Source organism: Corapipo altera, unplaced genomic scaffold (genome assembly GCF_003945725.1).
Source record: "Corapipo altera isolate COAL_440 unplaced genomic scaffold, ASM394572v1 1b, whole genome shotgun sequence".
Taxonomy (NCBI): domain Eukaryota; kingdom Metazoa; phylum Chordata; class Aves; order Passeriformes; family Pipridae; genus Corapipo; species Corapipo altera.
Window position 1 is genome coordinate 16,639,031 of NW_020884881.1, and position 71,592 is coordinate 16,710,622.

General features: G+C 44.9%; 1 protein-coding gene and 1 long non-coding RNA gene across 3 annotated transcripts; one reads left to right on the forward strand and one right to left on the reverse strand.

Annotated features, from left to right (window-relative positions):
* Positions 1 to 9,894: 9,894 nt before the first annotated feature.
* LOC113945458 lies at positions 9,895 to 25,013 on the reverse strand. 2 transcript variants are annotated; one of them, XR_003527096.1, is made up of 4 exons: positions 24,905 to 25,013; positions 16,431 to 16,567; positions 14,391 to 14,510; positions 9,895 to 12,330 (listed from the first exon to the last, which is right to left on the reverse strand). It is a non-coding gene; the product is annotated as an uncharacterized LOC113945458 (long non-coding RNA). The 2 variants fall into 2 exon arrangements; XR_003527094.1 differs by lacking the exon at positions 9,895 to 12,330 and having other exon boundaries at positions 14,029 to 14,510.
* On the forward strand, positions 24,123 to 59,815 carry CCDC3 (coiled-coil domain containing 3). The gene is made up of 3 exons (XM_027639619.1): positions 24,123 to 24,535; positions 25,512 to 25,686; positions 58,242 to 59,815. Exons 1-3 carry the CDS (start codon positions 24,123 to 24,125, stop codon positions 58,515 to 58,517), a joined length of 864 nt encoding a protein of 287 aa, XP_027495420.1. The 3' UTR covers positions 58,518 to 59,815.
* The last annotated feature ends 11,777 nt before the right edge of the window (positions 59,816 to 71,592 follow it).

Genomic DNA, 71,592 nt, shown 5'->3' on the forward strand with positions numbered 1-71,592 from the left:
TAGAGAGAAGTAAGATGATGAAATGCATTTGTCTCTTCCAACAATTAAATGCTACCATGGCCTGGAGAAGGCTCAGGGCCAGCTGGTAAAGTTTACATTAAGCAGCGTCAGGCTTTAGATTATCACTTACAGTAAAACAGCTACAAAGAACATCAAAGTCAGATGTATGATCTGAATGTTTATCTGAATGTTTATCATACCATAACAGATGGTATGACATGTTAAATCAGGGATCATCATGGATTTTTGATTATCAGTCCAGTATTGAACCTCTTGCTATTGGTACTGTTATTACCTTCTAAGGAAAAATCATAAAATTACAAGTCCAGGAAGTCAAGAGATGACAAAAATAAAACAGTAGGGAAAAAGCACCCCAAGGTCCTGTTTTCAGTCTGATAACCCTGCTGTGGGCAGGATATATGAAGGAAAGGCAGTGCCAAAGAATGTTTCAAAATAACTGCTTTTGGCCCATGCTGCACAGTTTAATCCACTGTGTCATGTACCGCTTTCTCTCCCACATACAGCCCAATGGATAACTTCTTTTACAACTGCAATTATATAACACCCCTGTGCAATGACACAGAAGAGTAAAGAAGCTCTAGCACAGCTTTTAGATGATCTAACTCAGAGCCTGCTGGTATGTAGAGAAATTGTAATGTCACAATTTTATTTTTCAGGTTTTTCCTTCCCCAAGTGAGTTGCAGTTTGCTTGTGCCAAGTTGCTGGAATTCCTCACCAGCAGCTCTGATTTCTTTCTTGAAACAAACCCATTCTGTCACTGGTCAAAAATAATATCTATAATTTTTTTTCTAACAAATTTAGTGAGTTGAGTCAAACTGACAAAAATATCCCCACTTATCCTCCGTCTAGCAAGAGCAGAAAAGAACCATGAAAAGTACCCCACACTATTTCCTCTAAGTACATGGCCCTGCATTACAAGCTCTGATGACAAAGTAATTTTCTGCCTGTCAGTAAGATGCTTTAGAGTTTTTGCAGAGAAGAAGAGCAAAATGTTAACCACAAGTCTGGTGCTTTTGTGATTTTGTCTCTGTCAGTGCAGAGGAGATGAACTGACTCATGTCTGTGGAATAACTGCCACTCACGGCACTATAGGATCCTTGTTTGGACTGTCTTCTCCCTTTGTGACCACTCAGCAGGTACTGCTGTTGACTCAGGATGCAGTACATTTCACTCAACAGCTGCCATGCCAAAAATAAGATGGATAAATGTGCAGGAAAGCTAAAAGCCAAACTGACGACCGTCCTTATTTTCTCTTTCCAATAGATGGCACCAATTCCCTTTCCAGATCATCATCGGTTAAACAGGTCAGGAGCTCCAGAATACCCCAAGAGTTTAAAAACATAGGCATCTTTACCCTTTTCTTTTGCTCTTTCTGAGTGTGAAATTTGCACCAAGAAGGCAGCAGACTGAGAAAATGTCTGAAGCCCTTGGAATGTGGCACTGCTGCCAAGTACAGCTGTGCCAGGAAAACACAGGCAGATAAACGAGCAAACATGACCCAGGGCTCAGAGACAGGGGAGGGAGGTTTACTTTTGCCTAAGGATGGTCAAGAGTAAAAGTGGGACTATTTTAGGATATTATTGAGAAGGAATTGGAAAGCCGTGGAGAGAGGAGAATGGAACATGAGAATTCCAGGTCAGACAGAGAAGCCTTGGACAGCCAAGGAGCAATGACAATGCACCTCGTGAAGGGAGAGCAGTGGTCTGTCCAGCACAGCATACTCCACTTGGAAGAAATGACTTCTTAATTTTTAGATAAATCTACAAGAGGAAATTAAACCGGAACGGAGCTGAGGAAGCCTCTATTCTGAAATTACAGTGACAAAAATTTCTCAGAGATAAGACTGTTTTCTTTATCCTGAAATACACCCATGTTCATCATTAGAAGAGAACAGTGCCTGCAGCTCCCTTCCACCATATGGGCCATGGGGAGAGATGAGCCAGGCTCACATCACGCAGTATAACATAAAGGAAACATTGTTTCCTGGCTGTAGAGAGTTGGTCCAAGCAAAAAATATTTGAGTGAAAGCATAACATTATTTTAAAGAGTATAACTCTCAACTAAAGCCTGGAGGCAAATGAGTTCTTCCTTAATTTTACTACTTAAATCCCTTTTTTAAACCCTTTCTAATACTGTCAGTCATACACAACCCTTATTTTCTTTTTACCTCAAATGTCGTGGAATGATTTTTGGTTGAATGGCTCTTTGACTCTACAAGCTGCTTTCCTACCAAGTGTGGGAATATCACTCTGGTGGGTTGTGTTAGTGCACTCATCACTATTTCCCTTTTTACACAGTCTGGGGGAGGGAAATTCTGCTATCCCAGTGAACTGAGCTGCACTGGCATTTTTGATGGGACCACTAAGAACACAATTCCAGAACTGTAGCAATACAAAATTTGAACACCAGAAAAAGAAACTGCTGGGCCTCAGCAGAAAGCCTTAGCTGGGGAAAAAATCTGCATTTGAGGACCAGACAGGATGTACCTGTTTGGAATGTCCTGCCAAGATACAGAGACACTGTGCTGTGATGTTATCAAGCCTCTGCATAAAATCCATTGTTGTTTTCCCCTTCCCTGTGTATCCTGTGTATTCTGTAAACATTGGATATGTTTACATATCCCCCATGTAAATCCTCAAAAATGTAATCCTAAAATAAGTGGTTTTCCCCCATGATGTAAGTGCTAAACCCAAAAGGTGTAACTTGGGTTTTTCCCTTACCTCGTCCTTGTAAAACCCCCTGTTCATAATAGCTCAGTCGCCCTATGAATATGTAGACTCCAGACCCTTAAAATATCAGCCTGTATGTCCAATAAACAATTCCAGATTTTGCCTCCAACTGGGATCGTGTTAGCATTATTGACTCCCACACAGAACGTTAGAGGTTGTGACAGTATAGATTTTCCCAATATGAGACCCCAGATCACATTCCTGGTAGGAGCTAGCTGAGATTTTTTTTGGGGACATCTTCTGGCTCTGTGAGCCATGAATCCTAAACAGTGCTCCAGAGGACACAGGACCATATCCTTATCTTGCTCTTGAGATATTGTACCTGCTACAGGGTGGAAATGAAGCTTGAAAGAACGTCTCACAAATTGCAGTATTTCTCTGATCACTTGGGGGACATTCTCATGTTGCAGCCTTGGCTTATCTCTGTGATGATTGTAGGAATACCCCAACATGCTGGGAATGTACCTCCTACAAGGAGGCTTGGGGTGCAGTTTGTATAATATTAAAGTCTGTTTAAGACAGCACTGCTGTTGAAAGAAGTGCAGGTGGAGACATACAGACATCCAGATCAGAGTGAATCAGACCAGAGATTTTAACCTGGATCAGTATGAAACTAAATCAGTTTCCTTTGTGCAGGCTCACCACATGCTCACACAACTTTGGTGGAATATTGTGAAGAATTGGCCTTTGGAGAGGTCAAGAAGAAGGCCATGAAAATTATCAGAGGATTGGAGCACCTCTCCTGTCAATTCAGGCTGAGACAGTTGGGGTTGTACAACCTGGAGAAGAGAAGACTCTTTCAATACTTAAAGGGGAAAGACAGAGAGATAGACTTTTTACCATTACCTGTAGTGACAGGATAAAGGGAAACAGTTTTAAACTGAAAGAGGGTAGGTTTGAGTTGCACATAAGAGTAATTTTTTTGCAAGGAGAGTGGTGAAACACTGGCATAGGTTGACCAGAAAAGCTATGGATGCCCCATTCCTGAAAGTGTTCAAGGCCAGGTTGGATGGGGCTTTAAGAAGCCTGACCTAGTGGAAGGTGTCCCTGCCCATGGCACTGGGAGAGTGGTGAATACCAGGAAGAATTTGGTTTGCAAGAAAAAGTAGAGAAGGAAAGTTTTTCTGAGGCTGGTAAAGGCCTCAACAGAGACTTGAAATTTTGGCAGAAATCGAATTGCTTTTCAGACAGCTGAGGGCGCTCAGCACTTCTTAAGTGAGGTTGGTGTTTTGCAGGTTGGGCCTTAAGATACAGCACTAAAATGCACTGATGCTCGAATCAGAGATAGTGCTGCTGGTGAGCAAACTTGGGTAGGGGCTCAGGCTCCAATGTTGCCAACAGATGAAAAATAAAAGACTCAGAGCTGGTTAACGAGCTGCTTATGTGCTTCAGTACAAGTATAAATTTAATGCCTTAATTTTAATGGCACCTTGAAAGAACTCTTTGATCACAGATTTCCCCTTCTGAAGCTGCAAGGTTTCATTTATTTATTACAATTTCAAATATCTTTTAAAAGTAGAACTGGAGAAAGATGTTAGGCTAATATATATGGTTATTTATTTTCTGATCATCTTGCAGTTTTCTCTCATCTTGGTTTTATCCTTGTCTTTGGGATCTGCTTCTCGGCATGACACACCTTTGCCAGAATCACCACCTATATCTCTCCCGAATTTCCTAAGAAATTACCTGTGTTGTGGTGGGATCCGTATTGTGGGCACGTCTGTTCTGTTCTGGAAAAAAGACATGCTGACTTCATTTCACCCAGACCAAGAATGTTTTTAGGGATTTTTAATATAAATCAGATTTCTCTGGTTTCTCATTTACCTTCCATTGATTTCTGTAGCTCATTAAAACTTCTTAAAAACCTTCTGTGATTTTTGTTTATCCACCACTTTTTATTAAAAAATCCTTAATTCCTTTGTGCTTCTAAAGGTCCTTAGGATATGAAACAATGCTTCTGATTTGTTAACTGTTATTATTACCACTAGTGGTTTGAATAAAAATTAGTGTATTTTGCTGAAACACACTTGATACGGACACTTCTTTTATTAAAGTCAAATAAGTACTGCTACTAAAATCTTGCTTAGTTGGATACCTCATGTTTTTGAGAAGAAAGATTAATCTAGTTATTGTGGCAGTGATTTCTGTAATTGTTTCAGCTCTAAAGGGCCATGTTGGCTTAGAAAGTTAGGGATTTTTATATCAATCCATTGCCATGTTTCTCATCCACAGAAACTTTGATTTACATTTTCAAGCACTGGTAATTAAATTAAAGCACCTTTGACTTGCAAGGCCTTTTGACATTGTGCATTTAGCTCATCTCTCTCAGGTACACGTGTGTGTGGTGAATTCCCCTCACGTGGAGATAAATTGTCTTAATTTAGGATTCGTGTATGTCAGCTTGGCTCCTAACTCGAGCTGTGCAGAGACTCATAGGATGGGCTGGCTCATTTGCCTCTTTTACAGGTGGCTTGGCACTTAAAACTACGTTGTGTTATGGAACAAATGTCTTCCTTTTTGTCTTCTGTGCCCACACAGCCAGGCTGCAGCTGGCATGGGCCCTCTGGGTGGGATTACCCTTTCACCCTCAAGCTCCTTGCTTTCCTCACTGAAGCTCAGTGCTGCAGAGCTCTCTTGACTGAGAAAACATCATTTCTCGATAGTCCTACTCTGGAATTTCCAACCCATTTCAGCATTTCCAATGAGATAAAAAATGGCTTTGGCAACACTTAAATTCCTCACGGCACAGCCAGGCAGCTCAGGAACCATCTGTTTTCTCTACAGAAGGAAGTACCTGGGTATTAAAGGGAGAGACATTGATGCATGTGGAAATCAAGTCCAGTTTCCTGATGAGGTGCAGACTAACACCAAGACGTCAAATTGTAGAATGTTTCTACCTGACAGCTCTGCTAGGGGGTGATTCAAACTGGATTTATCAAGGGGTAGCCTGTGGAAATCCTCAGTAGCAAGTGATCCCTCTAAGACATCTCCTACTTAGTATATTGCCTATCTTTGGCCTTCAAGTGTCCCAGGCAGCATCATAACTCTCAGACCCAGAGGGCTGTTTGAAGGGCATGCACTTCTGGGCAGGTCAGTGTCTCACAAGTGTGACCCATGAGGACTGTGGGATGCAAGAACACAAGACAGAGGCATTTTGTCACTCCTGCCAGCCTTTCTGACTCCCTCCACAACTTTGATATTCTCTTTTCATCCAGGACCAGATCCACGTGGGGTTGATGGCTGGAGGCTCTCTAATCAGACATCATCAGCCACTCCACTGGAGCCAGACTCTGCTTCCTGGATCAGGCAGCATTTATGGCAAGTCAGGGAGGGGATGGATACCACAGACAGCCACCACCCTAAATCTTTCAAAAGTGACAGCCAACCAAGGAACAAAGCAGATGAGGGAGCAGACCTTGTAATCAGGTTTACAAGTTTATCAATTATTATCATAGCTGCAATTAACTGGTTACAGAGATGGGAACAAGCTAGTGTTACAGAAAGCCAGGTATAAAAAATACGTTTCTAGACATGGTGAGTTCTGTGAGGAGACAGCAAAACAACCTGTTAAAAGATCTTGTTAACATGTAGGTTGTAGCCTCAAAGCTGTTGCTTGCCTTATATGTGTTTTATTTTTCTTCCTTGCTTTCTTGTTTAAAGGAATATTGTTTTCTTTAGGTAGATTATTGGAGAACATAGTGTACAGAAGGTAAACACTTGTGGTTGCTTCTGCTTGCTTCTCTCCCTCAAGGTGAACAGAGTTGTACAGGACATGATGCAGACCCAAATGGGAACCCAGGCAGTTTCTTTGCAGTAATTCCTATCATAGAATCTGAGAATATCCTGAGTTGGAAGGGAAACACAAGGATCGTTGAGTCCTGACCCTGCACAGGACAACCCCAAAAATCTCATCATGTGCTTGAGAGCATTGTCTAAGCACTTCTTGAACTCTGTCAGGCTTGGTGCTGTGACCACTTCCCTGAGGAGCCAGTTCCAGTGCCCAACCACTCTCCTGGTGTGATGCTCACTGTTTCACTTGTAGCCATCTCTTTTAATCTCTTCTTTTTTTACCCTGGCTGTCTGCTTTTTCTGGCTGGCCATTTACTTAGAGGGTACAAAGGAGAAGGGATACTTGGCCTCAACTGTATGCACTGAAGAGAAAGAAAAGTCAGTCTTGTGCTTGATTGCATTACATCATAGCTTCTGTCTAATAATCTATGCAAGAGACAATGAAAGAGGAAGGATATGTAAAGATTTTAGGGACTTGCTTTCCCTGAAGTGTTTGGATACACATTTAAGATATTACTAGCTTGACATGTTATTTTTACCTTATGTATTTTTTAGCATTGCAGTGTCAGAGTAGGGCTCAAATCACAAAGTTCCTGTCTCATTGCTTTGGTTTAGCCTATTCTTCCCCAGGAAAGGAACCTGTGACAAAATCTGAATCAAGCCCAGTGTCAAATATCACTAAGGCCTGGCACCATTTCCAACAAGGTTTCTGTTTAAGAGATCATTTCTACTTGCAGATTTTTCTACAGTGCATCACTATAGAATCTGGGCTCCTCCTGATACCCTATATACAGACAGTTGTGACTTCTGTAAAGATTTTTCCTTGGCCTGATAACTTTCCTTCTGAAACCATTCTCTCTGTTTACAGGCTGTGCTCTGGGTGGGGATTTAGTACAAATCTCTTTAAAAGCCCCAGTAGTTCCTCCTTGAGGCCAAATCTGGGCTCTAACACAGCTGCTGCTGTCCCAGCTGGACATGGTGGGTTTTGGCAGCAGAAGTGTGTTCCAGATTAGAGAGACCATGTGGGAGGGTGCTTTATGGTCCTGGAGGATTTTTGTGTAGGATGGGTGAGCTAGAGGGTAGCTTAGGGCTGGGGTGGAAGAGCTCATGAAGGTAAACTTCTTAAAGGGCATTTTCTCTTCTTTATTCTTTGAAAACAAATCTAAGGTTTCAGACTGCCTGAGACTCTAGCTAGTAAAGTAAATTTTGGGATGGAGTGGGGGAAGATTGTCTTTGAGAGCGAGAGTTGTGCTAATTTATTGCTTTGGTTTTGTCCCTTGTTTTGCTTGAAAGCACTTCAGTGTGACATCCGTATACCAAATCTCAAAGAATTTCCCAGATTGCAGCCAGTTCCTGTAAAGGTACTGTTTGCCCAAAGACATTACCCCAAAACATCTCATCCTTGAACCTGGGAAATGAGGAGTCATGTTGAGTGAAAGTAACTAGAGGAATTTGAGAGAGAAAAAATAACTTCTGTGGGAATGACTTTTCACAGGTTAACATATTTCATGGGCCACTTGGATTTCAGGTGACTGAACCGTGTTGGAAGCAGATGCTGTTTTCTTCTTGTTCCTGTGTTTGCCACTTCCATTTTTCAGCACTTGTTCTCCACTAAGCTCAAAGAGGCAAAATCAATAGTGCTCCAACATTAATAATTGAGCAAAGCAGGCAACCAGCTGAGTAAACCCCATCTCACTTGAAATCAGAGCAGTTACTTCCAGCTTGAGCTAATATATCTGAGAATTAGGTGCAGACTGAGGTGGAAAATGGGATAAAATCACCAAAATAAAATAAAAAAGCCAAACAGCTGTCTCCCCCTTGTGCTGTGCTGTCATGATTCTCACCAAAGGAGAGGCAGAAGTGAATAAGGATTGCTCTCCTGAATCATTCTGTATCGAGGTGTAATCAGGCAGAATGGTTTGAAAGCATCTTTAGTTTGTAGGAATGAACTCTCCAGGGGTCTGAGTGCTATTTCCAGGTTTCATCCTAAAGCTTAAATCATGCACTTATTGAGAGGTGGTCATATAAAGTACATGAAGAACAACTGAGTCTGACAAATAGCTTTTAGCTTGGGGAGTGGAAAAAAAAAAAAAGTGGAAATAAACATTCTTCTGGAAGTGTTTCTGAAGGACATTTGGATACTCTCACAATGCCGAGTGAGAACCCCACTAGAATACGATGTTCCACAGCATCTCCTCACTGAAACGCTGTAATCTCTGGAAAAATCTGCAGTAAACTTCCAACACCCCTGGTGAAATTACACAGTGCTTAAGGGACAGGGTCTCCTAATCCCAGTAAATCATCAAGCAGTAGGATGGCTCCACTCCTACACTCCACTATCTTGGTGGCTTCTGCAGTTTATGATGAAAGTTGCCCACAAGGTGCCTTCTTTGAAAGTACTGTGTTTGGAAATATCTAGATCAAACCTGCTCATAAATATTCAGAACAGGGGGTTTCTCTGAGGGATAGTCTCATTGTAGTGGGGCAGACTGTCTATTGATGGACTTGTCAGTAAAGGCAGAAATCATATCTCAGATATCAGGATATAGCTGGCAAAGGAATCCCATGAGGATTAATGCCAAAATGTCAGCAATCCAGGAGATACATGATAGCATCACTGCAGAGCCAACAGACACAAAATACTCTGTAAAGTTTTTCTTCCTTTCATAGGATCTCCAGGGTTCCTTCTGCAATGTGTCCAGGAGAAGTGCTCTGAATCCTAAGTAGTATGAGGAGGCAGACAAACTGATTTAAAGGTTTTTAAATGTTGCTGAGGGATGGGAGCATCTGCAAGGACAGCACTCCGGGATGATGCTGAACACCCACCAGTTCAGGGCTTTTAGGTGCTGTGTTGAAGGTGAGCAGTGTGATGCACCAAAGCAGTTATCCCAAGAAGAACTGCATGCCATTTCTGTAAGGAGTAAGAATGGTGTGCCATTTCTGTAAGGGATAAGAATCAATAAAACACTATGTACTGGTGTGTGGGGAAACCCCACTACTGTGTATCAAAGTTTTCTTGAAAGGGAAGACACAAGCTCCAGTTTTGGACCCAGGTCGTAGTTTGGATAAAGCCTGTGAGTTTCCTAGAAGCTCAGCTAGTGCTGCATTTCAGCAGGGTGGAGTTTACAGCCTTTCTCCTGAACGGCAGAACAAGATCAAAGCCTTTAATTTTCATGACTTGCAATGTGCATTTTAATTATTTCTTTTCAATGGCCTGCAACACAAGAAGAGTTGTAGCATGAAGAGATTGTGATATTCACAAGCAAATGAAATGAAAGCTTTGCTAGACCCATCTGTATCTCCTCTCCCAGCTCTATCTTTCCCCTGTGGCTTTCTGTGCAGCAGTTGGCAGTATGTGTGAATCCAGTAAAGCCTTGCAGAGCCAGGGGAAACCCAGGAGGCAATTAATTCATCTTGAAACAGCACAGCCTAAACAGTCACCAGTGACCTGGAGTGTCTGTACAGAGAGTTTAGGTAATTGTGCTGCCAACTTGCCATCAGGGCAGAGTTTTTACGAATAATTTTTTGCAGTGAGCAGCAAATATTGTCTTTAAATGTGTCAGTGAAGGAGCAATTGCATGGCTGTCAGCTGCAGCAAGCATTTCTGGTCTTGTAGGTGCTGCCCATCAGCCTTTGAGACCAATGCAGCTCTGGCAGAGGCCACTAGGTTGGATAAAAACCTCGAACCATAAACATGAGGGCCAGAGGAAAGAAAGGAAAAGTAGAGGCTTGTTTGCCCCGATAATCCACTCGGATGTGTGCAGCCTGGAGGTGTACAGCTGGGATGAAAAATAAGACCATATAACATGATTCAGCTGATCCCAAGCAAAGGTTAGGGGCGAGGAATTCCTACGTGAGCAGAGGGAAGCTTCTCAGGGAATTTCCCCTGGCTGCCTTTCAAAGTTCTGGCTGCTGCATCGTGACCTGTGAGGCATTTGTTTGGTTTGGCTTTTCTTTTCTTTTTCTTCCCCCCCCCTCCTTTTTTTTTTTTCCTTTCAGTTCTTGTCTGTTTTGTTTCTGGAAGAATGACATCCTGGCCCCTCACATTTCTGGAGGCAACACACACATTCCTTGCAGCTCTGTGTTACCAAGAGGACAGAAAATATTCTTCATAATTACACATGATTTGATCATCCCAGCATTTCCACCTCTTCCCAGAAGTTTTATTATCATAATTAATTTCTCTGGCATCTACTTACAGCTCTAGGCATTTTCCCAAACCTTTAAACACACAGTTAGCAGTTCTGAACATTTCACTACTGTATTTCTTTTCCTCAATTTGCTAGTTATAAATTCTTTGCTAGTAGACTTTCCTATAACATGAGCTTTATTGATGGTAGTCCCCATTACTGTAGTATCATGACACTCCAACAAATCTCTGCTTCACAACACCAGTGTGATTAAAGAAAATGGCATTTTCTGTAGTTACAAATGGAAATCTGGGGTACAGTGGGACTGAGACTCATATTTTTAGGTATTTATTTGGTGACTTGCCCGAAGTATCACAGTGTGAGGAAAGAGAATTACACTCTGGTATCCCAACTCCAAGTCCCTACCTGCTGGGCCAGCTTGGTATTACTGTGTTTCAGTGCACTTCTATTTCATTTCAGAAAATATTCTGCAGTTTCCAGTCTATGTAGGACAAATCACTTTCTCAAATGGCTTTAAGGAAAGGTGAACCAAGAGGAAAGTGATTTTAGGAACCAAGGATTCCTCTTGGGGAATTATCTTCTACCACTTCTGGATATTGCATATAAAAAGATCTTTTCCTCAAGAGAGATCTGAACTCTGATCTGAACCTTGGAGTATTAATCATATCATATCTATGTGTGATTGCACTTGTCCATAGTAAATTTCTTTGATCTCAGAGGGATGTAAGAGAGATGATCTCAAACAATGTTGGATTTTAATAGCCAACCCAGCTCACATTAAAAACATCAGTTTCAGCCTCCCATTGATTTCTGTGAGAGTTAGTAGATTATTGAAATGAGAAACTCCAAGCACAACTCTGGGGTGATTCAGTGTAATCCATCAGTCACCACACAACAGGCAGAGCTGTACATTAGCCTGAACTTCTGCATGTCCCCTGGAACAGCCATGTACTGCAGTGGTGGAATTCATCCTACCTCTGCCATTACAAATTCATTGCATAGGCTGCCAAAGTCTCAAAAATTCTCACTTTTCATCTATTTAAGCCCAACCCCATGTAATGCTCTCAACATGACTCACAAGACCCACAGGTATCCTCAGTCTGAATGCAAGACCTGTGTCTGGAATGGGAACAACAGTCCCAAAAGCAAAGCTGCTGATGGAGACACCAAAATCTTGTCAGACCAAAACTGAGCCAAAAGTCAGGTTTCAACCTATACAGAACTTGGCCAAGCCTTACTATTAATTTGGCTTCCAACACAAGCAGCGCAGCACTGTAATACAAAACTCCCTTGGTGGGTAAACCATTTTCCATGTACTCTTGAATTATAGCTGAGTAGGATTAGAAATGTCCTGGTGTGGGCAGCTTTCTCCAATGTCAGTGAGAGAGCAGGGGCTCCTGGCTCAGCACCGTGAGTCCTGGGGTGGTTCAGTGTGAGTAAGTGCTGAGCAGTCTGGTGGGGTCTCCAGTCCTATCAGGCTGTGCTCCCAAAACTCTCACAGAAGTGATCACCAAGTCCATCGCGCCTGGAGAGAGCAGCTTGCCAGGCATAAACATGGTGACTAGTGGTACCCAACACTGTCCTGAGGAATTTCACTTCATTGACTCCAAATATGGTTTTAACAACTAACAGGACAAGGACTTAAAAAAACCAAACAAACAAAAGAATCAGCCCCAAAAGAAGAATAAAAAGGACTTCAAAGCATTTTGCTTACATTAATTAAGCTACATGTCTGTGTCAGTCCCTGTCAGCCAACACATATTCAGCAATCCTTATCTCTGCAGCTGATAAAGGTCTAATTGCCTGAGAAATGTACAGCCCTTGGGACTGCAGTGGCAAAAGCAATTTCCTTCTGCACAATGGAACCTTAATGAAAGCCCCTCCTGCTTAATGAGAGCAGGAGAGATTAAGGGACAAAGGTAGGGATGTGGAGCTGGGCTGCAGCCAGACGAGGGCTGCATGGGGTGGGTGGGGGCCAGAGGAGCCCAAGCAAGACAAGAGGTGTCTGTGCCATCCCTGCTGGTCTGGGGGACCTTGCCACATGCCCCAAACACAGTTGCCACCTTGGGTCAGCCTCCAGGATTCCTCGGTGCTTTCAGTCCTCCTGGGGGGCAACCAGGTCATGGCCAGCAAAGATGAACTCGGGCCCCACGGCTGCCTCCACTTGCCTGAACAAAATTTGGCCACTTGTTGCCAAGGCATTTGGGGATGAAAGTGCCGGGATTGAGGAGAGAAAAAGTGTTAGCAACAACAGTGTTTCTTTGTTTCAAGTATAAGAGTCAAATTTAATGCAGAATACAAAGCTGACCCTGGGATGAAAGACATCACTGAGCGTCCTCAGAGGCTGCCCTCCCACGCCTGAGCCCAACCCAGCAAATCTTTGATGCATTAGCATTTAAAAGTGAGACAGAGGGAAACTCCCTCCTCGCAAATTGATCTAGGGAGAGAATAAAACAGCAGAAACAGCAAAGGGTGCTTAATGTGGATTTTGCAGCAGATATTGATATGGGAAAATCTCCCCATTTCCTTTCTGGTTCAGAAAGAAAACTTCATGGACACAGAGATAGTCCTGAAAGAGTTAACGAAGCATAAAGCTGAGTGAGAGGAATCACGTTTTGGGGCTGTTTGCAACAATATTTTCTCCTTCCCCCCCTTCCCCCACCCCCCAATTAAAAAAAGAGGAGTTAACACCTGGGCTTGCTTTGCTATGCCATTTTTCACCGTTTGCAGTTGTTCTCAGGGGAATCAAAGTGACAGATTTATGCAAAGTTGTAGTTTGGATCTTTTCTTGCCCTGGAGCAAGGCTTTTATCCAGTGCTTTTCTCCTCCCCTTCATGAGGGGATGGTGAAGAGGAGGAATGCATCACACTTGGGAACGACAAAGAAAAGGACCTTTCACAGCTGTTTCCAGCAGCCAGGATATATTTAATCTGAACTAGAGATCAACATGCACCTCTGTGAAAGAGACATTTTCCTTCCCTCTGTGGTTGTTATCACCTGTGCAGCAGATGAGGCTTGGTGATGAACCTCAGCAGCGAACTTGTGGTGAGGGGATGGAGGGCTGCCATGGGAAGGCTGCAGGCAAGTGACTTAGTGCTCTTATTCACAGAAACTCCTGCAATAGATTGACCCTCCAAGAAATGTGGACAACTTCTTTGGGCTGTCTGCATTGTGAATGCCACTCCTAAGTGTTTCAGAACTTCAGGTTGTGCCTGTGCCCAGCTCCAGCTCCAGCAAGCCTCTGCACAGCAGGGTTTTTAGCAGGGTATCTGCAGAAAGCAGATCTTCTCTAACTATTGCACTGGAGATGAGATGAGCAGAGAAGGTGTTTCCTGGTGTATCAGTGCTACATGAACATGGATGCAAATTAGCAATGGTAAATCTTCAGGAGCATGAGAATGCCTGCTGTCTCCTAAGCCTTCCTTCAGGGTGGTGAGCCATGAGCAGCAGTTTGGAATGTGCCCTCCTAGAGAGCAGTTATGTTTTATCTCCACTGCTCAGTGTGCAAATGCCATGAAATCCCCTCTCCTTGAATCTGTAGGTATTTGAGAGGCAAAACTTGAGAGACAGAACTATTAACACCTGTATAGGCTTTCCTGTGATGCTTGTCTCCACGTTATCTGAGTGCCATACAGACTTTAGCGGATGTGAAGTAACAATCCCTTTATGTAGTAAGAAGCTGGTCACCTGTGTGACCTACCAGGCCTGGAATTTTTGTCCCCAAGTCTTATTCTTCCAGTCAATCTCTGTCTCCATTCTTATGTTTCAGTCCAGTATGAAAGTCTTGCCTCTACTCATAGGAACAGAGTCTTCTACACAACTAAAAAAATAAATTACTCTTTAGACTGCCCTGGTGAAGAGACCATTGAAATCTTTTGTACAACAATCTTACCCAAGATAAACATGTAAAATGTGATATTTCAGCCTGAACACCTAATGCAATCCAAAGAGGAGCCAGGCAGCTTTGCTGACATGTGATATAATACAGGAAATCATTTGCTTTGGCTGCTGCTGGACCTTGTAGCCTTCATTGGCTCCAACACCCCCTGCTTTGTACATGTGTCACCAACACCTCAAGTGGTAGCCAAGGGAGAGCTGTCCTGGCTTGACATCTGACCTTGTGTGCTGCTGTGTGTGTGCAAATGCACCGACCTATGCACAGCAGTGAAGCAGTTGGGCTCTGCCACTGGGTCATCAGCAACGGCATGGATGAGTTTCACTTGGCAGAGACAGGTTCAGAGGTTCCCTCCTTGGCAGTGCTGATGGTGTGTGCGATCATCTCATTGCCAAGGAAGTCAGGAGCAGGACTAAATGACCAGCAGTTACCCACCAGCAGCACTGCCCTCATTGCTCGCCTTCAAGTGAATCCTTCATGAATGTTGGTGGCATTGCTAACCCAGCTCCTGAGGGAAGCAATTCCCCTGAGTCAGGAGGACAGTTGTGCTCAGCAACAAGCCAGCTGATTGCCATGAGAAGAAGGAGCAACCTCTGGTGTGGGAGCTGGATCAGAGCCCATTTCACTGCCTTGGCCACGTGCTTGGGTTAACTCACTGGGTTGAGAGTCGTTTTTTTATCCTTTGGTAAGGGTAATTTCTAAAATCCAAATAAACTTCCTGCACAACAGCAGGGGGGATGTGCTTTCACATCAGCTGCTCTGGGGATAGAGTGGCTGTGTCAAAGACCTGCAATACTCTGTTCTAGAGCATACCAGAGAAGAACAAGACCTACTTAAGCTGGAAAAATACAGAACCCCTATGCTAATGGAGGAGGACCTTGACCCATTTTGTAAGGTTGGTCTAGATGGTTTGATGCCCTCTCAGTAGCTGCTTAAGAGAGAATCTTGCTGCCTGGTGGTTGGGGAATAGGTAGTTCGTGGGGAGTGGACACATCTCATGTGAGTGTTGCTGGATATTGGTGGGAAGGTTATGACCCTCCACTGTCAGGGACACAGCTTATGAGGCCACCCCAGACAAGAAAATCCACTTTTCTCCTTCTCTTGGTACTTCATTTGAAATGGCCCAGAAACAGAAGTAGGTGTGGGGATGCCCATGAGACAAAAAGCAGGGGCCGTGGTGGGGCAAGCAGAGCAGCTCTGTGGTTTCAGGAAGGTCAGGAGCACAGGGGGCAGCTCAGAAGGAGGGCATGGCACTCAGGATAGGCCCAGCTTTCCGCAGGACAAGAGGCAGTGCAAGCTGGCCAGCATGAGACTGCTGGGCAAAAGCTGGTGTTACAAAAAGGCTGAGAGCTCCTCTGGGGATGTGCAGGAGCCTCTGGTGGTGTTTGTACTGGACATTTCCAATCAGTGATGGAGGCAAAAAAAAAAAAGGCTTAGGATTCTCATTGTTCCTTTTTTCTTTTCCCAGTTGCTCAAGCTGTACCATGTACTGTTCAATTTGTTAAATTAATTCCTTCATTTGCTCCTTCTTTGCCTAAAATTTTCCTTGACAAGCTGCTTCCCTCACTGCCCTTTCCTTCCTGTACTGAGTCTCTTCCTTCCACTTCCTCTGGCTTTTTCAGTTTCTAGCTTTCTCTTGGGTTCTGCATCCCTGCATCTGCCTCTCGTCCTCATGTTATTTCCTATCCCTTCATCTGTGGGACTTCATGGGGTGCAGGGGCTTTTTTAACCCTTGTAGGACTCTACAGTAATCTACCACTCAATAACCTGTGCTGCCTTGCCCCTCTTTCCCACAAGTCTCCCCCTCCAGGTGTGCATACACATCTGTACACAGGGCATACATACCCCCAGAGCCAGGAGACTGAAGTCAAACACAGTTCAAGGAAATGCCAGCTTCAGTGGGATTCCCCCTTCCAAATCCAGAGCTCCTTGGGTGTTGCATGAGACATGGATGGCACACAGTTGTTTTCCTTACCACATCCCTGGAAAACAAAATCAGGTACTTCACTGATTAATGCAGTTCGAGAGAAGAGAATTATGCTGAAAATTAAGCATCTCTTGGTTTATAATGAAAAATATTTTAAGTAAAAATGCTTTAAATTACATAAAGGTGTTTTGTAAGAGAACTGTCATATACCATAAGACAACTTCACAGGAAAAACATCTGTAATGAGAAACAAATCACACTGACCTTTGCTATAGGGCTTGAAAGCAGGGTTCTTTGGGATTGTGGAGACTCATTTGCCCTCCAGCAGTGGAAGAATTAAGATGTTATGTTTAACATAAACAAGAGAGGTTTAATCCCAAATCCTTGTGTGAGAGCACTTTGTGTTCTCTTAAAAGTTCAGTAATTCCATAAGCAAGATGGACAGTTGGGTTATTTTAGTCTCAATGAAAGCAGGGGAGGGACAGAAGGGATGTCAAAGGGAATTAACTCATCAGAGTAAGAACCCAGTTGTGAAAACTGAGCAGAGTGTGAGTTCAATTACATTAACTATACATGGTGCCAAGGTTTCACGTTATAAGATGCCCTTTTCCCCTTTTTGTTCTATCCAGGCAAACTGCAAGAAGAAAGGTTCATCTGCATGGGATCATCCTGAGTCAGGGCTGAGCAGCCTCCTGGACACACATGCCCATTGCTGTTGGGTCAGTAATAGCATGAGAGTCATGATTCTCATTACCTTGTGGAATCCACACAAGACCCTCTGAGGTCAGATGCTGGTTTCTCAGTGATAAAGGAAAGGTAAGGTGGTTTCTGCAGACTGAAAGGCCACACAAGTCTGTGTTGACTCTGGTGACCTGCCTCTGCTGGATGTACCTGCACATCATCTCTGCATCAGCAAAGACAGAGTGCGTTTTGTGTGGGAGCATCTTGGCCCTTTTGAAAGTCAACCCCTTCCACAGCTCAGGGTTGTCCTGCCTCTCTTCTGTTGGGGGCACAGAGGAGAGGCAGCCCAGGTAATCTGTTGCCATTCAGCAATACTAAATTAATTTCAGAAGAAGACAGTGTCAAACATGTCTTCTGTGTCAAACATGCCAAATGTGACTTAAAAGTTCAACTCTTTGAAAACATAGCAGAGATAGGATATAAATCCAGAAAACTTGAGATATTAAAGCAAAGCCAAAACATTTCACATCTCCATCCTTTTGTCCAGACAAGAAGTCAAAGTCCTAAGATATCACTGTTGGATTAGGACTTAAACATGTGGCATCACTTTCTTCATCACTCCCCTGTGATCCTGCAGCTGAAGAGACCAGTGTGAGTAACTGGGTGCTGGAGGGATTATTGCTCTGGCCCAAAATCAGGCCAGAATTGCATTCACTTGGTGGAGTTAGGATTGAAGTGCAAATTGTACTTTGCTAATACGATTTTTCTTCAGGAGTGACCAATGAAAATTGCTCCATACTTCTGTAAGGCTGGCCAGTAGGAAAAATGTGGTTCTTGGAAAAGGGAACAGAAAACCAAACAGAAGTGGTGGCATTGCCCATTCCCTGGCTCTTTGGAGATCAGGCTCTATGATCCTGAGTTCGTCTCTGGTGTCTGCAGAAGAAAAGGTTGCTGAAAATCTGAGGCAATCAAGCTACAACAATGACTGATAGTCTGGTCATCCTACCACTAAGTGAAAGAAACTGTATTCAGTTTATTCAAGGGGATATCTGATTATTGGATTATAAATGCCAAAACTGGGTGAGAATTTCTAATAAAAAGGTTCTTTTTTCACATAGCAGACAACAGTACAAAATGAACCCATGGCTGGAGGCTGAAGCCAGGCAGATCCAGATTGGGATGAAGCATAAGATTTTAGTATTGAAACAACTGACTGAGGGATGATCTAGCTTCCCCACCACCTGAGATTTTAAAGTGAGAGTTGTGTGTCTTTCTTCCACTCTCTTGTTCTAAGTTCAGTTATGATCATGACACAGGAGTCCCTGGGTGGCATCATCTAGCCAGAATGGTCAGATTAGACTTTTTTAACAGCCTTTAAAACCTCTGATGTTTAAGAAGTGCATTTACCTGAACCAGAGTTCACCCCAGGGACAGGGGAATTGAGACATCTTTATTCGTTTCTCCCCAGCTGTGGGAATGATCTGTTTAGATATTTTTCCCATCGTCAGTTGTGTCAGTGGTATGTGTTATGCAGATGTGTGTCCACTGGGAGCTGCGCTCAGACAGCACAGTTCACATTGATTTATGAACAGACTCATGAGCGCAGTAACTTTTGGCCTCCGTTGGCTTGGGCTGGAATCAGCTTGCATGTTGTTGCTATTCTTTATTCTTGGACCTGCAGCCATGGCTCATGAACCAGATGCTGCACAAATGCAGAGCTGAGGAGGTCCTTGCCTCAGAGCTCTTCAGAAAGAGCCTGGCATGAAGCAAGGGTTGGATGTTGGTTGCCAAGGGAGTCCAGGGAAAAGATGGGTGGTAAACATGATCGGTCATGATGAGCTGGAAAAGCAGTGGATGTGGCAACAAGTTGGGTAGGCACTGGTGGGCCAAGGCTGGGTTTGTCCAGAAAAAGTTGCTGCAGGACTCAAGGCATGAGAGGCAAGAGCATTTTTGTTGTGTAAGTGATAGGAAAGGCACATGTGGGAGAAGCTATAGAGAAAGTGTCTAGACAACTTTGAGAACAGAGAGGAAAGTCTAAGGTGAGGATGACATCCAGGTTGTAAGTCCAAGTGATGGATAAGAGGAGGTGATAGTGCCAATGATTACGAAAGGGATAAAGGGTCACTTGGAATGAGAAAAACAGTTCACCTTCAGCCATGATGGGTCAGATGTCCCCAGATGTCAGGGAGCCAGGGTAAGATAGGAGTTTTGGTTGGAGACAGTTAGCATGACAGAGGTCCAGAATCAAAGGAAACTGCATTTGAATTGTTGAGATTCGTCAGAGATCAAGGAAAAGGAAAAGGAGAGCAGGACCCTGTGGCCACAGTGATGGCAGGATGAAGAAGGGATATTGGCTTCAAACTGAAAGAGAGTAGGTTTAGATTAGATGTTAGGAAGAAATTTTCTACTCTCAGGGTGATGAGGCACTGGGGCAGGTTGCCCAGAGAAGTTGTGGATATCCCCTGCCTGGAAGTGTTCGAGGCTGGATTGGAAGGGGCTTTGAGCACCCTAGTCTAGTGGAAAGTGTCCCTATCCATGGCAGGGAGTTGGAACTTGATGATCTTTGAGGTGCCTTCCAACCCAAACCATTCTGTGATTCTTTGAAGATGGACAAGGGGAAAGGGAAAAGGCCAGAGGGGGGCAAGAAAGGACATAAAGATAGAATGAAAGTGTAGGCAAAGATCCCCATCTATACCAATTCTTTGATCCTTCTACTCACATTTTCATTCAAATTCTAACTGGTATTACAGAAAGTCTTTTTACTGCTGTACATAAAGTAAATCTTTCCAAACTGTTTAAGACAGCAGTATTCCCAGCTGATCCCCAAAGACAGATCTTGTTTCTTCATGATCATAATTACTTCAAAAGAAAAAGATATAAAGAACTATGACCAGGGAATGTGTGGGGTTTTTTTTAAATAGGAATCACCCAGCCCAACCATTGGTACAAAAATAGTTAAATATGATGGACCAAATATCAAACTATGAGAAGAATGACTTGAATTAGAGAAGCATAGATAGGAGAAGCTAACAAAAACATCTCTTCCTGTGGGGACACTAACACAGCCAAATATTCATCTTTGTAGGTCACCCAGTTTAAAGAGGGATGGGCAGGGGGAAAGAAATCTGGGTTTGATATTTTGTACCCTGGACTACAAAGGAATAACTGCGAATATATAAATAAAAGACAGCTGGGCTGAGGTTTCAGATCACCTACACCCATCAGAAAGTCAGCCAGACATCGAGCACAGTGCTCTCCTGTTTGATACCTGGCCTAATGCTCAACTCTGTCAATACTTTAAAGGCAAAGAGAGAGACAGAGCAGAGATACGTTTTATTAAAAGGCTTAAATCATGTGCATTGCCACAGAAACAACAAAGAAAATGACATAGCCCAGAGGGAGAAACCTTTGGTTTAAATATCTATAAAGATGTTGTGGCCTAAAAGGAAGAGCTCCTGCCTGGGAAAACCCTGAGCCTGTCATAAAGTCTACAAGACTACCTAAGAGGAGGAATTGAATGGATGACTGTGGCACATGGATGAGTGGCTGAAAGTGCAGCCTGAGCAGTAATTGGCTCTATTGATGCTCCTCTGATTAGCTGGTTTTGGCTACAGCACTCATCAGACCCACGCTGAGTTCACAGCACAAAAGTATTCACACTGCACTGAAGAACGTCTCGGATCAGCCAGTGGATCCCTGCAGAGAAACAGCAAACACAGATCTGAAGGATGTGGTCTCCAGAGAGGGTTTCCAAATCTTTACTTCATGTCACTAATTCCTTATCCAGAGCTGAAAAAGAAAGGACTCCTGGAACGGATTCAGATGTTCCTGTTACTTTTCACTACCTCAGAAATGAAGGAAGAGATGAGAAAAATTGATGATGCTTCTGTCGAGAGAAATTTAAAAGCTAAATCACATTAATCACTGTGATCTGAATGTAGATAGTTCAAATTCTTTACCAAAATACTGAAAGTTGCTAATGAACTCAAACAACAAAGGGATCAGCTTGTTGGGATGGGATGGGATGGACAGGTTACACACTGCTGAATCTCCAGAGAGACTCCTAACAGGGAGAGGTCTCAGTTGAGGACATCTCACAGAGGGCACAGAAGAACACAAGCCACTCCAAGCCCTTACAGTGACAGTGGGCACAGCACCAGCAAACACAAATGGAAGAGAACAAGGAAATCAGGTATATTCAAGTGAGAGTTATTTTTATGTGCAGACCTGCACACCTACTGTGTCTACTCCAGAGTTATGGCTAAGACCTCCTTTTGGCTCATCCAACTCATTGAGCTCTGAACTCAGCTCTGTAGAGTCCTGCTGTACCCTCAAAATGGCAGCACAACTCAGCAGAATGATAGAGAAATTCCACAGAACATTATTTGCTTCCACACTGTGCTAATCACCTCCAAAAAGCAAATTGGAGAGGATCAGCCAGCACTAGCATATGCCAGCAGATGCTGTTGTGTTTTCTGAGCTGGCCCACTGATTCAAACACTCTGGTCAAATATAAGCAGTTTAGACTATTAATAGTAGCATAAAAGAAAGGCATCTCTATTTTGCTTGTGAGCTGCCTGTGTCCCTGCCTTTCTCACTCTGTCCTCCTTCCCAGCTGTTATGTGGTGACTAAATTAAATGTGAGGACCAGTAGAACAGGTCACAGCTTACAACAGATATTACCAAAGTGGTTTGAGGACAATTGACCATTATGTACTTGCAACACACAGTAAGCAGAGATGAAGGTTAAATATGAGGCTTTTCTACCCAGAAGATACCAATCTTGCATGTATACACAGAAAAAATAGCAATTGCATTTCAGACAAGATAAGAATTTGGCTCCCCAGACAGAACCAACCAACCTATGGTTACAAACACTTCATTTGCTTTTTGGGGTTCTACCTCCACAGGAGTGGCACTGAAGTAGTAACTCACCTCGATGTTGCTGCCAGGCTCTGACACCAGTCATATACCTTGGAGAGATATGGAAAGACCACCTTGGATGGGCTGAACATCTCTTCCATCACTTGCAGCTCATCTCTTTTTCTTCACATGACCCTCATGTCTTTGCCCTGAGGTTCATACAGGATTGCACAAAATACCCCCAGAACTGCCCGACCTTTGTCTGAAGTCAACATCCACCTCAATTCTTTGTGTTTCTTTATATTCCTTATTTACGTATCTAAAAACTGTTGAATGAGGCTCTGAAACCTTCTCTACCACAGTTTAGTCCCTTCAGGTCCCAAAGGAAAAAGCAGTTTTTCCTAGTGGTTAACATTAAGGAAATTTGAGCTGGTTAGTCTGTTGGGAATTCCTTTCAGAATTGTCTTTTAAGCTTTTTTCCTAAAAGTTGGAAGCAATTTGTTGATCTTCAAGAAGCAGATTATAGAAAAAAAAAAGTTAGAAAAACTCTGTCATTCTGAGATTTTTGTTAGGGAAAAAAAATTAAAATCTGTTTCTGTTTTAGCTAGAACTAACTTTGCTGTTCTTGCATAAAGCTATGATGAAGTACATTGTAGGATCAAGATATCATGGAATATGAATATTACTTTGTTAAACTCTTCAGCACACAGCTGAGTCTGATGAAACTACTCCAGAGGGAGACACTTGTCACTGAAGAAATTTTGTCTCACTGTTATGAAGTTGACTCAGCAATATTTAACTGATGACTCATTATTTTGCACATTATTCCAAACTCTGGTCATGCACAAGGACCCCCATAGCAGGCACAGCATGAACATGGAACAAAGAGGCACCTTCTGCTCCCAAGAACTCCTAGTCCTTGTAGAGGACTAGAGGGGCAGATGGAGACAGACAGAGAGTGAGATTAAAGGAACCAGACAGGACATGCTGTCAAATTTTGAGTAACCATCACAGCTAGGGAGAGATCTAACTGAGACTATGAGTCTGAGATATTCATATAAAAAAAAAACAACAACAAAGCTCCAAAAGATTTTAAGCATCCCATGCTCATTCCACACTATTATTCCAAGTGAGATCAAATGTGGGAAAAGGAGAATACTGAAATAGAAAGAGGCTCTTTGGGGTTGTGAGTGTTGCAGTGCCCCCAGGGATCCTTGGGAGAAGCTCTACAGAAGTTCATATGTGGGGAGAGGATCAGACTTTGAGCCATCAGCCAGAAATCCAGAGAAGCTGAAGCTGCCTCAGACAGTTCTAGGAGGAAACAGTGGGAAGTGAAAATATATTGAGACCTGACTTTTCACTTTTACCTTGCTCACCAGATGTATTTTGGAAAATGATTGGAGGAAAAGCTGTTCTCCCAAAAGCCCTGGGTGTCACCAGTGCCCACCCCGGGGCCAGGGGATCACTGGCAGCAGCTGCTCTCACGTCGGAGTGTGCCTGCCCTTCGTATCTCTGCTCTTTTATATCGTGTCTCTTGGCTCTCTCCGTCCCGTCCACCTCTTCCCTTTGCATTCCTCCTCTTTGCAACTCTCTGCCTTTGCATCCCTCCCCTTTGCATCCCTCCCTTTTCACCTCCCCCTTTCCACCTCTCTCATTTACATCCCTCCCCTTTGCCTCTCTGCCCCCTTCGCATCTCTGCCTTTTCCCATCCCTCCCCTTTGCATCTCTGCCCCTCGCATCTCTGCCCCTGCATACCCCCTGTCCCTCGACCCTCTGCATCTTCGACCCTTTGCACCCCTGCCTGCTCGGACATCACCCCTTCGGGCATCTGTCCCTTGCACCCTCCACTCCTCCCTCCCGCCCCTTTGCATCCCCACCCTTTCGCTCCCCTGCCCGTTCGCATCTCCGCCTCGCTGCCTCCCTTCCCTCTCCCCCCGGCACCTCCTGCACCTCTCCCGCACTCCCGGTCGCCCGCAGCCTCCGGGGCAGCCCGGCAGCGCCTCCGGGCCGCTCCAGCCCCCCTGCCCCCGTCCCCTTCCCTGCCCGCCCGGCCCGGAGCCCCCGCGATGCCGCCCCCGCCGCGGCTGCTGCCGCTGCTGGCGCTGGTGTTGGGGCTGGGTCCGGGGGTCCGGGGGGGTGCCGGGGGGGGCTGCCAGCTGCCCGCGGAGTGGCGGCCGCTCAGCGAGGGCTGCCGGGCCGAGCTGGCCGCGATCATCGTCTACGCGCGGGTGCTGGCGCTGCACCCCGACACCTACGGCGCCTACAACTACCTGCCCTGGCAGAGGGACCCCCCCGGCGGCTCCCAGCAGGGAGCGGGGGGGCTCTTTTACTCGGCCGAGATCGAGCTGCTGTGCGACCAGGCGTGGGGCAGCATGCTGGAGGTGCCCGCCGGCTCCCGCCTCAACCTCACCGGCCTCGGCTACTTCTCCTGCCACTCGCACACCGTCATGCAGGGCTACGCTTATTTCTTCTTCCTCCGGTGAGTCCCGGGATAGGGATGTGCGGGGAAGGGGGTGGGATGCCGTGTCCCGGCTCCAGGGCATCTCCCCGGGCGGGGGGATGCGCACCCGCCCCTGCCCGGAGGGTTCTCTCCGCCCCGCTGCCGCTCTCCTCGCAGCGCCTTCTGCTTTGCGCTTCCACTTACAGTTTCATCGGGAAAAAAACCCTCCGAAACTCCAAAAGCCCATAATATTCCAGTATTGCCGGGCAGCAGATGCACGGGGAGCTGCTGTTGAGTAGCTCCTGGATGCTGCTGCTTTTGTTTTTACTGCGGGACGGTCACGGAGCTGGAGAGAGGCCAGCTCTGAAGTTTGGCATGGGAGTTTAAAACCCATCCCCAAATACTCACCCGATAGCTTTTCATCAGCTCTCCCAAGTCCCAGCCAAACCCTGACTTTGGGCTCATCGAAAGACTAAGAAAATAAACCACAATGTTGGAACAGAGCCATCACCATGACCTTTCAATCCAAGAGCGTTTGCGAAATACTACTCAGTGGCTTGTTTTGAAATACTTGGTATATTCTTACACTGGGTGCATAATGAAACTCATTTTGATGCTGTCTAGGGCTTAGTCTGTAGTAATATCTTTAAACACATTTTACAGAAGTTATTTATTGACTGTTTGAAGGAGTACTTAAACTCTGGGACCGAGGGCAAAGCGATGCAAATTCAGTAGGAGCTATGGCTCAAAATACAGATTTACCTCCTTTATGGGGTTTCACTGGTGTCTGCAGGGTTGTAGGAGCCTGTTAGTTCATTACTGCTGCTGCCTGATCCAGTTCCCATGGTGGAAATTGCCATCTTGGAGACTTAAGTGCCAGGAGACCTGAGAGTGACTTGTCAGCTAAAAGTCTGTGTGACTTCGGTGGCACTTGTTGAGCCAGGCTGAAGTATGATGGGCGACTTCTACAGGAGAGAAAGTGCTGTTCATTCTCACAGTGCAATTTGTGTTTCAGAATGGATGAGAACTACATCCTCCTGCCTCATGGAGTCAACTTCCAGGAGGCAATTTTCCCTGATACCCAGGAGAACAGAAGGATGTTTGCCAGCCTTTTCCAGTTTTCGAACTGCTCGCAGGCACAGCATGTGCTGAGCTTCTCCAGTGACTGGGAGATTCAAGAGGATAACCGGGTAAGGGATTTATTTGCTCTCCAATGCTTGTTTTGTAAGCGGGCCACAGGCATTCCCATGTCTTTTGTGAACATATGTATACAAATGTAGAGCAGCAGGTCCCTGATTTTCCTTTTCCTTAGGTGGTGGTATCACTGGCAAAGTAACACACTGGTGGGAAGATATTGAACTTTGTTTTCAAAGCTGGACTCTGTGTTAGCTCTTTAGCTTCCTGTGGACCTGTGCAAAGCTTGGTAACAACTTGTTCGTGAACAATAGGTTGAAAAACAGTATTGCTTGCAATCCTGTCCTACTCCACCCAGATAATTCCTGAGTTTGCTATCTCTAGACCCCATGCTTTAGCTTCAGCTGAAATGTTCAAGAGCAGAGCTTTGCTTTTGTACTTCTGTGTTCATCTCATGTAGTGAGAGCAGTGCCTGGACCACGACAGACTGTAAGGGATTATTCTTACCTGACTCCACATAACAGCATAAACATCTACTGAACTAATCGCCCTAAGCTGTCTTTGTAGCTGCTGGGGGAAAAGAGACTCTCGAGAGCACGTTTCATCTGAGCCATGAGGGCATGGTTCGTCTGAGCCATGCTAGCACTTACTTCTGAACAAGCTGAAAGACATGTCTCTTTCTCCTTTCAAGGGAGGCCACAGCAGGTAGTTCACCCACTAGGCAATCCTCCCTTAAGAAGGTACAGAAAGTCCAACGATGCCCACTGTTAGTGGCTTCCGAGCCCCTTTTATGGGACTGTAGTGTGTGAAATAAATGCAGGATTTTAATAAATACTTATTTGGCAGAGAGCTGCAACCTGTTATGTGCGTGCATGTACTGGATGTGCATGTACTTTTGAAGAAGTGGAACTTGGGGAGCTGGTTTAGTGCCAAAGCTTGTTTTGTGAGGCGTGTGGTTTCCCCTGGTAGCTGAGAACATTATAAGCATCTCTTCAGGTCAGGATGGACAGGACAGGTGTCATCGCTTGTGTCTTCCGTGGCTTCACCCAGGGCACAATGTTTATGTATGGCAGCAGATGCACAAGTGGCTTGTTTGGGAGATGGATGGAGGGAGTTCAGTAGCTGTCAGAGCCCTTTCCTTTCACCAGCTGGCTGAATGCCAGCATACAAAGTTTGAGCTGCTGTGTGGCCATCTGGCTGGTGATACAGCCCCTCTCCTTGGGGTGCCCCGAGAGTGAGTGTTTTCTCACTGCTGATATTTTGGGGAGGGAGTGGGGAATGATGCTGTTCAAATATATATTTGGGGACAGTAGCAGGAATTGATGTTTAAGAGAAAATGAATCATCTTACAATTAGACTACAGAGCTGTAACCCTGGCTAGGCAAGAAGGGGGAGGCGGAGAGCCCTGGTCCCAGCCCTGCCTCCTCTGTGCCAGCCCCCAGGCTCCCCAGTGCCCCAAGAAACAGATTTGGCAAGTAAAAGTGCTGCTGCTGCCAAATCCATGGATTTTTCTCCAGGGGAGCAAAGTGGCATTGGGGGACCACCAAATCCAACTGCCAGTGACTGACTGTGATGCCTCTGCACTGTTTATTTAGTCGTGCTGAGCTCATTGTAGGGGACCTTGATGAGTTGGTGCTCGTTTATGCCAGCAGTGACTCTCACCAGTCAGATTTAATGGAAATCACAAGGCAGAACCCCCCAGGGTAAGCTGGGGCAACCCTGAGCACATGTATCAAAAGTGCATTTCAGCTGTTGCTCTCTTTGACCCTGCAGCTGTGACCAGACCAGGGGGATTAGAGCTGCTGGTCCTATAGACTGGGGCCGGGGGCTTTGCATGCTTCAACACCCACCCGTCCAGGGAACAAGTTCAGCACAACTGATGGACACTTTGTCTCCCCTTCGTAATGAAAAGTAAAAGCTTCCTCTGCACCAGTTAAAAATAGTTCAGGCTGACTGTGCTTCCATTCAGCTCCTGCATCTGTGTTTGCCCAGCCGAGCGCTGGCTCCTCGAGCTGCCTGCCCCAGCCTGGGAAGGGGACGACATTTCTGGCTTCTGTATTAGGAATTTGTTCCCCAGATCTTCCCAATGCAGGTGTCCGTGTCCAGGGTGCATCTCTCTTTAGTGTTTTGTTTCTCTCTCTGCCTTGTTACATCCAGAGGTGGCTTTCCCAATTGGCAACGTGTCTACTCACATCCCATCACAGTGTAAACAATTTCCATTTCCAAGTGTGCTCAGCTGAGCTGCCCCGTGGTGGCTCCTAAGATGAAATCTGTGGCATGTGCCAGCTTCATGGCACAGAAAGTGAGCATAACTCAGAGCATTATTCTCTAAGTATTTTTGAAAAGGAGGCTCTTTGGGAGCCTGGGGACATCCAAAGGGGGGTTCTGTGATGGTGTCAAGTTATGGAGAGCTTGGACAGAGAGGGAAGGGTCTTCTGATGAGGCTCACACTGTAGTGAGGAGTCAGGGGCCTCACCAGCTGTGGTGTACTGAGAAAAACTGTGAGATAAAATACATCATGAATGTTTTGTGCAGTCAGAGAGAAAGCAATGGAAATGTTGAGCTCCTCAGAGCATAAGGCAACTGAGATGAAGGTCTCATTCCAGAAGTTAATAGGTAGGGTCCTGCCTGTGGATCTTGGAACAGCTGCATGCAGGGACACCTTAAAAAGCAACTCTGTCAAAAACCAGTGGGACCCAGTAGGTCTGGATGAAATCTCCTGTTTACAGCTGGGTCTCATACTCTGAAAGACTTTTTGAATCCCTGTATTTGCTTATGGCCCTGTGCCCTGGCCTTGATATATTTCTGGGGTGGTCATTTCAAAGGAGACTTCAGCTCTGTGCAATTACAATGAATAATTCATGTTTGTGGCTCTGGGGTGCACAGCCAGAATGTGAGAGAGCCCTATGATGGATGAGTGTCTTTGCCTCATGTAATGCTGCTCCCAGCAAAAGGTCTCTTCTGCAGGGTGTTCCTCAGCTGGCCACAGAGCAGGTGACCCAAAGGTGACCACTGACGTGTTGTCCTCCTTCTTGCCCTCTTCTCTCTACAGTGCTCCTTGTTGCAGCTAGCCTTGTCTGGGCTTTCCCAATGGGTGAAACGAGGAAAATCTTAACAGCTCTTTTTCCTCCTTCCAGCAAATGTGTCTGATGATGCAAAATAGAACAAAGAGATGTGCAAGAACTTTTTGATGCACTGGGATGTGCCACCTGCCTTCTCCCTCACAGGCAAACCTTTACAGTTTTCAGAAAGCCCCAAGGCATGTGGTGAAAGGAGGCCAGACCCAAGGCACATCTCACTGGGGATAATACATTCCTCATCCTGAGCCTGCTGCTCTTGCTGGAAGCTAATCACAGCTGCCTTTTTAAGCTCCTTGCAGTCTGGGCTGAGGGCCAGATGCTGCTTTCCATAGTCTTCCAATAACCCCACAATCTCATAAATTCACTCAGGTGCTTGTTATGGCCACTCCAGAGAGCAATGATAGCTCGTGCTGTCACTTCTTTTGACACTTGCATTTTGGCTTTGGCATTTGCAGAAGCAATAATTAATTGAGCTCCATCTTGACTTTTATCTCAGCTCCTTAGTGATCTTTGCAGACCTCCTGCTTTACTCCATCTCATTGCTGCAGTGATTCCCACAAGATTGTTGCTAAAACATGAAGGTCCCACCAGGTTTGGGGTTGGAGTTGAGTTTGTAATGAGTGGCTGAAACTTCAGAGTTTCAACAGAGTGAGGGGCTCCTTCTTGCAGCACATTGCAAGTATCTGGGTCCCAGGTTTGGTCCAGTCCCAGAGCTGATATTCATGGAGGTGATAACACAGGAACACCCTTTTTATTCTCTTTCAGGATTACAGTTTTAGATGATTTTTCCCACTCTCTGCCCCTGGGAGAAATGCATTTTTCGCCTATCCAGGGAACCTTGCAGACAGCAGTTTTTATTAAGGTGCTTTTATCAAAGAAAGGAACAATTAAGCAGCAATACAAACCTAACTAAAATTCTTAGAAGTTCCATGTTTTAGCCCACATCTCATGTCAATTCCTGAGGAAAGGCCTGCAGATGTATCAAGGGATTTGTGAAATGTGACAGTGGCCATGCCAGGCTTTCCTGTGCCTGCCAGAATGCAGATTCCTGCCTCAGGAAACCACCAGACATTCCTTTATGTTTTTCCCCTTGATTCCCTCAGTGTTCCTAAAATTTCCCACAAACCCCTGCATGCCACCCAGTTATTCTCTTGTACAGCTGGCAGTGCTGGTGTTTCATTGCTGGTACTTTTAGGGAGCAGCCTTGTGACCTTTTCTTGCTCAAAAGGATTTTTATCAGTGGTGCAGGGATGGGGGGGGGGGGAATGGGAAAGTCCCAAAGGCTCAGGTGGCATCTGCATATTCCAATACCTCTTTCTCACAACAAACTTTTCATATGGCTGAAGTGATAAAGGACATTTTTCTACATTCAGGGGATTGATTTCTGCTTGCTCAAGCTGGGGAGTGGGAATTGTCCTTGTTGTTTTATCTGTCACAGTGCCTGCTGCTAAGTCTGGGGATGATGCAGTAGGTTGGGATTGAAATCTTGCCCCGCCCGAAGAGTTTTTAGTGCAAGTCTGGGGGCTGTAATTTCTCCTCCTGACTTGGCCTTCTGCAGAGTTGTCTGATCTCATAAAGACCTGGTTGCCCTTCCTGCATACGACAGATTACACCAAAGTGACTTGAGGTCTGGTGTCAATAAGGGCTATAGAAGTGTGTAATAGCACCTGTAGATATTTATTATTCAGGGGGGCTTTAACTCCTGGTTTTATCAACAGGTTGATAGGGAAATGTGGTCTTTTGGACTTCCCTTTTATTCATGCAGGAGCATTGCAAAATGGCCCCAAGTGCAGCATAACAAGGGAATAATGGCAGTGTCCAACCAGCCATGAGCAACAGCGAGAGCCCTAGCACTGAGATAAAGCCCATGGAAATTAAGGAACCCAATAACTTCAGTTAAGCTCGGTGAGATTGCAAGGGGAGATTATACTTTTTATTAAGTTTGTCTCTGTGCATTGGCTTGTCTCCTCTCAAGCAACAGAGCCACAATCATGCTGTTACCTCAATTGATTTAGATGAATGGACTTGCCTTCTGAGAGACCTCCAGAGCTTTATCTGGGTAATAATAGAGCTTTTATGAGAGTAGTCTGTGTCCCAAATAAAAAGCAAGTTAATTACTGTGTTAGCCTGGCAGTCTACAAATATCTGCTCAGCATCTTCCAGCCTGGATCCTCTTCTCAGGTGGCACTTTGGCTGCTGTAACAACCTGATGACCTCATTGTGACACCTGCAAGGTTTTGGAGTAGCTGAAAAGAGAACCGGGTGAGAAAAGCAATTGCATAAATGGTCTTGGCATTATATGCAAAGCAAAAATTAAATTAAATGGCATTCTTACTCTGAGGAAGCAAAGGAAATAGTTTCAGAACTACTTGCGTTTCAGCAACAACCGTGGGGGTTGGATCCTTGAGTCCATCTGTAGGCAGCAACGTATTTGCTTGGTATTGGTCTCAGCCTGTCTGTTCCCTGATGCTCTCAACCAGTTAAATTCTAGTGGGTCTCATTCTGTGAGACCTCACAGCACCATGAGGGCTCAATCTGTGCAGAAATAGCTTCACTTACACTGAAGCTCTTTGGGCTACCAGAGAAGGGCTTGTTCAAGTGATGTTTGCTGTGGGACCTGTTTTGATCCATCTCCCCAGGGAACATGCCCCTGAAGAGGTGAAAGGAAGAAGGAAAGTTGGGGAAATCCCCATAAATTTTCTGCCCACTCTGATTTTGAAAGTGATTAAATAGTATCATGTCCAGAGAGAGACTCCAAGCTGCCTTGGATGCATGGATCAGAGTTCTTCCTGTGGCAGCTGAGATGGATGTCAGTGAAGCTGAAGGTGAGTCCGCTCTGTGAATCATGAAAACTCTAGCCACTAGAAAAAAATAAGCTGATAACTGTGTTGGATTTCATTTGAGATCTCGTCCATGTTATCCATTGAGTCAAAATGAAAAAGCAATTTGTTTTTTCTCTTCTAAACATTAAGAATTTCTGCTCTTTCGAGTTCCCTCTCTGCTCTGAGTGCTGGGAGATGAATTGTAAGACTGGAAAATGCTAGTCATGGAGTCCAGAGCCAGCGGTTTTAGGAGAACTGGTCTGAAAAAGAGTAGGTGACAGCCTGGCTTGGTGGGGACAGTTGTCTTTTATTCCCATGTACTGGTCTTTTGTGTCTGCTTGTGTCATGGGCTTCATTAAGCATTCTCCCTTCTCTGGTCTTAAGGTACTAGGGAAATAGAAATTAACCTCGGCTAAAAATGGTGGTACATGGCAAGGGCAGGGCAAAAAGACCTCAAAATAGATAGAAGTGAGGTCCAATATCTGGAGGTTTGGAAATCTTCTTTTACATGTGGTTTCTTGCCCTGCCATTTGCTAGAGGGGTTGTTTCTCCATTAGCCTAACACCATGATAGAAAGTTCCATTGCTTCTGGGTTGTTTTCATAGTGATTTACAGCGCTTTTGTTTTCCTCCCAGAAACCCACCCAGATTGTACCCTCTCCCTATGATCTGTGTTTAATTTGAGTACATGTAAGCAATATTAGGTGAAATGGAGAACTGCTGACAAGTGTCTGGGACACGGGAAGACTGTGAGACAGTTGATACATTTGGGTAACATCCCCAAGAGTCTTTTGGCATGGAAATGGCATTGACTCATTTCCAGATCTTCCCACCCAGGCTGTGGTAGGGAATTCTTAGAGTTCTTATTGGCACCTCCCTATCAGTTTTCTGTCTTCCCATGTGCACACAGGCCCATAAAATACAGAATAAAAGATCACGAAGGAGTACACAATAGTCTTATCCACAGGATGTTTCCATTGCATATGGTCTTTATCATATTTATAGCACACAGAAGGTGTTCTGAGCAGCTCTTCCCAGGAGAAAAATGGGGAAATATCTCTGTTTTTTGGTTGTCTCTTAGAGGCAAATTATTTCTGCTGGGGGACATATTGGCTGTTTGCCATATATAATGGAGGAGGGATGACCTGATGTAGTGTGGGAGCCTTGAATTTGATATCGTTTGTGAACAGTCAGAATTTGGGGTTGAAAAAGGTTCACCCAGCTGAACTCTTGTCCCCACTGGCAGCCCAGACTGGTGGGGAGCTGCCGAGATGCACCCTCCTGGTACCAGCACAGATACAGGATGATGTGAGGGGAGCCCCAAACAGTGTCACAGCTCCTGGTGAACGTGTCTGGACCGACTTTCTGTCTATCAAGTAGTGCAGATTACTCCAGAGCTCTCTCTGACTTTGTCTCAGGCACATCCAAGTACATAATATCCTTAAAAATATCCGGTTTCCAGCCCGCTGAGCAAGGAAATGCCTAGACAGCCAGGGCTATGTGTGTGTGTGCACACTGCTGCCTCCTCCGAAGGGCGAAGCAGCAATCCTTCCAGGAATTGGCAGTGAATGGAGACCCACATGGCTCCAGGCTGCTTTTAATTATCCAGAGTCACACTTTAATGAAGTTCTGCCAAATGCACTAAATCATTCCACATTTCGTGGCACGACGCTATCTGCTGCTGTACGTGAACTTGGTGGTGAACGGGCATCTGACCTCAGCCCCAGGACACCTTTCTGGCTCTCTGTGTGGCTTCCTGCACTGCCACAGGGGTGGGAAACTGCTGGTGGCCACAGAGGCAGTTGGTAGTTCTGGGCTGAGCGCTGCACATTGAGAGGCACAAAGGCTGTTAAGAGGGATGCTGTATCCTTTAAGTTTCCAGCCCACATGGGGTTGAAAGACATGCAGTGGTGTTGCTGAGCACAAATCCTGCTGCAGCGCTTGCTTAGCTGGCTGAAGAGCTTTTTGGGATCTCCTGACCTTTAGAAGAAGGCTCTTAGCCAAGGCATTGTGTAGGTAGGAGAGGTAGTGGTGACATTAAGCTGGTCATGTTCCCTCTGCTTTAGCACAGAGGTGGCTGAGGTGGGAGATACCTCCCTCTGGGGAGGGCAGCGGAAAGTTTGAAGCCCACCCTAAGCATCCTCATCTGAAGGTGGGCTGGGAATTGCAGCACTGTAGCGAGAGGTGGATCTCTCAATCATACCCTTTGGAGATGACACTGTCAGAGGAAACGTAGCAACAAGAAGACATGAGGAGGCTGACTTCAGTCCATTGTCTCCTTCCCTGTGTGAGTGATACTGTTTTTCTACCCGCCTGTTCACAGCCTCCCCAGTGTAGGAAAGTGAGAGGGGACATCCCACCACACATAGACTGTGAAAGGTGAAAGACCTGGCTGGCAGGGAAAGGCAGCTGATGTGGACCTGGGCTGTAAAATGAAGGACAAGCACTTGAAAGTGCTTGTGTCCAAGGCCAAATGACCGTCCTAAACACAGGCTTGTGTACTGAAGGTGCTACCCAGATATCTGCGACCTGACCTCCAAGGGGAAGAGTTGAGGCTGGTGTTCTTGTAAGGTGGACATATTATCTTATTAACCTGAGGCAAAGTAAAGAAGCAGATCATGGGTATTTTTTGATCCAGTCATACTCCACTATTCATACTTGTCCCATTATGTTTCAGTCTCAGAGAGTGGAGGTACTGACTTAGCCTGAGAGGTACTGGAAGATGCTCAAATATGACTCCTGACATCCTGCTCATAGTAACCCACTGGGACTATTTCAGTGCTTTTGATTGGGTTGGGAACAGGAAGGGGAAGCAAACATTTGAGCTGGCTACACATGGCTCTTCACCGTTTGGATTTTCCTAGACCGTGGTTCAGGCCAGCTGTTTTGGGGAATACATTCAGAGTGAGTCTCAGGTAAGTTTTATGGTCCAAGATCAGCCAAAATTAATGAGGGAGGTCACCAAATTTTGGGAGCAACCCAATTATGGGAGCAACCATGCTCCTCTGTAAATCTGTGAGTCTGTAGATGTGTTGGGTGGTTTTGTGTGTCCAAATCCATAGTCTGTGTTGGTCAGCTGGTGAGAAGGATGATTTGTATGGATCAGCAGGCCTGGACCAGGATCTGTCCCCAATGCACATGCTGTTCCTACAGACACAGTAGGCAGATTTAGCCTTTGGTTTAGTTGCTGGCTCCAGTAGACCTTGAATCCAGGGACAAGTCTTTTCTTTCAACTTCCCTCTCTCTGCTGACCCACCTGTGAGATAGATACAGAAAAAGATGGAGCAGAACATTTATTAAAATCAACAGCCACCAAAATCCATCTGGCAGCTGGCAGACAGGACACCTGTAATGCTGCCTGTAACCAGATCAGCCATTGTGGCTTGAAGGGAGATGAGATCTTTTAATCTGGGGCATATTTTCTCCCAGCCTATGCATTTTGGTGTTTATTTCACAAATGACAAGCCAAGTTGGCTCTGAGGCAGCAGGAGTTTGAGTCCCTAACGGAAGCTGCAGACGGAGCATTTAAAACCTGCCCTGCCTCTGCCAGCCAAGTGCCTTTGCAAATTCCCCCAGAGAAGTGTCCTTGCCCTGTTGTGCTCGGCCAGAAACAGCCTTGAGGTGCCAGGCTTGGCTTTGCCACCAGCGCTGGAAGCACACAGCCCCTTGCAGCAGCTGATGTGAAGTGACAAATCAGAGTGGCTGGTTTGGAGGGACTGGGAACATACAGTTTTGGTGGACCAATTGCAGCTGGTTGCTGCTCAAATCACTGCAGGTGCCTCTGGCAGCTGATGCAGTGACTACCTCCTTTTGCTGCCTCAGTCTGTGGGCTTTTTTTGGAAGAAGGCTGCTACAGCTGTTAGTTGAGTTATCTGTAAAATGAATGACAGTAGGGAAAAATACACTGAGGAAGAAGCAAGTTTCCATGACACTGCATAGTGCAAAGGGAAATTAATATGACCAGAAAGCCAGGTCTAAATTTCTGCCCTTCCTGAGAAGGTACCAGGTAGCATCCAAAGCCCACATCCACCAACTGGATTAAAAAGACAACCCGGAGGTGAATTTTTCTAAAAATCACTTGCAAGTTTCCTGAGCTCTTCAGAGAGCTACAGCCATGCTGGATGTGAATGCTGATGTGGAAAAAGCCTGTGGGTTGGAAACAAACAGTTTTAAGAAGACCCTGGGGAAGGGCTGTTACCACCATCAGTGATTGGGATTCTGCCCTTTTACACATTTTAGGCTCAGGCATGTTTTATCTGAGTTCAATGAACACTTCATGCTCTGTCCCTTGAAATCCTAATTGAGCCTTTATTTTCTTAAGTCTTGATTTCAAAGGGCAAGGGAACAAATGTGATTCTTGGTTCTTTTCCCAAAGGTGCAGAATCATAGATTAAATGTGTCTTGGAAATAATACTTCATGCTCAAATCTTTCCCATTGTAATAAAAATGGCTTGAAACCACATCCAGTGACAAAAAACTCCTATATTTAACCCATGTCTAGTAGCAGCTGAACTACTGATGGGAAATATCCTGATGCTTCCAAGTCACTGGCACTCTGGAGCTGCTGGAACGCATCCCGCTCCTTACAGACAGTCATTGCTCAAGAAACACACTGCAGATGTTCAGGATGTGAAGGAGCAGACCCTTCCATCACAGCATCAGGACAGAGCAGGGCTAAAAACAAAATCCCAGACTAGAGGCATCCCTGAGACATTTGCCTGCCTGTTCTGTGTCCAGACTTCAGGATCGACCTCTGGTTCCTGCTCATTGTCAGAAATGTCTGGAACAGGAGAAGCCTCCTGTGGTCCCTGCTAACGAAGTGGTGTTTATCACGCTCTGGTAATTGCATTTGCTATGGTATTTACAGCATTTCCTATGTTTTGAAATTGAGAGATCTCAGGCTTGCCCAGGGCTAATTGTGTACTTTAACCTGCTCCTAAGCCCACATGTATCTTTAAACATTAACATACACATTGGCAGCACCCTGAGTCAGCCTCAGCACCAGAACTACTGAGCTGGGAATGTGGCTATTGCAGTGTTACTGTTTGCTCTCAGTTTTTATCAGAGAAAGTATCCTTTCTCTTTTCCAGGTTCTAAGAAATTTCCCTTCCCTTCCCTTCCCTTCCCTTCCCTTCCCTTCCCTTCCCTTCCCCTCTTCTCATCACTTGTCACTGATGTCCATCTGGAAATTGAGCTGTTGACCACTACCCTCTGGATGTGTCCATCCAACCAATTCCTCGTCCACTGAACAGTCTACCCATCAAATCCATATCTCTCCACTTTAGAGAGAAGATATTGTGAGGGACTGTGTTGAAGGTTTTACAGAAGTCTGAAAAGATGACATCTGTAGCTCTTCCCAGTCCAGTGGAGACAATTCTCTTTGACTCAGGATTTATCCCCACTAGGATTAGGAACAACTGTCTTAACACTTTCTGTTTGTAAACTTATTTGTCTAAATCCTGTGCCCTTCCTACTCCATGACTTTCCAGCCTAAATGATTCTGTGATTCTATGATTATATGACTAACTCTGTGATGAGATGCAAATCTGCTTTCCTAAAATTCAGGGTCTTGATTTTACTCTTTCACACATTTCCCTCAGGTCTGTGAACTCCTCCAATGCATAAACACTGCAGCCCAGGCTGCCTCCAATCTTGACAACACTGATTAGTTCCCTTAATTGGTGATCAACAGGTCCTGTATTGCATTCCCTCTGGTAGAGCTGTCTATTACCTGGCTTCAGAACTTATCCTCAGTGGAATCTCATGGACTCCAGTAGTCTGACAGAGATACCTGCCTTTATGGAAGCAACTCATCTACCTGTCGCTCATCTTCCATAGGAGGTGTGAAAGATTGGGGAAACCTGCTGTTCAACACTGAGATTCCACCTTCTCTAACTGCAGTTGGATCCCTCACGGGCATTTCAGGGGGCACTACGTGTGACAGGGTGGACAGCTGAATCAGACCTTATTTTATTAAACTATGAGAAATGCCTTTTAAATATGAGAAGTGCCAACAGAATTCCCGCTTACAGAAATGCTGGAGAAAACATATCTGTGTTCTCTGCTTTGCAACACTGATGCTTTCTCCAGGTATAAATTGATACTGAAGACACAGGTTAATGACTGTGTATCTTGTGGCACATAAAACATGATGGGACATCAGTCCAAATATTGAGACTGGTCCTTCCTGTGACCTGAGTTGTGCTTTGAGTGTCAGCTGCACTTGGTGTTCCTGACTCCTCTAGAGCAGCACAGTGATTTGGAAATCCTTGCCCAGCACGATATGTGAGTGGAAAGATCTCCTATGACCTTGTGCTCAGGGTAACCCTGGAAATAACTGGTTTCAGATTCTACTTCTCTTTTGGGCAAAGACAATGTATTAGTTGCAGACGCAGAGCTCATTTGAGCTCACACTGTGGTCTGGCCTTGGCCACATATGAACTTATTAGTGTCTAAAAAGGACTGACGTGGTCCTGGATTATTTATGCTGCACCACCTTGACCATGACTACAGCTCTGTCTCACTGCCTCCTTTTTCTGAATATAGCAGTTCTTCTGGCTTGGATTCAGTGGATTCTGGAAAAATCCAGAACTTGAAACAAGCCCTGCAACACGTCTCGAGTCCTCCTTCCATATCTATTACTGTGTGGAGCAGGTGGCTTGAATTTGACTGGAGCTTATGATGCATTTTGGAGTCTTTATCTTCTAGCTTATAAAGCCTTTTGGGTAAAATTTGCTGAATGCACGTAAGATGTTGAGTTTTGTTTTGTGGATTTAAATACAATCTTATACACTGCTTTAAAGCAATTCCTTGTGTTTTGAAATTCTGAAACCTCTGCCCCTCCTTTTTTAAATGCCTGTGGTCAATTACAGACTGATTTAGGAAAGGCACAAAATGTGTAAATGGAATTAAAAGCATTTTTTAAAATGATGTTAGGAAAAAGAAAAAAAAAGAGGATACATATGTTATCAATACTCTATCAAAAGGGAACATTGTCTCTGACATAAAAAACCTTAGACTCCAAAGCTTGCAGTAACAACTTTCTAATCCAGTCAACATTGTTGGAACCATCATGTAAAACAGCCTTGTTACATGGGGCTATTTGAATTATTTAAACATTGATTTTAGGGCTTTTTCTATTTGGACTTCAAGTATACACTATAGATAGAACCTATTTTTTCTATGTGTTTTATGTATAAGTATTCCAGGTTTGGATTGACTTCTTGGTTGGATGTATTTAAGTATTAGTTGAATGGAATTAAAGAGCTTGTTTACTTCAGTATTGATCTCAAAATGTGAGGAAAGATGGAATTTCATCTCATAACACTCTGAAGTGCTGCAGCCAACAACAGAGTGGGGTACAGGAGTCCTTTTGACAGGTGCTTCAATATTAGAAGTCCCAAATTGGTGCAAAGTAGTGATCTACTGGGGAAGTAAAGTAAAAGACTGCCAGCATTCTCCTCTGCCCCTACGCCAAGACCCACAGCATACCAACAGGTATCTAAATTAGGTATCCAGGGAAGAGTGCAAGAAGAGGGTAAAGATATATGGTGGTTCTTGCTGATGCTCTCCCGGCCTCCACTGTTTTCAGGCAAAGGAGTCTCTGTGGTGAAGTAATTTCCACATATTTATTCGTTTCTATACATTCAGTGACTTCCAGTCCATTTCTGTCTCATAAAGCTGTCCAGCCTCCTCTTGAGAATCACCACTTTTTGACTGCCTTCGACCTGTTTCCTACTGTATCATCTGATACTCCCAGTTCTTCTGCTGGAAGATGCTGCCAGTGTCTCTTTAATCTCTCCATGGCACTCATGATTGCATAGACCTCTATCCTATACCCTCTCATAGCACAGGACTCAAGGTTACAGAACACACTTGATGTCTGAGCTTTAAAGAAGATTGTTTCTGCCCTATCCTGGATAGGAATCAGCTACCACTAATGCTCTGCAATGCAAGTCCATGAGAAAGAGGGAGTAAAGCCCCTTCCCTGCTTGTCTGGGACCTCCCACTGCTATTGCCACAGGGAAATTTCAAAGTTTTGCCTAGACTGCTGGAAGTGCCAACAGGGAAAGCAAATATTTGTGTGTAAGACTTAACCCCAAGAAGATTAAGTGCAGATGAATGTCAACAGTGCCAGCAACCTGTGAGAGAAAGTGAAAACTGAGAAGGATGTAAAAACAGAATATGGTGTGGGGGGAAAAAAAAAAGAAAGAATAAAATGCAAAACAGATTAGAAGCAAATCAGGGAGAAGGAAAATTTCAGTGGGGCTTTTTGCTTTCCCACAGAAGGGCAGCATGAAGACCAGGAAGAGGAGCACCACAACAGGGGCTTATCTGTTTTAGCATCTTGGAAGGTCCCAAGGATGAGCACAAAGTAAAGGGGGGGGGGGGGGTAGGAACGAGAGATGCAGCTTCAGGGGAATGCTACATGGACAGTAGATGCATTTGGAAATTGGGAATCATCCTGGAGGTGATGAATATCTTGCAGGCTTTTAGTTCCCACCTCTTCGGTTCTGGAAGTCAATTACTAGCCAGTGAAATGGTGATCCGTGGGAAGAGGTTTGGTTTCGTGAAGCTTGGCCCACGTTCTGTGGGAGGAGAACTGTACTGTTTGGAAAGCATCCACTTCGGGAAAATCATAAGTGGTGGGGCTGTCTAGACTAGTCAGGAAGGCGTGAACAAATAACCAGGATAAAATAGAAGAAGAAGAAGAAAAAAAAGTGTGATTCCTCACCTAGACTTAAATTAATCGAAGCTTCAAAGGATGCAAACAGGAGACATTCTTAGCTGACTTTAATGCTGTGAACCCACTTAGCAAGGAGTGGAAATTAGACATGCCCATTGTTGGATTTACATGCCGCTGCTGGAAGTGGGTGGGGAGATGTGCGATAGGAATGTTATAATTAATTATTATAAATCTCTTTGTTACAACCATGTGGGCAGCGTGCAGGTGTGTGTGAGGACCTTGGCAGCCTGACAAAAATGTAATTATCAGTTATGGAGTGAGCAGTGCTAAGTCTTTGGCGCTTTGTCAGTCAGCAAAGTGGTAATTAGCCATTGCTAGAGGCCACCATGTTTCTCTGGAGAGGAAGGCAGAACCTCCTTAAACACCTGGATGTGGTGCCAGTGGGAGCACAGGGGGAGTCTGACTTACCTGGGAGACTGCAATTACAGTGAGGATTTCCTGACTCAGAAATCAAACCAAGACTGTTCCGCCCTAAATCTTTTTCTTTTTTGACCTGCAACTTGAAATTGGCAGTATTTTGCATCCAGACAACCCAGCTGAAATACAGTGTTTTTTTGAAGTAGACCATTAATCTTTAGTTTGCCAGGGGCCATGACGGACTCTCTATCACTGAAAAAGAGGTTGCATCTCTTTCCTAGGAAAGATATGCACCTGCTGAAGTCATTTGGTGAGCATAAGGAATGGCTTCAATAATTTTATACAGGAAGTCAGATATACTCTGATTTAAAGAGAATAGATTCTTCTTGCCCTTGTTGCCCCATACTGGATAGTGTGTTATTTTCTAGTTTGGTTAACAGAAAATGTGGATTTGGGGGCTATATAATGCAGAATTCAGTGTCCTTGCACCAAAGCCCATCCTTAGGGATTTTTCTCCCTGTGGGTCATAGGAAACCATGTACAGTCATGTTTACAAGGAAATCTGAACCACAGGAGTGAAGCAGCCTTGAGAACAAGGTCAGAAGCTGTCCAAGGCACCATTTTTCCAAATTATACTGTAGCTGAAGAGTCAGGGTGAGAAAAAGCATTGCCAAATGGAGGTTGTCCTCTAAAATCACTTCAGAAGAGGAGCCTTTTAAAGTTCCCCATCAAATGCAGTAAAACACACTGTAGAGCAGCTTTAAAAACAAGGGGAAAACAAGGGCCAATACATCTCCGTCACAGCAGTGACAGCCAAGAAGTGCTTGTCAGGCCTGGGTTCCTTCAAAAATGTTCACTGAACCCTTTTGCACTCCTAGTGCTGTTTGCTGAAGTACTGAGGAAGTGGGAAAGCATCCAGAAAACTGGTTCAACTCAGCTGACACTGAGAAGTTTAGAAAAGGAGCAGGAAGGAGATGGAGGTGTGCGGTGCACCGCTGATCTGCCACCAGCTGGGGACACAGTGATGCCTCACACCGGTCCTGCTACTGCAGCCTGAGCTCAGAGGTGTCCAGCATCTGCTGAAAGAAAGGTTGGAATAACATCTGCTCACAGCTGCTGTGGGGTTGATTTTTTTTTTTTTTTGGTCCTGATGAAATAGGGAGACAGATTCTTGGGGTAGCCTTCCAGAAGCTGTTGACTCTGCTGACTGTATGGAGTGGAAGTGCCCCGTAACACCATATTGCCCTTGAAGATATGGAATTGATTGTAATTTGTCGGAGCTGAGCAGAAGTGCATCCTCTTCCTCTGAACTTCTGCAAGCCTTGCAGATGCTGTGTGAGAATTATTTTTCAGCTGTAATGGCTATAGTGGTAAAACGCATAACACACATGCAGGATGAGGACTGAGGAGTGCCCATCTGTGGTTGCTACAGACGTGCTTTGTCATAGCTGTTCCTGTAACTTTATTGTATCTTAACAATAATTTTTAAAAGCCCCGTCAACCCACATCTGTACCCACTGTGTCACCATCCAAGATTCAAAACTCAGCTCAGAACTGATGAGGTATAGTTGCATACAACCCCTTCTTGTGATTTAACATTGAGGGGAGTTGATATGACAAGATACTTGCCTATCTTCTCAGGTAATGCAGAATTTATTACAGGGAGTACCCCTCCCTTTTTCTTTTCCCTCATATGTAGCTTTGTGTAGATCTCATGAACTATGAGTCATACATAGAAAATAAAGTAATAAATGAGTTTGAAATCTGAAGCCACTTTCAGAATGTTTTGGATTAAAATAGCTTTGTCAGTTTAGAGCATTGTTCTACTCTGATAAGTGGCAGAGGTGGAACATTGCTTTGTGAGCTCTTCTTTCACCCAAACTTTGGGATTAAGTCCAGTAATTGATGCAAACTGATGTTTAAATTGGATTATCCCTATAATTTTCGTGTTTTTTGATTATTGTTACATATGCATCAGTTCCATTCTAACTGAATTGAAAGTCTTTTGAATAATTCAGCTTTGAAGTGCCTGGGAAATATTCCCTCAGTAATCAAAGGATGTCACATGCATTTTCAATAGTCTTCACTAAATTTAAGTACTCAAGTTATTGACCTAAGGCATGAGTTTACACCTACCCACTGATGACATCACTGACTTCAAAAGGCACGAACGACTAAGCTGGTGTGTGGCTGTTGGACAGATGGCAGTTTCTTTAGCTGCTATCATATTACTTTTGATCTCCTTTCTGTTGCCTTTCCCAAACTGCTATCTGGTCATGTAAGGTAGACTCATTGTCTTGACTCCATAGCAGAGCATCTTCTGATCTGTCACTCTCCAGCCCCAAAAGCAAAGGATCAGGGTAAACTACATTTCTTGACATTTTTTAGTAGATCAGAACACCTGTGGCTTTTACTGAACTCAGTCCAGATCCAACCTCACAGTTGTTCTAGTTGTATCTGAGGGACTCACTTCAGATACTGTTCAGTATCAAAACAATTTTTTAGCTGGCTTTGAGGCATGGACAGTCACTAGCAGAGCTGGGAGGCAATATCCTCGTATCTACTGCATTCTTCTTGCTCCTAGACATCTGCCTTCCTTCACAGGTAACTCTGAAATCAATGTTCCTTTCTCTTTGCCTGTATTTCATGTGTGGTATTGTGGGGAGAGCTCATTATAGCCATGCTCAAGTGTAGCCAGTGCTTAGGTACAAATGCAAACGTCTGTATTGCATTAGGATCTTTCCAGAAGGCATTGAAACACAGCCAAGGTGGCTTCACAGTCTCTATGTTCTCGCAGCAATTGCTAGTTCAACTGTTCTTAAGAAATATGGGAGTTTGGGAGAGCATGGATGTCAGCACCAGTAAAGATTTGCAGTGGGTCAAGTAGAGGGAAATCGGTGGGTTAATTCAGAGCCCAGCCAGCATCTTTGCTCGAGCCTTCAAGTGAAACTTCAGGGAGAGAAACACAGCAAGCTATGGTTATAGATGGCTCTCTGGGGAGCCACCAGCTGCTATTCCAGAGTCATAATTGGATTACACAATCCCAGAGCCTCATTACACACCCATCACCACCTCCTGTCCTCAACTGAGCTGTGAAGGGCCTCCATCAGCCCCGTGGTGAGACCTCCAAAGGCTGGAGATGGTCCATCAGGAAGGATGGAAGGCAAATGCAAAAACAGTTGCATTGCAGGCTGTGTAATGATTGTGAGGTCTATTATTTGAAGTTTCCCAAGCCATGGAGCTCAGGCAAAACACCTGTGGGAACAGCAGCCAGCTTAGGTTTGTCAACAAGATGTGTCAAATCAGTGCAATCTCTGTCATGACAGGGAATTAGTCTGGTTGAGTAGGAGACACATAGTTTTGCTTGACAAATGTTAGTTCAGTTCACAAAGAGTGAGTAGATTCCTCCTGAGAGAAACACAGCCAGGCTGTTCTGGTATGCACCAGCTCCTAATGGAAACACAAGGGATCCACAACTGGTCCTTCATACCCTTCCAAACCCCTTTCCCTGTCTATTTGCTCACCCCAAACTCATCTAGATCTTCAGTCTACAGATACATTCCTCTTGCTCCAATTGATTTGCTAATGTGGACAGCCAACAGCCCCAGCCTTCCTGCAGTATCTCACCTGAGACCTTGAGTTTTAGACACACAGGTCTCACTGTGGGTTTCTGGCACATGCAGTCACTTGTCTCTGCTGCCTCCTTGCTCTTTGCTTTGAGCCACTTCCCAGGCAACTGCTCTGGCCACCTTACTGTTCAGGCATGGGTCAGACCATCACCATTGCACTGGTCTGGCATGGCAAACATGACAGAAGGGATGGAGAAGTACAGCATTTCCCATCCCATGTGAGAGATTTCTGTGTCCTTTTGCTGCATGACTATAACACCTTCCAACTGACCAGCATCTGAATAGTCCCATCAGATCTGGAACATCTTTAGGGTATCACATCAAGGAGTTTGCTCTTAAGTTTCCAAAAGCCTGATGTCTCAAGCAAAACTCAACTTCATTTTGTCCACAGTCAAGTGCAACCTCTGCCTTGCTCTCAATTTGCATCCAAAGCATTTAAGAAACACAGGTTCATCAAGATGTTCATTGGTTTTTATTAAGCTGGGATTCTGCTTTCTGGCAGCTCTGCTTAGGCTGACATATGTTCCTGCCCTTTCCTCCTGGGCAGGAATATGTCTCTTCATTTCCATGAAAACATCCATGGTGCAGAGTTTCCTTTAATTTCTGCACATATCATGAATTGCTTCATAAAAGTCACTGACAAGGAGAGTTGGAATTATCTTCAGATTTTATAACTTGGCTAAAAAAAATCTGGCTGCAAGCTAAAACCTGACACATAAATCTCAGTCAGGAAGTAATTTCGTTTCACTCTTTCCATCAAAACAGCAAACAACTCCTCCCCCTCCCAAACAGTTGCAAAGTTCTCAATGGTAAAAGGATATTTTAGGAAGGGATTAAATAAAGAAATGTTAGTAAGTGGTGGATTGTCTAGGGTGGGGAGAATGTGGAAGGAAAAACATTTGGAATTATGCAACTTCTTAGGATTTTTTTGCTTTTCTTCAATTGAAATGCCTCACAAATATCTGGAGGGAGCAGTGTAGAGCACCAGCAACTTTTAGTAACACCAGCTGCCAAAAGAAGTGTAGATGCTGTATGTCAGTACAGTGATGTACTTATTAACAGGATTAAGCAGACCAAGGTAGAACTGAGAGATCCATCTGGATGGGGATCAGATTAAAGAAATTGGTCACCCATTCTTCCAGCTGAGTTTGTGTTGCAGTTTATATGTGCTAACCCTAAACTACATCTGGTTGAAGGAGAGAGGCTTCAAATACCTGCAGGATGAGTGAGAACAAATATTTCCTTCCCTTCCTGTAAAAAACCCCTTGTGTATTCTTCTGCTGGCTTTTCTACTGGTTTATTGACCTTTAGATCCAGAAGAATAAGAGGTGTGACCATTGGCATCTCATTGCCAAACCACTTGCACCTATTTTGTCCCTGTTGCTGGACAGTGCCTAAAGAACAGTTGGTTTTGTATTCCATGACCCAATAAAGGCAGTTGCCGGAAGCTGTCCCTTTGGTCATACTTGAAACCTTTGGTTTTGGGACCATGGACATTGCTCATGTATCTAAGCCAAATGTTCACATAGCCCATAGTTTCTCCTTGTGGATAATCTGGACTTAAATGCCTTGATCTGTGACACAGAAAGATACAACTTTTATATTGGAAATTTTACTGACTAAATACTTAAATATTGAATGTTCAATCTGTCACCTGCTCCAGTGATGGGGAATTTATAGAGGATCCTTACTGAAAAATGTGTTTCCAGATTGGTGGAGACAAGGCTGCAGTTATAGGCAATGCCAAGCAGTACCTCAAGGAAAAGTGTGATTTCTGGGCTCACACTCTGAATTTGCACAGAGAAGCACTGAGACCATTCTACATGCAAGTGAAATATCTGACCATGGGTCCTGGCCCTCCATTGCTCCAGTCCCCACACTACCCAGACTTCGAATATAGACCTTTCTAGATTAGACTATAAAGGCTCAGAAAACTCTGTAAATCAAAGATGTCCTGCAATCCCTGTTTTTGGACAAAGGGAATTGAAGCACAGCAGAACTACTTTTCATTGAGTCTGCTCTCCCCTAACTGGTTGTTGCCCTCACGGTAGTGGAGACATCCAGTTCCTTTCCTTTGATTAGGACATGCATTTTATCTGCCCTCTTCAAGGAGGTGTGAAATGAGAACAAGATGTTCAGATAACACAGCTCAAAATAACAGAGGTTTCGTTCTTCCAACATTATCATTGCCAAAAGACAAGGAAAGTGTCCTAGTTATGGGACTATATTGGAGCCCAGGTCCTGGCTTCCTCACAGTGGGTTTTGGATTATTTTTTTAAGTGCTCTCATCTTAGGCAATTCTTACGGAGTTGTGTGGACAGTGACTGATGTGGATACGGTGATTGCTACTGCAGGAGGAGTGGGAGGCAATCCAGATCATCTGCTCTTTGGGGCTATCCAGATTCTGGCTCTTGCTACTGCTAAAGTGATGCAATATAAAGCTGGTGAAAGTATAGATAACTTCTGTGTCAGAGAAATATGAGAAAAGCAAAACAAATATTCACAGAAGAATTTTGGACTGATACAGAAAATTAATTTCATAATCACATTTAAAGCCCTTGCATACACAAACAGTAACACAGGCTTACAGGGGATGCATTTGCTACCTGTCCCTAAGTATTTTTCCAGGACCAGTAGCAGATTTTACATGGAAATGCACATGACAGCATGATATTACGAGATTTTGCAGACCACAGTGCAGTTATTCACAAAACAGCCAAACCCCCAAGTAGTGTATGATTGAACTGTAGCTCAGAGGTATCCCCATGTGCTTGCTGTGCAGTGGTGTGGCACTTGCTACGTAATTATCTCACTCTAGCACAATTATTAACATAGGATTAAACAGTTGAGAGCCACCACTGTAACATTAACCAGCAGTGGAGTCCATGCTCTATAATTTCGATGCTTGCAGGGAAGAGTTCACCACAGGGCATTCATCAGCCCCGAAGTCATTTTGTCATGTGTAGCTGTGGCTGCAGTCCTCCTTCTCCTGAAATCAGGCTGGAAAGAGTGCTCCAGGCTTGTGTGTATGGGGAGGCCTGACTCATGCTTCCCTTATGATCTTATTTTCCACAGGCATTGTAACCAGCCCTGTGTGAAAAGCTTTCCCCTGTATAAGGCAGTAAGTTGTGCAGCATGTGATGGGACTTTCTGATGCCTTCTATGTCTATATGAAATGAAGCAAAGCAGTAAGAAGACACTTTGGCCATTAAATAAAATGTTGGCTTTCAAATGTGATCCTGTATTTCTATTGAGAATTAAAATACTGGCTCAGGAACAGGACCTGATCTAGGGGATTGTATTAGAGTGAAACAGCAGCTTTTGTCTCCTATAGAAACAGCCATTAATGCCCCAAATATGTAGGGCCATTTGAGCACATGTAAGCAGGAGGGTGGTCTCCTAAATACCATGTCTCTCCACCTTGAAAACTGGTTATTTTCCAAATCCTGCCATGCTCAGAGTAGCCTGTTGCCCATTTATTGCATCCAGGGTGGTCTGGGGCCCTTTCAGGATTTACAGCCCACGCAGCAGCCAGAGCTGTGGACAGGCTGCTCTGAGTTGCCTGGTGGGACGGGAATATCTGTGAGTAGCAGTGAGCTCCCAGATGTTAGTGCTTGGAGCTTGTTATTCAGAGCTGCTGATTAGTCTCTCAGGCATTTTTCCCCCTCGGTTCCTTTCTCCACATGCTGACGATAGTCAGAGAGCGCCTGCAGATCACAGATGTTTGTTTTTCCCTCCCTTTGTCTTTGCTTCTTCAACCTCACCAAGGCCTTTCCACTTCACCACTGTGGCAACCTGTGGCACTTCCGTGCTTGGATGAGGGGCTGGACCTGCTCCTCAGTTGTGCCTGTGCCTGTTCAGGACCTCTGGCTCTCCCAGGGCTGCTTGTGTGGGGCACAGCAAACAGCTTCTTGCTGAGGTCTCTTTGCTCTGGGCTTGCAGAGCAGCTCAGGAGTGGGTGCAGATGCCCTTTGTCAAGCCTCTGCGTTTCGCTCAGCCTGGTTTCAATGCTGCTGCAGTCATTTCCAGCAAGGTTTCACAGATTCTTCACTGCTTGCAGAGAAAGGCTTCATTAGAGCCTCTTGTCCTGCTCCTGCCATGGCAGGGTGCCTCTGCTGAGTGTGTAAGCACTGTGTCAGAGTTGTTTCCCTACTACCCAACTCGGTTTTAATGCCTGCTTCCCTGCTCTGAATTAGTTTCTGACTCATCCTCCAGAGGAATTTCTGTCTCTCCATTAACTGCAGAAAGAGTCCAGAAAGTCAGTGTTTCCTACCCAGGATCTAGGTTACATACATAAAGCAGGCTGGTGCAAAGACTACCCCAAGGGACCTACAAACACAGACAAATATAAGTCTGAGTATGCCCTTTTCACTCCTCCTTTTCTGGACTCGAAGTGAAACGTCTCCAGCAGTTCCTATGGATGCTTAGAAGAGATACAAACATCTCCACATCTCCGCTCCCCAGTGGCACCAGAGGGCAACACGTCGCCCTGGGGCACCTGCAATTGCTCTTTGAAATCCAGAAGCTGTGCACAGCAGCAGGACACAGTCAGGGCTTCCAGCTGAATCTGCAGCCAAGGAAATCCTATCTGTTTGTAAAGGCAGCTGAGCTGCAGCAACTTATGTGCAGTACGAAGCCAAGACGTCCAGAGCAGAGGGATTTATAGGGGAACATGACTTTTATAGATCTTGCATTAACTTTAAACATTTGCCTTTCTCAGCACGGGTTCTCCTCCTGTGCATATGACTGCCCCTGGGTATGATATATTTCCTGGGGAGGAGACATAGACTCTACTTACAGTAAATGTCCGTTTCTTTGCTTTCTTGAGAGGCAGCATTTAATGCATTGCAGTCACACTGTGGCTGTTTGCCAATACCCATCCGCTCCCTGCTGGGATTTGCTCTGCTTCTCTCTTTCCTCACTTTGACTTATAGGTGACAGAGAAGAAAAGGTTTTCTTCATATTATATATAAAATTTATTTTATTATGTATTTACTGATTCCAGTCCTTCCTTTTTCTTCTCAGCAACAGAAGTTGTGGGCTCTTGAGCATTTGCTCTCTGAAACTGCTGAGGGGGTACATGGAGATCTGGCACACCCTTACCCATAGGGAGCTCTGAAGTCGTTAAGCTGTTGATCAACCTTGTTTCACTGTTTCCTTGTGCCTCCCCGTGCTCCTACAGTCCACATCTCCCACCTGTTCTTTTGTACCCCTAACTGAGCCAAAGCTCTGCTTGCAGACATCCCTGCAGCACCTGTCACATCAAGACATCAGTCACCTCTGTCAGGACCCCCAGGGAACTCTTGTGAGTTGTAATACATTGGACTGAAATAAACCATACCTAATGTAAACTCCCCAGACGAGGTATAACCCTAGCTTAAACTAATATTGTTCACATGCAAATGAATACTGGTAAAGATAAATATTCTTCCTCACCAGCTGATGCTGGTTCTCAGCTTCAGCTGCATGTAGGGATGGTGTATTTGAACATATTGTACTTTCCTCACTGCTACCGTGCTATAGGGCATGTCCTGTCCATTTAACAGGACTGCTAAATTAACTGATGTTTCTAGAAGCTGTTGTAACACAAAGTAAAGGTCAGTTCATTCAAAAATCAACACAGACATTTCAATAAATAGGAGCAAAGTGTAAAATGCCATGCTACTCTGACCAGCAATTTCTCATTTCCCTGTGTTCCCACCAGTGAGAGGGAAGGACACAATGCACTCTGGTTTTGGGTCTTGCAGGTTTTATCCCTCCTTGGTATTTAATTAATTCTCTGTGTGTGGGGGGAATGGTGACCTAATCCTATTGAAATACAAGCCAAATAAAACAAGTTTAGATGGAGATACAGCAACTTTCAGCCAGAGAACAATACGCTTGAGGTAAGGTATATTGGCAAAGTAGTTTTAGGCATATCAGGCCTAATTAGTTTTATTGTGATAATAATAATACTAGGTGGGAAAAAGCTGAGTCGGAAATTAAAGTGGATAGCAAGTTTTGATAAGTTTGGTAGCTGTGGAAATGGAAAGTTTCTGTACATATTATAGTGGAAAAAAAGCCTCTTACAGAGACTTTTGAAGTCCAGTTGAAACTGCAGCCTTAGCTCTGAGACTGAAATAAAAAAAAAAAAAGGCAGTAACTTGGACGCTTTCAGCATTCAGGCAGAGCAAAATGCAGAAATCTCTGAAACAGTCTGTTTTGTAAGGTAGATTTAAACCCACGTTTGCTTAAAAACACAGAAAAAAGATTTTGTTCTTCCTTCCTTAAAACATTTTCCTTTAAGCTCAGCATGGTTGAGCTGGGTAGTGCACTATAACATTAAGGGTCATTTACCTGTAACTGAGCAGCTTAATCCAGGCCTGCACTGTTTATCCTCCAGGAAGGGGACAGAGCTATATCAGGAATATCCACCACCTAGGAATGGGACTTAGAAGGAACAAGGGCAGATGTTGCATTGCCTTGGACTGTATTTGCAGTTTCTGTCTTGCAAATAGCAGTGCTGCAAAGTCTGTGAGCTCGCTGTCCTTGCAACGAACTCTCTGCATCCCCTGTAACAGGGATGCAGAGACAAGAGTAGTGTCCTGGCTGCTGTCTCTGCTTTTGCACGCTCCGGAGGCATGTGCCACCCCGCGGTTCCTTATTTCACTGGCCAACCTTAGTATTTTTGGTGTAGGGAGGCAGAGGAGGGTGATGTGGGTCTCAGCAAAGAGGCTGGCAGGGTTGCATCGCTCGTCCCTGGGGGCTAAGCCCCTGGGAGGGCTCTGAGACCTTCTGCTTCCTCCAGCCCTGACCCGTCTCAGGGGGTACACACGGCCCAGCCGGGAGCGGCGTTGAAGCTGGGAAGCTCTTGGAAAAGCAGAAGGCACGAGTGTGGGGTTGGTGGGGCTGAACACCGAGCCCAGCGCTCGGCGGCTGCAGCCTGGCGAGGAAGAGGAGGAGGCGGAGGAGGAGGAGAAGGAGATCGGTAGCTCCTGCTAAACCACTTAGTCGCGAGACTTCACCGCCGCTCCCCTCCCAGATCCACCACCGCATTCCTGTGGCATCCAGGGCGAATCGCTCGGAGGAACGTTTTCAAAGGAAAGGCGGCAGGAGCGGAGTCCCTCCGCCTCAGAGCGCCGGGGAAAAGCCGCTGGCTGGCTCTTGGTGTGCCTCCCTCGCTGCCTGCGTGGTCTTGGAGATGACTCAGAGTGAGGTCGTACCCTCTTGATTTATTTTTCTCTTCCTGGAGACCTGCTGTCTCCCACTGCCTGGGCAGGCAATTTAGGGATTTACTGTCAGGACTGACTTATCTGCTCATTTGGCACGAGTGAGGCGCCTGTGGTAGGCAGTCTGGCTCATACCCTACACCTTTTTTTCCCCTTTTCCTGTCTTGATGAGTGTGGTTTCTGTTGGCTTGTTAAGCCATGGCCTTTTTTTCCTTCAGAAATATAAGGAATAAGCTACTGATCTCTTCCTGGGTACTGGCAGTGACTCTGGAGACATTTCCAACTTCATCCCCAATCTTGGCAGAGGAGACTGGGTGTGACTGTCACTTCATATCTTTGTATCCTCCTGCTCAGAAGCATCTCAAGGTCGAAGGCTCAAAGTGCCAGGGAGGAAAGCAATGCCCTTGCACATGCTCTAGATGTGGTTTTGGGGGCCAGAGACCTCTTTTCAGGTACCTCCAGGGCTGAGGGTCTTTTCACTAGCCTCAAGTGCCTCCTAATCACCCTGCATCCTCTAAAACGACCCCTATTGTGGGAGTGGGAGGGCTGTGAGTTTGAAGTCAAAGGGTAGGGTTTTGAAATGGATGCCTGCAAGGCCCACTGCAGATGAGAGCCACCAGCAGCTCAGATACCTTCACACCAAGCAGTGGTTTGATGCAGATCAGAAAAACAAAGCTCTTTTTAAAGACCTCCAAGTGCCCATGGACATGGATTTGAGTCTGTTTCCAAGGCAAGTTTCTCCAAACTCCAAGAAAACTACCTGTGTCCTGCCCTTGCAGCCTGTCCCAGGAAGTCAGTGATGCCAGCTGATATTTCATGGGACTCACAGTTGGATCCATCTCAGTCTGAGATAGTTATCTAGGCAGGAGTCCCCAGAAATGGTCCACTGTGATGCGTAAAGTTTAAAGTGAAAATCTGCTTTTAGTGGGGAGTGATATGAGGAGGAAAAATACCACTCACAGTGGTGAAACACCTCGGGGTGGCTGTTACCTGGCAGAGGCTTCCTGCAGACAGTGCTTCATACCCCAAAATAATCCCCATTTCTAATATTACAAATGAGCTGGAGGGTTGAGCTACAAACATTACACTTCCCATGGCAAATGCTGACCCAGCATTCAGTAAGATAAGAACAGCCACAATCATTTCTTTCTCCATCCGGGTCCTGTGCATCTTGGTGATTCATATGAGGCCCTTGGGTGAAATCCCAGCTCAGGTCCATTAATACCAGTGGTGCTGGATATGCCCTTGGGGCCCCAGTTCAGTAATTCTGAAAGGTGCAGTTCTTGCAGCAAGCAAAGATGGTTTAACTCAGCACTCCCATGCCCCCACCACTTCACCCAACATGATGCTTTAACAGTGCTGACAGGGACTTTTCCACACTTCAGCACGAGTGTTAGTCTTGGCTGAAAAATCTCAGTAACTGGAGGTTAAGCCACTCTATCCCAAACCCAATACTCCCTGCTGCCAGACCCCTCCTGCTATTCTTTGACTTCCTGTCCTTCTTTCCATGCAACAGACTTGTTCCCACATAGCCTGCCCAAATGGGCTGAACAAAAGGAGAAAGGGATGCTTGGAGTCTGAAAAGTGGCCATGGCAAGGCAGGGCTCAAAGGGGACCTCCCTGGGCAGGAGAGGTGAAGATCACCTATGTGAGCTGTGTTGGGTCCTTAGCAGTTTCTCCAGGGCACTGAGATTGTCCCCCTCACTAAGAGCACAGGAGGGGTTGGCAAAATAAATCCTGATGGAGTTAAAGACAAAGAGATAGGTTTGGTCGTGAGCCCCTTGAGAGAGAGTTCATGAAATATTGCTGTGCTGAGACAAATAAAGCTGGAGGTACACACCTGGTGCTACATAAGGTTTCAGTTTAAAATGTTTTCTATAATTTGAACTGCAGCAAAGCACAGAGCAGCAAGGCAACATCGGCAAATGCAGGTTGTTTTTACCTTTTCTGTGGAGCAGATGTGTAGCAGGGAATGGCAAAAGGAGAGTGGTGTGGAGATGTGGTGAACTCACTGGGATGTGTGAACTCATCTCTCTATCAGGAGCTGTGCTTCCCAACCTGCAGGGCGTGGGATGTCTTTTAAGTCTCATTCCTTTTGCCAGATGATCCCAAAAGGTTGTGCTAGGATGATGCTGGGTCTAGGATGCTAAGGGAATATCCTGAACACTGCTCCATTAGCAGTGTGGGTAATGAGAAAGATTTGAAGGCAAGAAAATAAAGTTCTAAAACTACAGTTCTAAAACTACATGTCCATGCAGAGATCAGGTCTTACTTTAACACATTTAAAAACATTCCTACAGTCATCTCGCCTGATGACATCTTATATCTAAATGTGCAAAAAGGCTGTCTGGTGTGAAAGATATTTTTAGAAGACCTGAAATGAAAGACTTTTAGGTAGTGGGGCTCCAGTGTTTTTAAGCATTCTTGCCCTTAAGGAACACACACAGGAAGTTAACTAGGACTCAACATCTCTCCCTTTGGTAGGTGAAGGGCAAGACTTGAGTGGCACTGCTGAGTTTTGAGTGACTTGAACTCTGCAACCATAACTTCAGTCATTTATGGACAATTTGTGGTAGATGAACACTGCCATCACACTTTTATCCATGGGGCACTTTCCAATGTCCCATTCAAACCAAGATTGTAGAAAGCAGATGTGTTCTGTCAATCAGTCAAATGTATACATTGGTTCAGGTTTGGTAAAAAACCTGTATGCCTATACTGTGATGCTCCAAAAATCACTTTTTCAAGTTAATGGTGAGACGTGATGATCTTGAAGGTCTTTTCCAACCTTAGTGATTCTATGACTCTATTCTATTTATTACAGTGAGGATTTCTTTGGCAAAATGGATTTTGTAAATCTCTTAGATGCAGTGAAACTTAAAACTGGGTGTATTTGTGATATGGTCTCTCAGACAAATACTCAGATGTATTTAATATGCAGTTTCACAACTGTAGGTTGTCTGGGATAAATCCTAAGGACCTATTTGATTCTTTTGAACCCTTTCTTGTTACATCTCCTGGTACTGCTCTGGATTCGAGTTTAACCACTGCTGAGCGTGCCTTGCTAACAAAACTGTGGAACAAGCAGACATGAAGATATGTCTCCAGAACAAACAACTCTTCTGAACTGTGGGTCACTATGGAATGCAAATTTTATAGGGAATTTGTAAAATAACCCATAAGTATCTCTGAGGAACCATTTCCTGGTCCTTCTTGCCATTTCCCAGGTCTGTGGGTATGTGCACCATGCTAAGTGAGGCACTTCTGAGCAGCTGCTTGAATGTCTGCTGTTGATACCTTGTGGGACTAGGAATTGTCAGATATCTATCCTTTCCCATTCTTTCCCTCAGTGGAACTGGCTTCTCTGTGACTTACTTTGCTGGATGGAGATTTCATTGTCCCTTAAATGTTGCATCCCAAATCTTCATTCGCGAAGCCCAGCCATGACAAATGTTGCATGAAAAAAAACCCGCCCCACCTTCCTTAATGTACCTGACATGACAAGCTGTGATGGGGAGGGGGAGCACAAGTCACTACTGGAAAAAAAAAAGTCAAGTTTTCTATAGTTTTTAGTAGTGCTTTTGGGCAAAGGTCTGATCTTGATGGTCATCGGTGTAAACTGTGCACATTTGTGGGTGTATGAGATCAGACAAAATAGGATGTGAAACTGTTGTCTGTAGATACGCTCCATAGGAATAACTGCAAGATGGAGGGTTTTCACCTCCATCTGTAAACAAGAAGTATTCAAGCAGCAGTACGGCGTGGTTGACTTCTCATCTGCTTGTTCAGCTACAAAGTTAGTGACACAGGCTGTGCTGGGCTCACAGCTGTTGCAGTTTCACAGTTCTCAGCACCAGTTTAAAAATAACTGGATTGCACCCATGTCAACCACAGTCCCGGCACTAACGGCAAGGGTAGGACACCATTCACATTTAAGCATCATCCCCTCTGCAGAGCCCTGTGACAGACACTGTTTGTAACCAGCTAGTGAGAATGAGAGCACTCCACCTAGTTATTTCTCCCCATGCAGAAGGAACAAAGAGTTTATTTTCCAGCCGGTAGTCTTGCAATTGCAGGCAGGCATCCAGTTATCAAACTGGGCTCTTCCTGTCACCTACCCTGTTGGCAAACAAAGCCCTGCATGTCCGACAGGACCTCAGTTTTTTATAACTGTGCTGTTCCCGTGATTTCTCTGGATATCTCCAGGTAGTTTAAGCACTGAACTGTGTGTTTCAGACTGGATAGTGAGGACCTTGAAGAGGAACAGCATAAGAAAATGAGCTGGCTAGCTTTCTGATGGTGTTTGAGAAGTTTCTGAGTAGCTCTGTAGGGCTAGTCTACCTTTGCTGACAGAATACCAACCTCAAAAGGTTTGGGAGAGCCTCTGAGATGAGGCTAATGCCACCCCTGATGTCTGCCATCATCAGATACTACCATTCCCCCACCAGCCAGCCCAGACCGATGAGACACAGTTGGGTTCACACAACCTCCCACTTCAGCTGCATGAATTGTTTGTTCCTCTGCACTGGACTCTGGCATAGGCTATGTCTATCACTGCATCCATGGAAAATGCAGGAAATCCCTCATGAAGTAGAGTTTCCACCTCATGTCTTCCCAACAAACATATTTCCCTAACTCAATGTCCTCCTTTACAGACATTTAAATTCAAGAATAGCTCTGCTTGAGGTTTTGCAAGGGTTTGCCAAACACAAGAGCCAAGATGTGCTGGCTGTTTTCAAACAGCACTTGGAGTGAACTGTGATCAAAACCAAATTCCCTCTCTTCAGTGCAATTTCTGGCCCTCTGTCTGTGAGCTCCCCATCTCCCTAGTACGCATTTGTAAAAGAGCCCCAGTGAGAGAACACTAGGGGCAAGCATTTGCCTTATAGCAAAGCCCTGCAGTGCTTCTGCACAAGAAACAAGAGCTTCCAAGGGACTGGAAGCAGTTGCTGTGTTTGTGTTGACTGGCCATGGTTTCCCACTGCTGGGGGTTTCCAAAGCAAATGAAATGTTATTCATCAAAGTGGGCTCCCTCCCCAACTTTCAGTTTTTGAAAATACTACAAAGTAAGATGGAAAGAAACATGTAATCCTTCATTATCACAGTGAGGATTTACTTGTTTATTTAGATTTCCCGTCTGTTCCAAATGTTCTGCCAGAGAAAGCCCATCCAGACTCCAGGAGTGCTTGACACACATTAAAAAAAATTCTAGATGTATTTAGAAGATCAATTCATCAGAAGACACTGCCTTCCCTCACAGTGCACAAGTGCAGCAACCACATGGAAGTCCCACATGCACAATAAAATATCTCAGGATGCTTTCTGGAGAAAAAATAAAGGAAGGAGGCACACAACCCTGGGCAGAAATAGATTTCATTGTGGCTCCCCTAGATCAGGAACTTCTTGCTGGGACTGTCCTTGAGCTCCAGGTACCTCCTCTTTTTCTGCCTGGAAAATGTGTTTCAGGTAGAAAAAGTGGAACTTGGTGACTTTGTGGTCAGTAAAAGGAGAGAGTTGTGTACTGAGAGTGATTGCTCCCTCTGCCCTAGGAGGTGGAGTTCAACTTCTTGAAGGTTATCTCTCTCTGCAGATAATACAGGGGAAACAGAGAGAGAGGAGCCCAGACCTGAGTCTGATTTTTAACTGCTTAAGAGCACTAGCTGAATCCCATTCCAAGTACATTGTGTATAAGGAACTTAACTCCCTTGCATTGAAACTACTCAGCAACCTTTGTAGCTGGTGTTTCTCATTCCTGTTGCTGCCCCTACAAAAATGAAACAAGTGACAAGCAAGAGACCATAAACATGGCAATCGCATATAGCTGAGAATGAGATAGACCTTTTGGGTCATCCTAGGATGAGGTAGCAGAAGATGAACAATTGTCCAACAGATATTTTGTGTTTGGATCATCATCTAAGCCAGTGGATTTGAAAATGTCCTGTGAGCTACTCTTCTAGTGATGCATTGGAGGCAGCACCTTTGAAGCTGTCTCTCTGTTTCATTTCCTGGCTGAGAACCACCAGCATGAGTGAACATGAAGAGCCTGATGTCCCTACTGGGGGCAATATTGCAGTAAGCTGGTATAGGGTAGAGTGGGAGGGGGCAGTTTCCAGCCAATGACCCCCCCTAAATAATCCCTTCTTTTAAAGTTATGGGATCTTGAATACTCCTATAAATTGCTGAGATTTTACCCTTCAGGATTTTGTCTTAAAGAAGCTCATATAATGAGATATTTGAGACACCTCTGTTCTTGAAAAGGAAAAGGAAAACGTTCTCTCTTTTGCAGGTGTTGTCTTTATTTCACATGTTGACATAAAGAGAAAGGGCAGACTCACATTAGAATCTGGGGTTTCTGAAAGGGTGCTAAGCTAAATCAAATCTAGAGCTTTCCAAAAGTGACACCCCTTGACCTGAACTCCAGTTTCATACCAGAAATAGGACAGCCTTCCTTCATAAATTCCATGTAGCCTCAGTGGGCTGGATAGGTATGCCAAAACAGTTCATAAAAGTAATTGTGAATCACTAGTATAATTAAGATCTGCAATTTTGAGTCTTAGCTCAATACAGAAGTGAAAGAGAGGATCTTACCACAAAAAGGTATAAAAAAGGATAAGAGTTCCGGAAAAAAAAAAAAAAAAAGACATTCTGCTTTTGAAAAGTTGTGAAGTGTTTCAAGGAATACCTGAATTTGATAAGTTTTGTGTAACTTGCTTTGGTGAGTTTTTGTGTAGAGCTCACCTGTTGCTGTCTCCTTTCTGCTGTCCCCTCAGCTCATGTGCTCCTCGGTGCAGAAAGCCCTATTTGAGGAGGAGGACAGAGTGAAGAAGCTGCAGCAGAAAGTGGCGACGCTGGAGAAGCGCAACAAGCAGCTGCGAGACCGAGTGAAGAAAGTGAAGAGGTCCCTCCGGCAAGCCAGGAAAAACACCAGGCACATGGAACTGATGAACCGAAAGCTCAGTGAGAAACTTTCCTCTGCAGGTGGCCAAATCCCCTACATTAACTCTTTGAAGCAGGAGAACTCCCATGCTACCTACCTGAAAGTATAATGCAAGAGTGAGTGCTCAGGCCAAGGATAGTGGTGAACTTTGCCTGCATTAGATCAGGATCTGGCCCTCACACCTTGTCTATGCTGTGCTTCAAACCTTGCATGGAAAATGAATCTGAACTTGCTTTAGGCACAGGATTAAACAGGAATGCCAACTGGATTTGGCACAGCACAAAGCTGAGTCCTCGCTGTCCTCAGTGGACACAGGGCCAGACAGTCATCTGTGCTTCTCCTTCCTCACCCACTTCCACCTCCACCACCAGTTTTAGGTTGTCTTTGAGGGAAGTGCCAGCCCAGCCCCATAGGCCACTGCACGCACTTGACACAGGAGCTCTTCTTGCCAGCTTACCTCCTCCACATGGGCTGGGCAAGGCAGGCCTGGGGATGTAGACATGGATGCTGTGGGAAGGCTGGAGGCATGAATGCTCTTTGCTCCATCATCATGCCCAAGCTTTCAACCTTGCTAAGCTTGACTTAAGTCTACGTCCACTCTCTGGGCAAAGGCTGTGTCCGAGACACACTCAGTTTAGGCCTCTCTTCAACATGAAGTATAGATGTACCCAAATTGTCTTAAGACTGTTTCTATATAACTCTAAATATTCTAAAGAAAATATCTAATTTTAATTTTACCAAAAAGTGCCTCAAGGCTCTCAGTAACTCCCTCAAGTACCTTTATCATTGGTCAGCCATCCTGTTTGGAAATCAGATAATTTTGAGACTGTGTCTAGGTCCTAAACCAGCTCCTGCAGTCAGAAGTGGACTTAGCCTGTCTTAGTGGGTGCTGGATCAGGCCCAGCAGACAATTTCAGATCCCATTTTCAAGCAGGTTTAATTTACAGTGTGGATAAGTTTTGTAGTCACTGTTTGAGGTATAATGGAGGTTGCTGGGCAGCCTCACTTAGTTACGCTTAGAGACTGTAGAGACCACATCAATATCAACAGGGCATTAAAAATTTAGGTAGTTTATATATGTATATATTTTAAAATCCTATAGAAAATATTTTTATTACACATTTGATATAGTCTAATTTCTTAAAATATGAAGTACAACCTGTTCCTTGGTTATCTTGTAAAAAAAAAAAAGTCCGTCATATCCTTTAATAGACATTTACACACTGAATTCTGATCAAGCAGTGTAGGTTAAGGCATCAGTATCTGTGGCTGATAATGTTTTCAGTTGTGTTAATGAACTATGTTTTGGGTCTTGGTACTCACCCAACCTTCCTTCGTGACAAGGCACCATAGGGAGAGAAAGGTAGAAGAGCTTTTCTGTTTTATTTCCTTTCTCAAAATAGTTTTTCTTACTCTGTTTTATTTCCTTTCTCAAAATAGTTTGTCTTACTCTGAGCATGAGACCCAAGTGCAGATATGGTTCATGCTTTTTGACAGGGGCAGGTGGTCCTTGCCCAGCCCTGGGCAACACTCACAGTCTGCCAGGGCTAAACTCATTTGTGCAAGGTGAACTGGTCCTAGTCCAGATGATCTTTAATACAGAGGTGAGACCTTCAGAAATAGCACTATGGAAACCACTGCTCTGCTCCCAGTGCTCCACAATTTACCAGATCACTGCATGGTCTCCATGCTGTGTCTCAGCACTCAAAATTAGAGTATATCCAGGCTACAGCCCTGCTGGACCACACTTTAACTATCCCTGTGCTTGGAAAAGCCCGTATCAGCTTTCAGACGTGAGCTTTAGTCCAAGAGGAACTCAGAAATTGACTCTCATTACCCTCCAGTTTGGCTCCTTTTGGAAATACAACTTTTTTTTTCCCCTCTTGAAATAATATTGGCATTTCTTATGATTCTGACTCCTCCACGAGCTCCACCGGTTTCAAAGGCTTCTCCTACTACATCAGCACAATTTGAGTTGTTTTATGCTGTAGTCAGCAATGCTGTTTCCTGAGAATTGCTACAGAACTAAGGCTTCCCTAGAAGCCATCAGGAGTTTTAAATCCCAAAATTTAAATCCATAGAAAAGTAACTGCTTTTTTATTGGTTTGTTTATGGTTTCTGAACTGCTGTTTAAATAAATTAACTGGTTTTCCTGGGATAGGTATTAAAAGCTTGTGCTTTAATTTTTTGTTAAGAAAAATATTCGCTCTGATATTCATTCATGTTTTATAAATGTTTGTATAAAGCTGAGAAAGTATAATTAATATAGCTACACCTTTGCTATGCTTACAGATTTTCCAAACACACTGTTGAGTATCTTTTCCTTTTGGCCGATATTTTTGTCACTTGATGAAAAGATTGGAATTTTCTTCCTATTTCCCCCTTTGTCTAGCTTAAAAAAAAAGTAAAACATTTTGTTCTCCTCGTTAGTTTTGTGAGAATTTTGTTACTTTGCAAAGAAAACAAAACCAGCCCCTCCCAAATGCAAAGTCCAAATGTAATCCAAAATGTCTTAACTGGGTACAAAATACAAAAATATTGTTTCCTTGTGAGTTTTTTCCCTTTAATTCCTGCTTGTGTTTGGATCATTTCTAGAGATAAGGAGAAGCAGTCAGATCAGATCACAAGTTAACCCACTGGACAAGTAACAGGGGATGTCAAGCCCAAATGAAAATGCTATTAAAGTGTCACCATTGATTGCCTGTCCCTGCTGGAGACAGTATCCAGAGAGTGACCAGGGAGGCTGTACATGCAGGAAACACAAGTGGGATGAGGAATTTGGATTATGTCTGTCCAGGTTGGTACACATCACACAGGGCTTGACACATACTGTAATTTTTAGACCCAATCTATAGCAACTTCAAGGATCAGCTAATCTGGAAACCTGTAAAAAGGGTGAAAATTTCGTACATTTCCAAAGTTAACGTAAAAGACATGTCTGAGTATGTTCCTCTTGAAGAGTTATGAAGGAGAGACTGAGGTGCTGAAATGCAAAGGAGGTTGGCATAGCTGGATGGGTTGGCAAGGGGTGGTGTAGAAACCCAAAAACATCCTGGTGAAAAATAAAGATACAACTCCTTCTGCCACCACTTGGTTAGAAACAACACCAAAAGTTTCAGCCCACCACGAGAAGTTCAAAGATGCTTTACAAATTAATAACCTCTGCTTTTTCAAAACATATCAGAAGCTGAAGGCTGCCAGAACATCTGCAGGGCCAGTGCTAGGGGTTTCCAGAGCACTCAAAGCCAGAATGGAAGACAAGGATGGGATTTTTGGCATCTGTGTTCACCATGGAGGAATTTAGGGATGCTTTTGTGGACAAATCAATTTTTTCTGATGGATCCAGAGGATGACAAGAACTGAAAGCAAAATTAATTGTAGCAGGACAGAGCAATAGTGACAACGACAGAGAGAAAAGAAGAGAGAGGAGAGGACAGGGGAGGGAGAGGGAGAGGACAGGGGAGGGGAGGACAGGGGAGGGAGGGAGAGGGAGAGGACAGGGGAAGGGAGGACAGGGGAGGGAGGGAGAGGGAGAGGACAGGGGAGGGGAGGGAGAGGGAGAGGACAGGGGAGGGGAGGACAGGGGAGGGGAGGGGAGGACAGGGGAGGACAGGGGAGGGGAGGAACTTTTGCAGTGGGAACTTTGCAGGGTTTGTGTGTCTCACCAGAGTGTATGTGGATAATTCAGGTGCTGCTCTGCACCCAAAACCACCTTCTGTTTTTAGACTTTACAACTGAATTTTCTGTTGTTTGTGTTGTCTATTTTAAGTGGATGTTTATAGAGCAAAGTACATCAAATAAACTCTTCTCATAAATCACAAGCACCATCCTGATTTAAAAACTCTACCTGGGTAGCTGGGGAAGAACCACAAAGTAAAGGTGGATTTATGGAGAGCAGACAATGTTAGCAGCATTCTTTGCTCCTTAACACCAAACCATTGAGAAGAAAATTTCTTCCATATGTTTGAACAAAAATTTAGGGAAATAGCCTTGTTATTCTGTTTGGGTTTTAGCAGAAGGGGGTTTTGGAACAGAAGAGCACATCAGTGTTTTAGAGCTGTATCAGTAAAGCCCATTTCTAATACACAAAACTTCTTGCCAAGCTAGGTAATCTCCCATTAATGAGGCAAAGGAGCCCAAATTAATTTCTAAAAGTAGGAGAAAAACATAAAGGGAAAACTGTGACAAGCAGATAAAACTGACAACATATGTAATTTTTTGTTATAACAAATCCAAGTAATTACAAGGAAATTTCATTTTCCTCCCCATTTAACCCCAATTATTTTCATTTAATCACAGAAATGTAACTATTTCCCTCCAAACCAGACTGCTTTGCGTGTGAAACATAGTTTCCAACATGCGCTTGGGTTCAGGCACGTTCCTAATCCCCTAAAACAAACACAGTGAGCAGGACAGCACGTCCCAGCATATGTGGCACTGCTGGGAGGGCTCGTTGGCTCTGGTTGCATTGGCAGGCACAACATGGATTTAGTGGGGCAAGGAGCAATGCTGTCTTTGTGAGGAACTGTCATTTTGTGCATCATGATGTGGTGCAGATGACACCAAGTTGGGTGAGAGTGTTTATCGGTTTGAGGGTATCCCTACAGTGGGATCTGGACAGGCTGGATCAATGGACTGAGGCCAATTGTATGAGATTCAATAAGGTGAAATTCTGCACTTCGGTCACCACAACTCCGTGCAGAGCTACAGGCTGGGGGAAGAGTGGCTGGAAAGCAACCCCATGGAAAAAACCCTGCGGGTGCTGGTTGAACAGCAGGCTGAATACGAGTCAGTGTGTGCCCAGGTGGCCAGGAAGGCCAGTGGCATCTTGGCTTGTACCAGCAATAGTGTGGCCAGCAGGACCAGGGCAGTGATTGTCCCCCTGAACTCAGCACTGGTGAGGCCACACCTTGAAACCTGTGTTCAGTTTTGGGCCCCTCACTACAAGACACACACTGAGGTGCTGGAACGTGTTCGGAGCTGGGGAAGGGTCTGGAGCACAAGTCTGGTGAGGAGCAGCTGTGGGAGCTGGCGTTGTTCAACCTGGAGAAAAGGAGGCTCAGAGGAGATGTCACTCTCTACAACTCCCTGAAACTAGGCTCTTCTTGCAGGTAACAAGTGATAGGACAAAGGGAAACAGCTTCAAGTTGTGCCAGGGGAGGTTTAGCTTGGATATAAGGAAGAATTTCTTCAGTTAAAGGGTTGTCAAGCTCTGGAATAGGTTGCCCAGGGAAGTGGTAGAGTCACCATTCCTGGAGGTATTTAAAGATGTGTAGATGTGGCACTTGGGGACATAATTTAGTGGTGAACATGGCAATGCTGGATTAACTGTTGGACTCTATGGTTTTCGAGGCCTTTTCCAGCCTGAATGAGTCAATGATTCTATGTGGGGGCATGGTTTAATGGTGGACTGGGGAGTTTTAGGTTATTGATCAGACTCAATAATCTTAAAGGTCTTTTCCAATCTAAATGATTCAATGATTCTGTGTCTTAGTTGGTTTTCCATTAGATGGGCTTGGTGGCATCACACCACTCCTGAAGTGCCTGATGGTTTCTTCTGATGAGAGTGTTTTAGTGATTCCTTGCTGCTTTGGTTAATGTCATTTGCACACCACGGCATCTCCCCCTTTGCTTATCTGCCTATGGATAGTAATTTTTCTTTTTACTGAAGTTTTCCACAAACAAAGAGCCGTTTCTCAGAACAAGTTGTTGGTGGTGAATAATTGTTTTGCAATGTTAAAATACAATCAGCGAAGTTACATTTTCTTTGGCAGACTCCTGCTTTAGAGTCATGACAAAAGTTGGCAGAAGTCCCTTCGCAACCTTATAGGCAGGCCTCTGCCCCAGCAAAAATCAGCAGGAAGCCTTTGAAATGTTTTGGGTTTGCAATGCACATATGCTCAGGAAGGTCTTTGGAGTGCTGCATGGCTAAAACCACAGCAAACGAACTAAATGAACCTTCCTGAGCCTGGACAGTCAAGCTGCCATAGATGGCAGCACAGACAGCCATGCCAGAACTGATAAAAGCGGATTTTAATTGCATTTTCAGTTCCAAGATGCCTCTGCAGTGCCCAGGGGCTGGTGCATGTGCTGGGGGAGATGCCTTAAGAATGAGGATGCTCTAATAAGCTCAGAAAGGAGATGAGGAGTAGCTACAGAAGAGACACTGGAGTTGGAGCACTCACAGGGCCAGAATTGCTCTTACAGAGGTGGCCACCAGTACCTGAATGGATTACTGAGAAAAATCTGTAGCTTTAATGAGAATAGACCCAAGACTGTGTGTTGTTAGCACAAGTCTACTGGAGAGCGAGGAAAATCCTCTAACCACAAGTTGGACAGAACTGTGGGCTCAGCTGGTGCTGTGCCCACAAACCAGCCCACAAATACTACCAGAAAACCACATATTAGTTCAGGCAAGTGGATATGTAACTTCTACTCCACTTAGCTCATCTGGCCAGCAAGGGAGGCATTTGGATCCGTCAGGCTGGTCTGCAGCCACCCATACTGACCTGCCTCTTGAACCTTGGTACCAGGGTCCAGAGCAGGTTTTGTCTTGCCACAAAAGTTGGGAAATGAAGTGTGTATGAGCTGCAGTTCTGCTTTTGCAATTACCCAGACATATGTAAGACCAGGTGGGAACTGAGTGGAAGGTTTCCTACAGCTACAAATCTTTCTGAGTGTCAGGTGATTGCTGACTGTACCTTCTGAAAGTCAGGTTTATCAGCATCCTGCCCCCCTCACACACAGCCCAGCAAGTCACCCAGAAACTGCCCACCTCAGTGAACATAATGAAGTCGAAAGGACCTAATCATACACACTAGAATAGACAAACCCTAAAAGCAGGAGAAGGAAAGTGGCCAGGACCAGTGTTGAGAGAAGGGGTTCTGCTTCAAATTAACTCCCTCCTCCTTTCCACCAAAGGAGTTCTCTGAGGGTTTTCCACCAGAATTTGCATTGCAGTAGTTCACAGATTTAATAATTTCTCTGCTGCTGCCATGTCCCCCTATGGCACCGTGTCCCTACCCCTTTCCCTGGGTGGGATTTGCTCTGCTACCATCTGCCCACCCTGTGTACTCTGCCTTGTGAAGGTAGGAACACATCACATACAGGCACCATCTTCCCTCATGTTGCTCTTCAAATGCTGGGCTGACTTCAAGGACCCTTCTAGTGTGTTTCTTGATGCCCTCTCTCACCAGGGGACAGAGATTATTACCATTTCATTCTCTTCTTGATCATGGTGGTAGAGCCTTAATCAGAAATGCTATGAGACATTCTGTACTTGAATATGTTTGGCCCCATTCCCACCAAATCTGGCCCTGACTGTGCCCCTGGAATCCCAGGAGATCTGGAGCAGGCTGGTAGGGCTCACAAGAGGTCAGGACAAGTCCTTTGTATCTGTGCATGTGTTCACTTTCACCAGGAGTTCCTTCATCCATGCACAGTGGATTGACATCTGGGTGTCTGCTGGAAGTGGGCAGGCATTGCAGTGAGACATGTTGGTCTTCAGTGCCCAGCTCTCCACTTCATGTACAGATTGTGGACCCAGTTCTCCTCTCACATCAGGCAGCAGCATCAATGACAATCAAGCCACTGCTGATACCCCAAACCATCTGACTTTGCCAAGTTTGTGACAGATTTCAGCTTCATACTTGCATTAGGGAGAAATAAAGCTCAGCAATCAGAGCTGACCTTTTCTATCGCCAAAATTTATAACCTCCAAAAATGCCCAGCTCACCTGCAGCCCTTGGCAAAGCTCCCTCTGAGAGAGAGAGCCTCTGTCAGATGTGTTTTGTATCAGCAGGTGGCCAGGAGCTGCACAGCTCCAGCTTTATCTCCAGGTGAAGAACCAACATGGAGAGCAATAGGTAAGCGATCACTTCTGTGGTTCAGCTTGCTGCTGACCTGGAGGCATTGCCTTGGAGTGGCAGCTTGGCAGCAGGGTGAAGAGTGGAGATGATCTCAACCTACTGCTGTCAGTGTCCAGAGTACACAAAGTGGCCCTGCTGCTTTTCTTCATTTCTAATTGCTCTTACAGACTCTTGGGATCTTTTCTGCAAAAAAGGCAGTCAAAAGGAAACCAAAAACCACATGGTTTTGGAGGGCCACCAGCTGCCAAAGTGCAGCCCATATATCACAGTCTGGGAACAAATGCAGCAAAATACTTCACTTTCCACTGACTACACTGAATCCTTAAAATGCTTTAGGCAAGGCTTTGCATGATGCCTTTCCTCTCAAAGTCACGCAAAGGGACCAAGGTACATGTAAATCACTTAATTCATACATCAGTTCAGTGGCAGGTCTGCATAAGAGAATTCAGGGGTCCTTGGCTTTTGGCACCTGCTCCAGTTTCTAAAACTGTCACCTGCTCGAGTTGGGCAGGGAGGGGAGGTGCCAGCACATCAGAGGTGTAGTTCCTAGCTGAGTGTGAATCAGAGTGGTCTGCAACGGGTGCTAAAATTTGGATTGCTTATTCAGACAGGAAAACACCTATCTCAGCAAAAGGATGGGACAAATGTACTCTTGACTGGAGTCAGGGAAGTCTCTTTTGCTCCTCAGTGGCAAGAACTCTTCTGACAGCCTTCCTTTGACTATTTCAGGTCTTTACAGTCTTCACACAGAATGTAGGTCCTTTCCCAGGGCTGCCAGAATTTGGCACTTATACACTGAGGTTGCCCGGCAAGAGGCAAACTGGGGAATCCTTACTGATAGGAACCATGAGGATGTCATCCTTTGCTGTGGGCATTCACAGAGGATGAGGAGCACTTGGGCAGGTAAACCACTACCTGGAGCATCTCCTCCATCAGCTCTCCCAGTGCTCCCCATACAAGCAGAGGTTTGAAGCCCATTGCTTTTTCTCAGTGTCTCTTTGCAGGGCAGACATGCTCTTTGGAGAGTAGAGGACTGTTGACACTTCTTCTCTGTTCTGTTTGCTCTAGTAGATAGGCCATAATCCAAACTCTAATTTTTACAGGACTCAGTCAGTTCTGTCTCTGAAGTTTATAAGTGTCTGCCCTGCCATCTGCTCTGTTCCCTCCATCCATGCGCACATCGCACAGGCTCCAAAGGAACTGTTTGCTTCTACCAGGGCTTTGCTCAGCTCAGTCAGTGCTGGAGCCCACACACTCAGGATTTTCCTTTCTGCCCTCAGCCTCCCTGGCAGCCCTGGACCTGCAGCTGGAAGCAACTCTTTAAACTGTTGGTTGGTCAGTAAAGAAAATCAGAGACTTTTGGCAGAAAAATGGCATCAGAAGCATTTGTTTAGCTTCCTGCAGAGCAGTGAGGGAGCCTGTGGGTTGTCCCACAAATTCAGAGAGTACGAGGGGAACTACAGCCTGACTGCCTGACTGAAAAGTATTTCAGTTTATTCATAGAATCATAGAATGGTTTGGGTTAGAAGTGATGTTAAAGATCATCTAGTTCCAACCCTCCTTCCATGAGACCAGGTTGCTCAGAGCCCCATCCAGCCTGGCCTTGAACACTTCCAGGGATGGGGCATTCACAGCTTCTCTGGGCAACCTGTGCCAGGGCATCACCACTCTCACAAGAAAGAATTTCTTCCTTATGTCCAAATTAAGTCTGTCCTCTTTCAGTCTAAAGACATTCCCCCTTGTCCTATCACTACATTTCCTGTTAAGAGTCCCTCCCCATCTTTCCTGTTGTCTTTCTTCAAGAACTGGAAGGCTGCTAGAGCTTTCCCTGGAGCCGTCTCTCCTCTAGTCTAAACAACCCCAACTCTCTCAGACTGTCCTCACAGAAGAGGTGCTCCAGTCCTCTGATCACTCTTTTCGACAGGCTCAAGCATATCCATGACTTTCTTATGCTGGCAACTCCAGAGTTGGATGTAGTACTCCAGCTGGAATCTCGGGACAGTCGACTAGAGGAGGAAAATCACCTCCCTTGACCTGCTGACCACACTTCTTTTAACCTTCACAGCCCAATTTCTTCATCTCTTTCTCACCCAGGAGGTTAGAGTGAGGCTGATGGGTGGAGATGATCCCATGGGGTCACTGGTGGTCTGAGAAGGGGACAGAAGGGCTCTTGAACTGAGCTGTGCTGGGGACACCAGGGAAGGGCTGCACCAGCCAAGAAGGGAGGAGGAAAGTACAGACCAGCAGGTCGTCCCAGCCACTTATGTCTCAGAAGACACTTCTGTTCCACTCCCCCTGCCCAGAGAAAAGCAGAGAGCCTCTGAGGCAAAAGGGATTTATTTGACCTGCCATGCCAGGGAACCCCAGGCAGACCAGGAAGAGTATGAGATGCCTGATCTCTGCTCACCATCCGAGGACAAACACATGATCACATCATGAAGGGGTGCTCGCTTGAACAGTTCCCATGTATTGCCATGGGAACGGGGCAACTGTTTTACTTTCTTCTTTTTAATATTTCTTTTATTATTATTTCTGAAATACCCTGCTTGCTGGAGACTTGGCCTCAAGAGATAAGGAAGAGGAAATGTCACAGGCTGTTGTCAATAAATTATTTTTCCCATTTCTTGATGCCAGGAAAAGCAGTTCTCACTGGAGGAAAAGAGATCATGGGTTATGCTTTCTTCAAATTATTTGTTTCAGAGATGTTAGCAATTGCAATATGCACCTATATGGACAGAGGTGGCAGCAACAAAGACCTTTTCTGTAGTAAAAGAAAACATCTTATAATCTGATCTTTTTTCTTGTCACATATAGGTGATTCAGGTTAATTTCAGGGTTACAGCCTATTCTTTTTCACATACACAAAATAAGGCTTCATTTTGCTCCCTATGAACACAAGATGAAGAGCTAATTCCTGCTTCAGGAAATGTATCTTATAATTGTGTCTGGAACCAGCATTCCTTGCCAGAAAAGCAGAGCAGTTGTGACTTTACAACACTTCCAGTAGCTGTTATTGACACTGTTCAGGTTGAAAGTTTCCATGCTGGTGCCAGTCTCTGACTCAGTGCATGGAAAAAGTAGTTTTCAAACTGTCAACTGTTTGCAACTGAAAAACATTTTCTATTTCTCAAAATATTTTTGCTGGTTTTTTTTACCATCACCATCTTCATAGCAAAGAGCTGGAGTGTGATGAGGACATTTTTACATCTAACATATTATTTCTATGAAAAATCCACCCTAATTCAGGCAGGTTATAATGAATGGTTGAGAGTTCTTCAGTTGCAGACAGTGAACTGAGTCTCTCTCTTAACCAGATCCATTGTCCCAGTGTCATAGACCACACCAGTACTGGTCACTGGTGGATCCTCAGCATTGTACCACAGCTGTGGTACAGTGTAATGTGATGGTCCAAGTGGTGCCACTTGCTAAAATTCTCTGCCAGAAAGCACCATCTGTAGTTGCATCCTGATGTCACCTGGGAAGCCCATCCTGTAGCCACACACTTGATACCTCACCCTATGGAGAGAAAAAGCACTATCAATCTGAAATTGCTCCAAGACAGACTGCATGGTCGAAAATTAATGATCTTGTCCTCGTTTCCACTGACATATAGGAGAGAATGGCTGTTTTTCATGCCTGGGAACCTGCAAGACCAGGAAACCTCACCTCAGAAGAACACCTCCTGTTCTCTTGTGTATCAGCTGCTCTTGCTCTCAGCCCCCTTGTTTGAGGTGGTCTCTGGATATCCCATGTGGCTCCCACAAGCAGGCACACGGTTGCACCAAACATGGACCAGCAGGCACTCGGTGCTGTAGCCACACTGCACTTCAGTGGCCTGTCACAAAACAGGGCTGTGAGCCAGAGAGTGGTTGAGTTGAAATGAAACAATCCATCACCATCAAGGAGAGAGCTGCTGGGCAGGGAGGCAGGAGGACACTTAAAGGTGATGTCAACAAGGTGGACAGATCAGTAAGAGCAGTTTGGGAGAATTGTCTTTGAATCCCCCATGACAGATGTCTCCAATAAAGCACTTGGATCAGATTTGTCAGGACAAGCTCCTGAACAAGGGTCAAACATCCTGAGCATCAGTCAGACCTCATGAGCATACCAAATCCATCCAAGGCCCAGAATCACATACATCCCTTCCAGCATCTCACCTCCACAAGGAAAGAATGATGTCACCTCTCTCTGGGCTCTGTTGTAATAGCAGTTTCCATGTTGATCACTGAGAAGGGCACAGATTGAGTTGCTGACCACACTAAGGGATGAATAGTATGGGGTATAATAACATAATCATCTGTTTCCATTGTTCCTCCAGTCCTCCATTACATCTGATAACTACCAAGCCCTGCCATGAAGGCACATCTGGAACAGTCGAGCTGTATAACAACCACGGCAGCATCGACAGGGTCATTTAAGATGAGAAATGAGGAAGGATTTCACATCAATTGGACACTAGGAGCTGGTTATGGGAGCAGATTACAAATCCCATGGAAAACGTATAGCCACCTCAGGACATCTGACTTCTACTGTGGTGACTGAGACCACACGGCACTGCAGTCAGAGCTGTGGGCAGCCCAGGGACAGGCTATCAGGGTTCCAGGTCCAGCCCTGGCCAATGGAGTGTGGTTAGTGCTGCACTCAGAGCACCCCTGACAGGTACTTCGTTCTGTGCACTGACTCAAGGGCTAAACAGGCTGGAGAAAGGAAAATGTAATCACACTGTTTAATTAAAAGATAATGGAAGCTTTCCAGCCACATCATTACAGCCCATGCAGAGACAAAAATCCCTGTTCTGCTAAAGGGATAAAATAAAATGCATTGTCACGCTGGGGATCAAGCTGATCTGAACTTCGTATTCCTCATCTACTGTGTTCTTAATTCTCACTGCTTTTAATTGACTGCAGATTTTCTTTGGTTTCACAACTTCATTTTTGAAGCAGATGCTTTGTATTCTTTATAGAACAGGCTTGGGGGTATATGAGCAAGGCTGGTGGGGGGCTTCTCACTGCTGATAAGTAATGATGTTTTCTCTGCAGCGGGAATCAGGGTCAAGTGAGATGCGAATGTCTTCACTGATGAGCAAGGAGTGGGAGGAAGCAGCATATTTGCAGCCATAAAACAGGGGGACACTAAGAAGTTACAGGCAGTTTTGGCAACACAGAGCTCATTAGCCCAGTGGGTAGAAAATGCACTGCAGATGCAGCAGCCTTGCTGGAAATCCATGGGGAAGAGGTGGTAAGGAACTGTGCAGGCAACAAGCAGTGCCCAGTGGTGATGGGGGACAGCCAAGATGGCCAAGGCTGCTTCTCATGG

Bases quoted from the DNA above. Each gene is read 5' to 3' on its own strand.
- CCDC3 (XM_027639619.1), top strand. From the start codon at position 24,123: ATGCCGCCCCCGCCGCGGCTGCTGCCGCTGCTGGCGCTGGTGTTGGGG. The intron at 24,536-25,511 runs GTGAGTCCCGGG...TTTGTGTTTCAG, and splicing joins GCTTATTTCTTCTTCCTCCG to AATGGATGAGAACTACATCC. The intron at 25,687-58,241 runs GTAAGGGATTTA...CTGTCCCCTCAG, and splicing joins AGATTCAAGAGGATAACCGG to CTCATGTGCTCCTCGGTGCA.